The following is a 72089-nucleotide window of genomic DNA, read 5'->3' as shown; positions in this document are numbered from 1 at the left end:
ATTATTGCAAAGTCAATGTTTCATTGTTTTTTGTTCAATTAGATCACCTTTATCTATAGATATTGTATAAAAGAAGAATGAATATTGATATGTCCACATATGTTAAAAAGATTTTAAAAACATTTCATGGGGTGTACTTACTTTTTCCACATGCAAAATTTGCATTTATGTTTATTTAAATTATACAATGGACTACAAAATGTAAATGTTTCATGATATTTGTTGTATTATATCACCTTTATCTATCAATATTGTTGAAATGAAGATCAAATAGCTGTATGTTGAAATATGTTGAAAAAGTCAAAACTTCACTTGGGGTGTACTTACTTTTTCACGTGACTATATATATATGTACATATATATATAGTCACGCATGTGGAAAACCTTTATCTATATATAAGATACATAGATATATACATTATGTACATGCATACATATGTCGAGATCATGCCTTAGGTTGTGTCTTATCTAATTGTGGTTTGCATTTAATAATGGTTGCTTTGTGAAAAGGATTAAGCTTACTATGTTCCCTCTTGCTTTTGAACTATGCTTTGTTGTCCAACTGTGCCAAGGAATGTAGAAAGATAGTGAAACTGCTTGCTCTGTTAGACCCCCTCGTGAAAACGCGTCTGTCTGTCCTTGACCAAAGGCCAGCATGGAAGATAAGTTTTGAGAATGTCACAGTGCTCTTTCTCCCGCATCTTTCCCTTTGCTCATGCCAAAGAAGATAGGGTCTCGGTGGGAGATGTCTAGCCCGTTTTTCTTTGTCCGTGCTCATTTTTCAGCGGAGATTTTTTGTATAATTTTGTGTATATAAAGAAACTCTGGGTTGCCAATTTTCTAGGAGTGTATGTGGCCATGCTGTTCAATTGTGAATGGTATGACTCTTACACCCTCCACAGCACTGTGATATTGGTTCATCAATAAATCTTGTTATCCCAGGAACTCAAGGTGTGGAACATGGTTCTATTCTCCTCACATACATATACAAAAATATATAAATATACATTCATACATTCATACACCTTTTTATATATATATATATATATATATATTATATATATATATATATATATATATATATGTATGTATACTGAAACGCAAAAGAAACTTACCACCTTTGAAACCTTTAAATATCAACAATAACACTGCGTGTAGTAAATGTGTGAACTTATTTGTGGACAATAGTGTCCTCACTGTCAGACAAAATGGTCACGGATGGTCACTTGAACCTTCAATGGTCACTTCATAGCACAGCTGTTGAACAGCCGTTTTGACTGTCAGTGATTAGCCAAGGGGTATGGGATGATTTTAATGAGCTGCATGTGATGTCTTGATATTGGCTTTAAAAAGGCCAGTGCAAAATGGGCATTTCAATCAACATGCCACGATTGTCAAGGGATCAACGGCAGCGTGCCCTGGGAATGCTGCAAGGCGGACTGAGCTACCGTGAGGTGGCACATTGCCTTGGCTGTTCACACCAGACGATATCGGCCCTGGTGGACAGAGACACCCTCCACAACTCTGCTGATTCCAGACCTCGATCAGGGAGGCCAAGAGTCACCACTGCAAGGCAGGACAGGGAGATGGTCCGAAGTCACCTGCGGGATCGATTCCGTCCAGCATCCCGCACTGCGGCAGAAACTCCGGGGCGTGCAAACCCATGGATCTCCAATGATACTGCACGAAGACGACTGCATGACTATGGTCTGACTGCCAGAAGACCATACAGAGGCCCCGTGATAACGGCTGCCCATCGCCGCAACCGACAGAGATGGTGCCAGCAGCATCAGCGGTGGACCTTGGCGCAGTGGAACGAGGTCGCTTTCAGTGATGAGTCAAGGTTCTGTGTGGAAATATTTGAAAATGTTTTTTTTTGTTTGAAATGTAATAAAATTGTAACAGTTTAAAATAAAACAAACCAACAATTGCTAATTGAAACATTGGCATTTTATTGATGACATGACAAGTTTTTGACCAAGATACACCATCTCATCAGTTTGTTCCACAGTACAGAACAGCACAGGGTGCAATGTCAGTCCCCTTTCAATAGCGTGTGTGGCCACCATTGTTTTGGATACAGGCAGTGCATCGTCGGCGTATACTGCCTCCCAGTCTTTGGATGGATTGCTGCTGGATTCTGTCCCACTCAGTCCTCAATGTCTGAAGCAGCTCTGCCCGTGTCCTGGCCCTGCCAACTACGCGTCTCCCAAGCTCATCCCACAGGTGCTCTATGGGATTCAGGTCAGGGGAGAGCGCAGGCCACTGCATGGTGTTGATGTTCTCGCCTTGGAGAAATGCAGTGGTAAAGCGAGCAGCATGGGGACGAGCGTTGTCATGCTGAAAGGTTCTCAGTTCTGGGTGGTCTAGCAGGAATGGCAGCAGATGAGGTCGCAGGATGTTATCCACATACTGCTGGGCGTTAAGATTCCCATCCACAACGACCAGTGGCGTCCTGTACCGGCCTGATATGGCGGCCCACAAAATCACACTTGGGCCACCCCACCTGTTGGCTTGACGCACGCAACAATCGGCATATCGCTCGTGAGTTCTTCTCCAGACACGCTCATGCCAATCAGGACTGTCCACACAGAACCTTGACTCATCGCTGAAAGTGACCTCGTTCCACTGCACCAAGGTCCACCGCTGATGCTGCTGGCACCATCTCTGTCGGTTGTGGCGATGGGCAGCCGTCATCACGGGGCCTCTGTATGGTCTTCTCGCAGTCAGACCATAGTCATGCAGTCGTCTTCGTGCAGTATCATTGGAGATCCGTGGGTTTGCACGCCCCGGAGTTTCTGCCGCAGTGCGGGATGCTGGACGGAATCGATCCCGCAGGTGACTTCGGACCATCTCCCTGTCCTGCCTTGCAGTGGTGACTCTTGGCCTCCCTGATCGTGGTCTGGCATCTGCAGAGTTGTGGAGGGTGTCTCTGTCCACCAGGGCCGATATCGTCTGGTGTGAACAGCCAAGGCGACGTGCCACCTCACGGTAGCTCAGTCCGCCTTGCAGCATGCCCAGGGCACGCTGCCGTTGATCCCTTGACAATCGTGGCATGTTGATTGAAATGCCCATTTTGCACTGGCCTTTTTAAAGCCAATATCAAGACATCACATGCAGCTCATTAAAATCATCCCGTACCCCTTGGCTAATCACTGACAGTCAAAATGGCTGTTCAACAGCTGTGCTATGAAGTGACCATTGAAGGTTCAAGTGACCATCCGTGACCGTTTTGTCTGATAGTGAGGACACTATTGTCCACAAATAAGTTCACACATTTACTACACGCAGTGTTATTGTTGATATTTAAAGGTTTCAAAGGTGGTAAGTTTCTTTTGCGTTTCAGTATATATATGTATGTATATATGTATGTATATATATATATATATATATTATATATATATATATAATACATATATATATATATATATACATATATATATATATATATATACATATATATATATATATACATATACATATATATATACATATATATATATATATACATATATATATATATATACATATACATATATATATACATATATATATATATATACATATATATATATATATACATATATATATATATATATATATATATATATATATATATATATATATATATATATATATATTGTTACGGATCTGGGGGACGGCACTCCCGTTAGCAAGGGGGGGTTAATCCCCTTGTCCTGTTAAGTTGGCCGTCCGACCGGTCCTCGGGGTATGACGTCACTTCCGGTCGATGGTAAGTAGGGTTGTAAGCCCAATTTGTCTTAATACCTAAGTACTACCACCGGCCGTAAGTGAGGAAATACTCCCACCCGGGCCGCAGCGTGATTGGATTGCGCCGAGCGAAGCGAGCTGTGACTCTGGCTGTTATCAAGAGACTACACCCGATTATAAAGCATTGGCCGAATCGTGCCACAGGTACTCAATGGGAAGAAGGGACTAAAGTAATCGGGGGAAAGAAGAAACCAAAGGTAAGAAATAACAGGTATTTATTAATTATTTACAAAACCAAAGAAACGAAAGTAATTTACAGAAAAAGAAGAAGACACAGGGCAAACCTTAAAACAATCTTATATTACTCCCCAGGACAACAAGCAGGACAGACAAACAGACTGACACGACAAGGGAATAGCAGGCAGGAATGACTGGAAGAAGGAGAAGGGTCCAAGTGGGACAGCAGGGCTGGAAGGTTCGGGCAAAGACACAGCAAGGAGGTCCGCTCCAGGTCCACGCTCTGGGCTGGAAGCGAACAGCCAGTGGCAGCTCCATGTATTTGGTTTCACACGATCGGGGCTTTCCGAAGCAGCTCCGCGCAGCTTCGTCTCTCACAGCCAGACCCCACCAAGCGCCGTCTCCAACCCAAGTCGATTCTCGTTTATCTCCTTCTCACTCGACTCTCTCTGCCTTCTTCCTGCCTTCTCCGTAAAAAGGCTTCGCGCTCCCACTTATATTATGCGTGTTGCAAATCAATGTGCGCTTCATGGAGCCACGCCCACGATGGTACCTCACCAGCCCTGGTTGGTCGGTAGGGGCTCGCTGACTCCGCCTCGGTTGGTGTGTCGGCGTGCCACGCCCGTGATCTGGCGGCTCCGCCCCCTTCTTTCTCGGCTTGACCGCATGGCTAATGGCGGCTTGGGGCAATCAAACGAACCAAGACAAGGGGCAGCGAACGCTGCTCGACCGTTACTTTGCGGAGACGTGGGTGAGGCGATTGGGGAAATTGAAAGGGGCCTATCTTATTTGATTAATGCAATGCAGATTCAACTATTGGGAACAGGTCCTTAACTGAAACACACAATAATGAAATAACTACGAAGAGGTCCTATGGTTCGCTACGTGTTGTTCATGGACTAACTATGGTGCGATCTTTAACCAGCCAATTGATGGGGATATTTACAGGGGAACATTTATAAGGGAAACATTTACAAAAATTTACTAGTGAAGGTTCTAAAACCGTAACAATATATATATATATATATATATATATATATATATATATATATATATATATATATATATATATATATATATTGTTACAGACGCGGTTTTAGATGTTAGTTTACCGAGCGGTTTGGTATTACCGCGTCCGAACAGTTACTCCCCGATTAGAACCCGATTCCACCCGAACGTTGACCAGATCGCACCGCAGATATTCAATCGGGAAACCTCTAAAGCGACTGAAAGAGAATGAAAAAGAAGAAGAAGACAGAGTACGGAGGAAGAACAGATTTATTATACACACACAAGCAAAAAGAAAGAGCGACCAAAATTATTTACAGCAATGGATGGAAGAAGCAGTCACACAGTGCATTGTTAGCTTAAACTATTCATTTTACTTAACCCCAAGACAACGAGTAGGACAGACGACGTTCACACTTACTCGGGGGATATTGCAGGCAGGTAGGGCTTGAGGTGGATTGCTGGAGAGGGAGGCAAGGTCGGAGGTGGCAGCTCTCAATTCCTCGCGGGTTTTGGCGGGAAAACCCTCCGTCGCGTATCCGCTGCTGTAGACGTCATGCGCTGGCTCGGCACACCTGCTCCTCTTCTTCTGGTGGAGCCATCTCCCTCCTTTCAGCGCATCTCTCCAAAGCTGGTTTCCTTTGCGAGTACCTCTCCTCTTTGGCTTGGAGCGTTTCGCATCTCACCACTCCCCTTGGTGCCGCCTCTTCGCTCCTCTCCCAGGTCATCTGGTGAAGCAGTCCCTCCCAGTCCCTTTTATTACTTCGGGCGGAATCAAGCCGCCGGCTCCGAGGGCACGCCTACCGGGTCGCTCACCGCGGTGCTGATTGGCTGTTAGGGCTGGCTCACTCCTCCCCTCTATGACGAGGTGGAGACACGCCTTTCTTCTCCGAGATTAGCACATGGGCAATGGCGGCTTGCGGGATTGAACACAACTCGCACCCTTTTGAAAGGAACTTTGGAGAGCGGAGATGTTTGGGGAAATTGCAAGGGCCTATGCTTATTTTGTTTGATACAATGCAAAGTCAATCTAGTGGGAAACACATATTTAGCCTACATAGAATAAGGAAATACACTATTTAAAAAGATATATCGTGACCTGCGTGTAAGTTTCATGGAATTAACTAGGAGGACGGCTGCGACCATTATTTACATTACCAGGGTGTTACCATACTTTTGTAACGTTCACATTGTAACGTTTTCACATTCGCTACACTTCCTCCAAAATTGTTACACTTCTAAAAAAAAACCGTTACACTTCTCAGAACCGTTACAATATATATATACACACACACACACACACACACACACACACACACACACACACACACACACACACACACACACACACACACACACACACACACACACACACACACACACACACACACACACACACACACACACACACACACCAATAGGGTCACCCGTGAGAATCCCATGGGCATGGACGTGTGTGACATTTGGACATATCGAGTTGGATTCTGCACCTGCACATTCAGTTTTGCAAAATGGTTACTGGCAATTTATCAGATCCACAAATGATGTAATCTACACAATGTATTTACTTCTGATAACATGTGAATGCATGTGTGTGCACATGGGAAATACTGTTTGAAATGTGTAATTACATGTCATGTAAAATGCGACTTCAAAGCTCAAATCCTCTCCCTCCAACATCACGCACACTTCACCGGAGAGTGGGTCACACACATGGGGGAGAGTGGGGGATCGCTTTACTCCTCTCTCCTCATTCTTTGCCAACTCCTCCTCACTCGTCTCCTCGCCGCCTCCCCCCGCCTCCCCCAGTCTCCTCGCCGCCTCCCCCAGTCTCCTCGCCGCCTCCCCCAGTCTCCTCGCCGCCTCCCCCAGTCTCCTCTCCCGCTCCCCCCAGTCTCCTCTCCCGCTCCCCCCAGTCTCCTCTCCCGCTCCCCCCAGTCTCCTCTCCCGCTCCCCCCAGTCTCCTCTCCCGCTCCCCCCAGTCTCCTCTCCCGCTCCCCCCCCAGTCTCCTCTCCCGCTCCCCCCAGTCTCCTCTCCCGCTCCCCCCAGTCTCCTCTCCCGCTCCCCCCAGTCTCCTCTCCCGCTCCCCCCAGTCTCCTCTCCCGCTCCCCCCAGTCTCCTCTCCCGCTCCCCCCAGTCTCCTCTCCCGCTCCCCCCAGTCTCCTCTCCCGCTCCCCCCAGTCTCCTCTCCCGCTCCCCCCAGTCTCCTCTCCCGCTCCCCCCAGTCTCCTCTCCCCCTCCGCCAGTCTCCTCTCCTCCTCCGCCAGTCTCCTCTCCCCTCCCCCCAGTCTCCTCTCCCCTCCCCCCAGTCTCCTCTCCCCTCCCCCCAGTGTCCTCTCCCCTCCCCCCAGTGTCCTCTCCCCTCCGCCCAGTCTCCTCTCCCCTCCCCCCAGTCCCCTCTCCCGTCTCCCCAGTCTCCTCTCCCCCTCCCCCCAGTCTCCTCTCCTCCTCCCCCAGTCTCCTCTCCCCTCCCCCCAGTCTCCTCTCCCCCCCTCACTCCGGCAGTTGTTCCAATCGAGCAGGTACGGCAAATGTTAGAGGTAATTTAATTTTTCTCTTGAAGCAACACAGTGTAAATCCGCCCTCGTCCTGATCATTCATTCGTGAAATGTTTCGCAGAACAGAACACGCATGGTGAATGATGATCTTAACCAATATTATCCGATACTTCATCCCGATTCATTACAGCTGCTCTTGCATACGTTTGCTGAGCACACATTACCTTCCAATGTCTTTGTTGCTCAGTATCCCGTGCAAGTCTGGGTTCACGTTCGGCGGTCTCATTCTGTTCCCTCATTATTTTATTCAATTTGGAGAGAGCATTACAAACGAAAAGTGGCGACACGTAAACGATGTTCCGCCCTTCTCCCCACGTACAGAGTACCTAAATGTAACTTTTTATTGTGACTACGTCGAAAGAATGAAACATTCCGACTATATAAAGAATACAGCTCAAATCTAAAAGTCCCTGGGAAAAAAGTATTTTGGGCGGTGTATAAGAACATTACATTGCACCTTTCTGTCCCGCGAAAACCAATGTTAGTCTTTTCGTTACAGCGTACTGTAGTGGTTACCTTATTCACATGTCGCGGTTACCTTATTCACTTGTCGCGGTTAACTTATCCGCATGTGACGGTTACCATTACGATGGGTTTGGTCTAACCCACGCACACGGGCTTTTGGTTGTGTCGTCGTGACGCACACGCGGCTGTGGGAGCCACGCCCTCCGAAGAGGGTTCTTGGTTTTATATAAGCCGTTACGACTTCCGTTCATGAGCAGTTGCTGGAGATTTCTGTACAATAAACAATCTTTGTACCCAACGAAATGGCCTCTTCTTGTCGTCTTCGGCAACCGCTAAACTGGTGACCCCGTTGCCCCCCGAACGTATTCGGGGGCCAAATGAACACGGCAGGATTGCGACCGCAATTTCTTCCACAAGACCTAAACTCGAACTGCCGGAGTTTTAGCAACGACGAGCGGCCATGTGGTTCGCGCATCGCGCTCGGTTCCTCCTCTACGACTAGAAGGGCGAACCAGCTCCAGGACCCTCCGAAGGAACGCCGTTACGGGGCGTTGGCAGCACGGCTACTTCGTCGCCTTCGCGCACACAGGCCGAGTACTGCTGCTCGTCGCCTCCGCGCACACAGGCCGGGCACGGCTACTTCGTCGCCTTCGCGCACACAGGCCGAGTACTGCTGCTCGTCGCCTTCGCGCACACAGGCCGAGTACTGCTACTTCATCGCCTCCGCGCACACAGGCCGAGTACTGCTGCTCGCCACTCCTCCTACTGCTCCTACGGCGGATCCCGAGGCTGATGCTCCTGCAACTACAGCTACTACCGCTGCTCATCTCTTGCGCACGCATGGCTGCTTTGTTACCTTCGTGCGCACTGGCGCCTCGTTGTCTTCGCGTGCACTGCTGCTCGCCACTCCCGCAATTCCTACTGCTGCAACTACAACTGCTACCACTACTCATCTCTTGCGCACGCACGGCTGCTTCGTTACCTTCGCGCGCACTGCTGTTCGCCACTCCCGCAATTCCTACTGCTGCAACTACAACGGCTACCGCTGCTCAGCACCCGCGGCCCGGCTCTGTTCCACCCGCGGCCCGGCTCTGTTCCACCCGCGGCCCGGCTCTGTTCCACCCGCGGCCCGGCTCTGTTCCACCCGCGGCCCGGCTCTGTTCCACCCGCGGCCCGGCTCTGTTCCACCCGCGGCCCGGCTCTGTTCCACCAGCGGCCCGGCTCTATTCCACCAGTGGCCCGGCTCTGTTCCACCCACGGCCCGGCTCTGTTCCACCCGTGGCCCGGCTCTGTTCCACCCGCAGCCCGGCTCTGTTCCACCCGCGAACTACGTACACGCCCGTGGCGTGCCTTCTGGGGGGGAGGGGGGCGCATGTAGTGGTTACCTTATTCACATGTCACGGTTACCTTATTCACTTGTCGCAGTTAACTTATCCGCATGTGACGGTTACCATTACGATGGGTTTGGTCTAACCCACACACACGGGCTTTTGGTTGCGTCGTCGTGACGCACGCGCGGCTGTGGGAGCCACGCCCTCCAAAGAGGGTTCTTGGTTTTATATAAGCCGTTACGACTTCCGTTCGTGAGCAGTTGCTGGAGATTTCTGTACAATAAACAATCTTTGTACCCAACGAAATGGCCTCTTCTTGTCATCTTCGGTAACCGCTAAAGTACAAAATTAAATTTTTTAAATTTAAATATTTCAAATAAACTTCTTCAAAGTGTACGTGCACATAGCTTATAAAATAAGAACGAAAAAATATCTCTCGGCAATTTCACATCTATGTTTATTTATTTATTTTACATGTGTGAATTACATGCACTGATTTCTATACTAACTGGATTGGAGGCTCGACGCCAAATCAACGCTAATCGGCGCATTCGCTGTGAGGTCACCGGAAGTAGATTCGTCGCCATATTTGTTCCCCCAGAAAATCTGCAACTGCCTTCATCGGCTTTGTGGCGAGTATGGAAAGCATGAGAAAATTGTTCCCAGAACTTGTAGACAGTGCGGATGCCCCCATGAAGTATCCACTGATGTATAAATTCAGTCAAGACCATCTGGAACTTTTCTTCGCAGCGGTACGTTCATGTGGAGGATTTAACAACAATCCTACAGCTCGTCAATTTCAGTCGACCTACAAGCGCCTCCTAATGCGACATCATGTAAAAAATGGTACTGGAAACTGTTCCCTCTTAGATCATCACACTGACATTCTTCCAGTTCAGAACATTACACAATCGACAATCAACATTGCACGCAAATATGACATCATCGACAGACAACCATCACAAGATGACCATGACTACACTGACACGCCAAACTTCGAAACAGTTTCACAATACAAAGAGGCGGCTGTTGGCTACATCGCTGGCTATGTAGTTCGCATGATGAAGAAGAGAATCGACTGCATGTCTTGTGCGATAGCACTTACTACATCAGATGGTAGTTGCCATAATTTTTTGAGGATGAAAGACCACGGGGGCCTCCAGAAAGCATCAACAAGCGTCATTGCCACATGCTTGGAAACAGAGAAATGTTTATCAACGACGACTGAAGACGACAAATGGGAATGTTCCTCAAGGATCCGGGATTTCAGCTGCGGTATCCATGGCTGTTGTGAGCAATACTGTTCATATGGACTTATTTCCTGAACTGCACTCACACCAGTTTGAAACTGCAGTGGAAGATAATCATATTCACAACCTCGTGAAGATAGCAGCTTCTTGTTATTGTCGAATCAAACTCTTTCATCTTGGGGAAAAAGAGACGGACACCATCACCGGAGAGAAAGTCAGGAAACAGATGTCCAAACTGATTTTGTTCAAGCACCAGTGAGATTAGAGAACACACATGATACAGTGTACACATGTTGCTATTTTATATTCTGTAATTATAATTTATCATAATTTGGCAATATCCTGACATGTCTTGGAGGAGAATAACAAAAATATTTACTATGACCACCATGTTTCCCTGCCCAGAAGTATAACTCAGAAGTTTGTTTTCACTATACTCTTCTGATTCTGATTCTTTGATAAATGGATGCAATTTATTTTCAATGGTGCTCACTTCAGTAAGAATATTGTGCCATGTGGAAGGAAAAAACAAAACAAAACAAAACCAACACTTAACCACAAATATGGCATACAAGTATTCACATTCCAATTTATTTTGCAGATCCATGTTATATTATCAGCCATGAAAAAGTAAACGCAGTCCTATTTTCCTATTGTTTAAATGTTTACAGAATATTTAATTACTATTAATATTTAATATTAATATTAATATTATTTAATTTAATTTATTTAATTATATTTTATTATTTAATTATTTAATATTTAATATTATTATTTATTATTAGAATATTTAATTTATTTAATATTTAATTAGAGGGAATTTAAAGAATTTAATATTTAATTATCAGCATATTTCCTACGAAAATTCCACCTTCCCACTTTATTTATTCCACCTTCCCATTCCGAATTGATTTTAATCCGTTCCAGGGTTGAAAAAGCATTATTACAGGATGGATGAAATGCCATCGTAAGCTGCTTACGGTTATAAAAACCGCAGCGGTCGATTTGAATGAAGAAGAGGGAATCACTTTACATCGGCAAATGACATTCGTTTTGGGGAATCGTGGGGGAGCAAAGATGGCGGACAAATGGCTTCAAAAAATGAGCTTCCCTTCCTATCCAGTTAGCATGGAGATCAGTGATTACATGTCCATGCACACGTGAAATGGAGTTTGTTTATTAATCCTGGATGTGAACACGATTCAGCCTTGAAAACTCGTGCGGCAAAAAAAAAACAGCGATGGACTGAATGGAAGTTTAAACAGGATTACCTTTACTTCCGTATAATAATGATTAATTAAATTGTGACGAAGAAATATCTGTCGGCAATTTCCCGTCTGTGGCGATACTGAACGAAGCTCTGCCCCTCTCCCAACATTGTTGACTTTTTTGTGACGACTGTCATCAAATCTGTCATCAAATGTGACGACTGTCATTAAATCGTTCAGAATCATTGGAATCTCCCGCGATGAAGCTAACGCCGAGTGCCTTTCACTCACTCACCACAGGCAGGTTGGTGGTCTTTCCATCTTCTACCGACTCCTCTCTGGCCTTGCCCCCCCCCCCCCCCCCAGCTCTCTCTGGGCTCTGTCCCGCAAATATTCCTACAGGTCGCACAAGTTCTGCCTGCAACCCTCTTATGGTTAAACTGCCAAAATCAAGACTCTCTGCTCACCTTCACTCCTTCATTCCTCTTTTCTCCCGCCTCTGGAACAAACTCCCTCACTCTCTTCAATCCCACTCCACCCTCCAGGTCTTTAAAACAGCTGTTCACCACCATCTCTTTTCTTCCCCCATCCAAAACCTTGATCTTTTCTACCCCCGCTAATTTCACCCCAAATACACTTTTTTGAAATACCAACTTCTGTCCTGGAAGTCCTTGGTGTCCTTGTGTTTTATACTTCTCCCACCCCCCCCCCCCCACCCCCCCTTTCCCATGCCTCCTGCCCCTAGCCCTCTCCCTCCCACACATCTCCCTGCTCTCAAATGTTGTGTTTGTATGCTTCCCCTTCTCTCCCCATCTTGTCTTCCGCTCCCTCTTTTTATATATTTTGTTTGTCTGTTTGATTTGTTTGTGAAATAAATGTCAGCTCTTTCACGAGCCTTGATTCTGTATACAAAAAATATATATATACATATATTGTTGCGGATTCGGGGATCGGCTCTCCCCTTATCAAGGGGGGGGGGGTTAATCCCCTTGTCCTTTTAAGCTGGCCGTCCCCCAATCCTGGAAGCTATGACGCTCCTTCCGGTCGGAATTAGCTCGGGTGATTGGTCAATGAAGTCCCAAATACCTACTCGCTAACCCGACCGTAAAGCAGGGAAATAACTCCCGCTCGAACCGCGGATAGGATGGTACATGCCGAGCGGTTAGCGATCCGCGATCCGAGCTGTTAACAATAAAACTAAACCCGATCCTGAGCGGTTCCGAAATCGTGCCACAGGTACTCAATTGAGAAAAGACTAAAACGATCGGATAAGAGGAAACCAGAGTATAGGAAGAACAAAGGTAAATTATTTACAAACCAAAAGAAGAGGAAACGAAAGCATGTACAAGAAGAAGAAGAAGAAGCAAAAGGACACAGGGCAATGTTATCTAAACAGTCTTAACTTATTACGACCCCAGGACAAACAGACACACTCACACGGAATTGTAGTGGTAGGGGAGGAAGGTCCAGGCAGATGGTCAGGCTCCTCGCCCAGTCCCGACTCGTGCCGTGGTGGTGATGGAAGCAGGCGGCAGCGTGCCGCGTATCGTTGACCACGAGCAGACCTTACAGATATATCATATCGGGGGACTGCGATGCGGCGTACGTAATATGTCGCTCATGCCAACGCTCTCTTTCTCTCCCGAACAATGTTCGTATCACAAAGCTCTCTCTCGGCGCAGTCCGTGCAATCAGCGCCTTTCCTCACAATAAGCAGTCCGTGGCGCAGTTCGTTACAATAAGCAGTCCGTGGCGCAGTCTTCATCAGAATGTGCTCGCTGGCCAGACCTCCGCGCAATTCGTAAAAGGGCGTCGCGCTTGCGCTTATATAACGCGCTTTGAGATCAATGCGCGCACTTCGAAACCACGCCTGCCAGTGAGCTCACCTCAGCCCTGGTTGGTTGGCAAGGGCTCACCGGCTCCGCCCTTGACGGCGAGTTGACAGGGCCACGCCTCGTTCTTGTGTCCCGCCCCCTTTTTCCTCGGCCTGAGACCGCATGTTCAATGGCGTTTGGAGCGAGCGAACTTCAGCTCAACACAGCGAACGCTGCTGGCAAGCGGAGATGCGTAATAGAATTGGGAGAGAGCGGTTGGAAAGGAAGTGAATGGGGCCTATCTTATTTGATTAATGCAACGCAGATTCAACTATTGGGGAACACGGCCTTATCTGACACATAATAAGGAAATAAGTAAAGTTCCTATGGTGGCCTACGTGTTGCATATGGACCAACTATGGGTGCGACCTTTAACCTTTTAAATGATGGAATATTATTTACAAATATTTACAAAATGAGGGGTTCTAAAAACCGCAACAATATATTGTTGTGGATTTGAGAATTGTGTTGCTGTGTTTTTTTTAATTGAAGTGTAATGAAGCTTGTTGTAAATATCACCCTCCTTCCTCCATTTGGTGTGTAAAGGTTAAAGGTCGTCCCCATAGTTATTCCATATACAATCACATAGCCAATCATAGATCTCCTTGTTCAATAGTTATCTCCTTATTATGTGTATTAGATTAAGGCTTTGTCTTCCATTAATTGACACTCCATTGCACCGAATTCAAATAAGGTAGATTCCCTTTGCATGCCCCTTTTGTCATCAATTGCCAACTGCATTGGGCGGTTTTCTGTGTGCGGTTTTCTGCATTCGCCGCTGCTGCTTTGTGGTTTTCGCCGCAAAACTCCATTGAACACATGGTCAGATCGGAGAAGAAGGGGGAGGAGCCACCGAATCCAGGGCGTTGGCCACCGATTGTCATCACAAGGTGGAGCCAGCGAGCCCCGACCCACCAAACAGGACCGGTGAGAGACCAGCTCGGGCGTGGTGCGGGTTGATCTGGAGGCGCGCTATAAAAGCGCGCGCAGAAGCCTTTGAGGGAGGTCGGAGAGACAGATGCGGCAGATGAGTCCAGAGCGAGGGAAGTGACGGAGCCCCACGAGCAGTACCACGCAGCTTTGACTCCACCAGGCAGCGTTGACTCCACCAGGCAGCGTTGACTCCACCAGGCAGCGTTGACTCCACCAGGCAGCGTTGGCTCCACCAGGCAGCTTCGACCCATTACCACGCGGGAACCAGGATCGGTGGCATCGGTGGCCGTAGAGGTCCAGCCCGACGTCCCGTGCGGGATCAAGCTCGAACCATCTGCTCCAGCTGAACCTTCCTCTCTCCTTCCAGTCCTTCATTCCTGCCTCCATTCCATCCTTCTGTGTACGTGAGTTTGTTCTGTGTGTCTTTTTTAGGTAAGCTAATTTGCACTGTGTCCTCTTCTTCTTCTGTATTTTCTTTTATTATCTTTCCTCCTCCTTGGTTTCTTTTGGTTGTAAATAATAGCAAATAAATCATATTCGTATTTCCTACTGCTGTCTTCCTCTTCTTCACATCCGTCGTCTTAGTGATTTCCTTCATTGAATACCTGTGGCACGATTTGGCCAACGTTTCGGAATCGGGTTAGTTTCTGTTAATAGTTCGTGCCGCGGTTGCTAAAACCGCTCGGCAATTAACATCTGTCCGCGGTACGAACGGGGCTGTGCACCTTCCTTTCCGGAGGTAGCTGGGCAGCGTCAGGGACCCCGTCGGTCAGTCAGAGACGAGGGGATTAATCCCCCCTCTGTAAGGGGAACAGCGGCCGACGTTGGGTTCCGTAACAATATATATATATATATATATATATGTGTGTGTGTGTGTGCAGTGTGTCTTGTCACTGAACTACTTCAATCTTTTCTGAAATCGTACCAAAGTTCTGGTAGGTATGCACCTATCCCTCCGTGGTTATATCCTAAGGGTATTTTTTTGACATTTTTTGAAAAAAAAACGTTTTTTTTTTCAACTTGAGTCTTCAACTTCAATTGTTTGTAAAATTTAATATCACGTGTATTACAAATACATTTGTGTAAAATTATTGTTTACATTATGATTGGTGTAAACTTTGGTTGTGAGGTGGTGAGGTCTTTTGAATTGGTGGTGAGGTGTTTTAAATTACGTGGTGGTGAGGTGTTTTCAATTACGTGGTGGTAAGGTGTTTCAAATTGTGTGGTGGTGAGGTGTTTTGAATTATGTGGTGGTGAGGTGTTTTGAATTATGTGGTGGTGAGGTGTTTTGAATTACGTGGTGGTGAGGTGTTTTGAATTACGTGGTGGTGAGGTGTTTTGAATTACATGGTGGTGAGGTGTTTTGCATTACGTGGTGAGGTGTTTTGAATTACGTGGTGAGGTGTTTTGAATTACGTGGTGGTGAGGTGTTTTGAATTACGTGGTGGTGAGGTGTTTTGAATTACTTGGTGGTGAGGTGTTTTAAATTACGTGGTGGTGAGGTGTTTTTGAATTACGTGGTGGTGAGGTGTTTCAAATTGTGTGGTGGTGAGGTGTTTTGAATTACGTGGTGGTGAGGTGTTTTGAATTACGTTGTGGTGAGGTGTTTTGAATTACGTGGTGGTGAGGTGTTTCGAATTATGTCGTGGTGAGGTGTTTCAAATTGCGTGGTGGTGAGGTGTTTTGAATTTCTTTGTGGTGAGGTGTTTTGAATTATGTGGTGTACCTCTTTGAATCTGTTACCTCCCTAAACCCCATCTACGGTGCACCTCAGAGTCTCGAGAGGGAACACAGCAGAAAGATTTGTTATTTTGAGTGTTCTAATAAACCATGGTAAAACCACAACAATGCAATTGTAGAACACGACAAGTAATTATATTAACAACTTTCACATACACAATAATAACACTGTCGTGAAATTAGACTCCAAGACCTCTCTTCAGAATATGAGGCTTTATTGTAATCGACTTGGCGTCTACCTATATAAACACAGCAGTCATCTTGTTAGCCATATCGCTCAATGGTGAAGAATCACTTGAAAATTAAATAATTCTCATATCCGAATCCATATTCAGATCTTCACCAAAATCGAATCTATTTGTCCTTGTCAGACACACAACCGGTCCACCAAGATTCGTCCAAATCCGTCCACAACTTTGAAAGATCCTGCTATGTATCGTTTTTGGCCCTATCTCCCAATGGTGAAGAATCACTTGAAAATTTTTTTACTATCCGGATCCGAATCCGGATCTTCACCAAAATCTAATAATTTCGTCCTTGTCACATTCGCTACATCTCTGCCAAATTTCGTCCGAATCCGTCCACAACCTTTTGAGATATTTTGTTCACAAACAAACAGACAGGGGTGAAAACATAACCTCTATTCACCTTTGGTGGCGCAGGTAATAAATGAACAACAAAAAATATCACATGCAACAACCAAGCACCTTAGATTACCGAAGTTCACCAGGTGGCTTTGATTATGACATTTGTTTTGTCATTTGACCTTTCGTTTTTTTGCAATATGCAAATGAGCTAATTAGAGACAAAAATATGCATAATTAGCATACCCTATTAAACATATATCCCGGTTATACATGTAATGGCTAGTACATCCCGTCTCCAGAAAATGTTAATTGTTAGTAATTAATCACAAATGTATCCTGGGTCCTATTAGCTGACTGATGTCAATATTCTTGTGACTCTTGTGACCTTGAACTAAGGTCAAAGTTCAAAGAGCATATTTTGGCCACAATTCTGCATTACCATGATTGTGTTCCTATGTGCATCTAATGGTTATTGTTGACTCACATTGTAAATTGTTTTTGCACTGAGTAAACTGGAAACATGTTTTTGCTTTTAGATTAGCTTCTTATATTGTTCACAACAAAGGATCTTCATAATCTTCTTCTTCTTCATCAAGCCCAAAAGCATGTCCGTGGTCATTGTTAGTACAGTTGTCATCATCTGCACCACACACACACATCTCTGTGCAGTTCATATTCTGTGATCTGCAAGAGCAGTGAGAGCTGCATTTTGTTGTCGTACATCCACACTTAACTAGGTGAGTGATGGCATATGGGGCAGGAAGTTGCTTTGTTGAGATGGCCACCAGACCATCACCTTCCACTTTCCACCCAAAGTCTGTAGTAGGTGGGAGCTGTGGGTCAGGCACGTAATCTTGGTTCCACACCATTGCTTGGTAGTGGGCACGCGCGATAGCTTCTTCCAAAGCTCCTCGAGTAGGCGGCAACTTTTGAGCTTCTGATTGTTTCTTTGTGAACAATCTCCAGCGGAGGTCGCCAACATTGGTGATGGATGTCCCTGGCTGGTACAACTGACAAACAAACTCTTCTAGAGCTGCAATTGTTTCTGCTGATGGTCTATTACGTTTACCAAGAGATGCAAAGGCAGATACCACATCAGAGGAAGATTTCATCAGTGCATGCCAGCAGCTAAGCTTACCCTTGTCAGCAAATCTGCCAGTTTGATCTGCTCCAGAGAACGCATGAAAGCCAGGTAGAGCAGAAACCATTAGTTTACCCAGTGCATGAAATATGGGTGACAGCAGGATAACACGTTTCTTGTTTCCTGTCCCTGTCAGAAAATATGTGTCTTTGCATAGCTGTGGATAACGTCTGATAAGCAGGACTAGAACATCTGTATCTGGGGACTGGATGTACAGTTCTGTAGCTCCTCGCTTTACAGCATCCAGGCTGTGTAGGATAATTCTTGTGTCAGCCTCCTCTTGTGAGCTGTAGAGGTGCTGCACATCAACACCATTGGACATCACATCTTTCCTTGAGGTGACGATAAACGACGAAGTTGTCTCCTGAAAGTGGTCCAAGGCTTTCTCTGCGAGGTACACGGTTAGTTCGTCTTTGGTCTTTGTGCTCGAGAGGAACTGCTTTGCAGATATCTTTCCAATAGGTGTGTTGTCTCCAACGTGGTAGACGACCGCTGCCTTGTCACACAAGCGTCTCTCTCGTGTTGCTTCCTTCAGTGAAGTAGCGACATCGTAGCGATCAAAGACTACATTCACCTCATCATAATCTCTGACCTTGCTGTCCAACGTGGCATTGAAATGATTGGCCAGATCTGCGCATGTCTTTATGCACGCTGGCTTTCCCATGGCCTGCACCACAGCCATGCCATCTATAATGATCACTTTCTTTTGTGGAAGTTGAATATTATCAGTTGTTACAGTCTCCAGTAGCTGAGCTCCATTAGTGGCTTCGTGTTTGGGTAGGCCCTCCAATATGGCCATGAGCTTGCTTTTGTCATTACATGGTAGCAGTGCTCCAGTTGTAGAGAACAGGGCCCATGGGAGTGAGGTGAATTCATGCTGACCAATAGCTTCTTTGAGATTCACTTCTGGTCTAGACTGGGCAACAATCAGCATACGGGCAAATAGTGATCTGTCATCCTTCAGCTCTACCACTTGATCAGCATATCTATGCTTTACCACCTTTCTTGAGCTTTTCCACAGTTTCAGCTGGAGCTTTTTCATTCTTGCCAAGATGTCAACTTTGTCACTATTGATGCGTTCTTCAACGAAGTCAGCATAAGCCTTCTGGCCAATCTCATCGTGGGAGCAGACATTTCTCTGCACTTTTTTTTTTTGTATACTGAATCGAGGCTCGTGAAAGAGCTGACATTTACTTCACAAACAAATCAACCAGACAAACAAAATATATAAAAAGAGGGAGCGGAAGACAAGAGAAGGGGAAGCACACAAACACTTGAGAGCACACAACATTTAAGAGCAGGGAGATGTGTGGGAGGGAGAGGGCTTGGGGGGAGGAGGCGTGGGAAGGGGGGGGGGGGTGGGAGAAGTATAAAACGCAAGGACACCAAGGACTTCCAGGACAGAAGTTGGTATCTCAAAAAAGTGGAAATTGGGGTGAAATTAGCGGGGATAGAAAAGATCAAGGTTTTGGATGGGGGAAGATAAGAGATGGTGGTGAACAGCTGTTTTAAAGACCTGGAGGGTGGAGTGGGATTGAAGAGAGTGAGGGAGTTTGTTCCAGAGGTGGGAGAAAAGAGGAATGAAGGAGTGAAGGTGAGCAGAGAGTCTTGATTTTGGCAGTTTAACCATAAGAGGGTTGCAGGCAGATCTTGTGCGACCTGTAGGAATATTTGCGGGACAGAGCCCAGAGAGAGCTGGGGGGGCAAGGCCAGAGAGGAGTCAGTAGAAGACGGAAAGACCACCAACCTGCCTGCGGTGAGTGAGTGAGAGGCCCTTGGAGTTAGCTTCATCGCGGGAGATTCCAATGATTCCGAATGCTTTGTTTTGAACAGCGTGAAGACGAGCTAGGTGTGAGGCAGGAGCACCAGCCCAGAGGGGAGAGCAGTATTCCATTGAGCTGCGGATGAAAGCCTTGTATGTGGTGAGGAGCTCAGGTGTGGCAAGGAAGGACTTCGCACGATGGAGGATGCCCAGTCGGCGACTGGCTTTGGAGGCCAAATTTGAAATGTGGTTTTCCCAGGAAAGATCATGGCAGATAGTGAGACCCAAAAGCTTGAGTGACAGGACTTCTTGGAGAGGATTATTCAGAAAGTGGATGGGAGGGTTGTCCAGTCGGTCTTTTCGGAGAGACATCGTAAGATTGTGAGATTTGTCAGGATTGAAAGACATGTTCCACTTGTTTGCCCAGTCTGTGATTTTGTCCAGGTCTGCAGAGAGTGAGGAGGCTGCAGACTGCCGATCTGAGGGATGAAGAATGGAGCGACAGAGAGTAGAGTCATCAGCAAAGAGATAGAGAGGATTTTCAAGAGAGTCAGAGAGATCATTGATGAAGACCAGAAAAAGCACAGGGCCCAGAACACTGCCTTGGGGAACTCCAGCCTGAACAGGAAGAGGAGATGAGAGAAACCCATTCAGGGCCACACGTTGACTACGACTAGAGAGGAAGTCCGCCAGCCATGCGTGGAGATTTCCATGGATACCAAAAGAGGAGAGTTTGGTGAGCAGAGCAGGGTGCCAGACCATATCGAAGGCACGTGATATGTCAAGGGAGACAGCTCTAATTTCCTGTTTGGCATTGAGGACCTCCATCCCTTGTTGAGAAAGCAGAAGCAGCATGTCCAGAGTAGAGTGACCAGGTCTGAAACCAAATTGATGATCAGAGATCAAGCCATTGGAGAAGAGGAAAGATTTCATATCTGAAGCAATGATGGATTCCATGACTTTGCTGATAATTGGGAGAAGGCTGATTGGTCTGTAGTTGCTGGGATCTGTTTTTGCACCTTTTTTGTGCAAAGCGGTGATGTTGGCAGATTTCCAAGCAGATGGCAGATGACCTTGAGCAAAAGAGAGGGTGAAGAGAACAGAGAGAGGGAGTGAAAGAGCGGAAGAACAGGCTTTTAGGACCCGTGGGCTGATGCCGTCAGGTCCAGTTGCAGAATCAGAGTCGAGGGTTGACAGAAACTTTTCCATCTTGTCAGGAGGAAAGGACACAGAGTCCAGGAGCAGCTGGGTATGACTGGGTACGATGGGTACAGAGAGGGATGGGTTTGGGACACAAGATTTAGAGGCAAACACAGAGTTGAGGCATTCAGCTTTTTCACGTGCCGAGTCAGCTGTGTGGCCGTTTGAGGTGAGGGAGGGGATGGAGGGGGAGCAAACACCAGAAGCAGATTTGACCAGACGCCACCAGGCTTTGGAAGAGGGAGACAGATAAGAGAGTTCTGTCCTGAGAACGGAGAGATATTGTTCCCTGGCTCTCCTGAGGGTGGACACACACTTGTTTCGGGCTTTGTGAAAGGAAATGAGATTTCCTTCCGTTGGATTTGCTTTCCAGGAGACGAAAGCAAGTTGTTTCTGGGCAATAGCCTCACCACAAGATTCCGTGTACCATGGACGGGAGGAAGGGTATGACAACTGAAGACGAGATGGGATAAATCTGTGCATGAGAGAGAGCAATTTACTTTGGAAGAATTCCCAGGATGAGTTGATGTCAGAGGCAGTAGAGATGGGAGACCAGTCCAGATGATTGATGGCTGCCTCTTCCTCTTGAACTCTTGATTCTTCCTCTTCCTCTTGATTGACTTCCTCTGACATGACAACTTTGGTGATGATATTCACTAAGTCACCCTTATTGTATGTCATAGGGTTTGTGTTGGACCTGATGACATTCATCAGACGAAGGACATTTTGTTCTTGTCTAGTCCACACTGCAGGTGATGATTCGTGGTGTTGCTGCTGCTCAGCAGTTGTCGACCCAGCCATTTTGGTTGCTTCTTCGCCCAGCCTAGCAAGCTCTGGTGATATGAGGAAGAATCTCTCTCGAGCACTTGCATTCTGTGTAATGCCAATCAGGCCGCTAAGTACTTTCATTTGGCAATTGATATGCTCTCGGGCATGGTCCACGCCGATTGCACAGAATGGGATCCAGTTCTTGTTGACCGTGAAGTTTCCATCCATAAATTCATCATACATGTCCGGATCTGTGTGCTGAAGCACTGTCATCTCCGCAAGGTAGAGAGGCACCAATCTGGCATATTTCTGCTTGTCATGGGCAAAGAAGTACTTGCACAGCTCATCGAGGGAAGCTAAGTGAAGCTCCCAAAGGCCATCACGTGTGGCATGGATGAATGTATATATCAGTAACACCATCTTCATGTAGTGCTGTACAAACTTGAAGAGCGGACTTCTTGCTTCCTTCATCTCATCAAACTGTGTCATGGTCTCAATGACCTTGTTTAACTCAAGTGTCTCCAGCATAGCCTGTTGCGCATTTAACATCTCCTCTCTGATGCCTTGTACACAGCTCTTGTCAAGCTGTTCTGCTGAGTCACGACATGGTCCTTTTATGTTAGGATGCAGTACAAAAAACTCTTCCACATACAGACCAAAGAGCGCCTGGACTGTGGTGATATGTGCTTCAAGAGCTCTTTTCATGTGCTTGGCCTCAAGTATTTGTCTGGTTGTGGTGGGACCATAGATATCAGCTTCAATCCAAGCTTCATCCAGACCGCTGTCTTCTTTGGCATTTCCAACTGCTCTTAGTGCAGCCATCACTGTGTGCATTTCTCCCAATCTCAAGACCCACTTTCCCTTACAGTCACCTCTGCTCATTTCCAGTTGTTTGGCACGCTCGTACAATGCAATATCTAAGGTGATCACAGTCTTCCTCTCAGGACCAATAACCATACAATTGATTTGTTGTGCCTGCTTTAAGACTGTCAAGAGGGTTTGCCATTCATGAGCCGGGGCTGCTACCAAAGGCAGGGCAGTAACTTCTGTAAGTGGTTTCCCAGAGGCAAGTTGTGAGTTATAAGCTGCCCAGGTAGGGATGTTATGTCTTTGAATAACGCTAGCTGATGAAACTATTGGTTGGGTGATACCATTGCCCGTTTGATCATGTAGCACATCTGTACTAATGGTAGGTGATGCAGCAGTTGGTTGGGCGACAGCGTCACTCATTTGGTCATGTAGCTTTTTTTTTTTTTTTTTTTTTTTGTATACAAGATCGAGGCTCGTGAAAGAGCGAACATTAATCACACAGAAAGACAAACAGACACATAAAACAAATAACATCGGGAGCGGTAGACAAGATGGGGAGAGAGGGGGAAGGACACAAACACAACATTTGAGAGCAGGGACCGAGAGACATGGAGACATCGAGAGATCTGTGGGAGGGAGAGGGCTTTGGGGGGGCGGCATGTGAAGGGGGGGGGGGGGGTGGGAGAGGTATAAACATATGGACACTGCCAGGATTTCCAGGAAAGAAGTTGGAATTTCAAACAAGGTGGATCTGGGGTGAATTAGTGGGGGTAGAAAAGATCAAGGTTATGGATGGGGGAAGATAAGAGATGGTGGTGAACAGCTGTTTTAAAGACCTGGAGGGAGGAGAGGGATTGAAGGGAGTGTGGGAGTTTGTTCCACAGGCGGGAGAAAAGAGGAATGAAAGAGTGAAGGTGAGCAGAGAGCCGAGATTTCGGCAGTTTAACCATCAGGGGGTTGCTGGCAGATCTTGTGCGACCTGTAGGAATATTTGGGGGACAGAGCACAGAGAGAGCTGGGGGAGCAAGGCCGGAGAGGAGTCGGTAGAAGACAGAAAGACCACCAACCTGCCTGCGGTGAGTGAGTGAAAGGCCCTCAGAGATAGCTTCATCGCGGGAGATTCCAATGATTTTGAAAGCTTTGGATTCAACAGCGTGAAGCCGAGCCAGGTGTGAGGCAGGAGCACCAGCCCATAGGGGAGAACAGTATTCCATTGAGCTGCGGATGAAAGCCTTGTATGTGGTGAGGAGCTCAGGTGTGCCGAGGAAGGACTTCGCACGACGGAGGATGCCCAGTTGGCGACTGGCTTTGGAGGCCAGCTTGGAAATGTGGTTTTCCCAAGAAAGATCATGGCAGATAGTGAGACCCAAAAGCTTGAGCGACAGAACTTCTTGGAGAGGATTGTTGAGAAAGTAGATGGGAGGGTTGTCCAGTCGATCTTTTCGGAGAGACATAGTAAGAGAATGAGATTTGTCATGATTGAAAGACATGTTCCACTTGTTTGACCAGTCTGTGATTTTGTCCAGGTCTTCAGAGAGTGAGGAGGCTGCAGACTGCCGATCTGAGGGAAGAGGAATGGAGCGGCAGAGAGTGGAGTCATCAGCAAAGAGATAGAGAGGATTTTCCAGAGAGTCGGAGAGATCATTGATAAAGACCAGAAAAAGCACAGGGCCCAGCACACTTCCTTGGGGAACTCCAGCCTGAACAGGAAGGGGAGATGAGAGAAATCCATTCAGGGCCACACGTTGACTACGACCAGAGAGGAAGTCCGCAAGCCATGCATGGAGATTTCCATGGATACCATAGGAGGAGAGTTTGGTGAGCAGAGCTGGGTGCCAGATCGTATCAAAGGCCCGTGATATGTCAAGGGAGACAGCTCTGATTTCCTGTTTGGCATTGAGGACCTCCATCCATTGTTGAGACAGCAGAAGCAGCATGTCCAGAGTAGAGTGACCTGGTCTGAAACCAAATTGATGATCAGAGATCAAGCCATTGGAGAAGAGGAAAGATTTCATATCCGAAGCAATGATGGATTCCATGACTTTGCTGATAATTGGGAGCAGGCTGATTGGTCTGTAGTTGCAAGGATCTGTTTTTGCACCTTTTTTGTGTAAAGCGGTAATGTTAGCTGATTTCCAGGATGCTGGCAGATGACCTTGAGCAAAAGATAGGGTGAAAAGAACAGAGAGAGGGTGAGATAGAGCGGCAGAGCAGGATTTTAGGACCCGTGGGCTGATGCCGTCTGGTCCAGTTGCAGAATCAGAGTCGAGGTTTGACAAAAACTCCTCCACCTTGTCAGGAGAGAAGGACACAGAGTCCAGGAGCAGTTGGGTTCGACTGGGAAAGGTGGGAACAGAGAGAGATGGGTTTGGGACTAAGGATTTTGAGGCGAACACAGAGTTGAGGCATTCGGCTTTGTCACGTGCGATGTCAACTGTGTGGCCATTTGAGGTAAGGGAGGGGATGGAGGGGGAACAAACACCAGAAACGGATTTGACCAGACGCCACCAGGATTTGGAGGAAGGAGACTGGTTTGAGAGTTCATTCTTGAGTGAGGAGAGATAGTGCTTCCTGGCACTCCTGAGGGTAGACACACACTTGTTCCGAGCTTGGTGGAAGGAACTGAGATTGCCTTCAGTTGGATTAGCCTTCCAAGAGGCAAAGGCAAGTTGTTTCAGGGCAACTGCCTCACCACAAGATTCAGTGTACCATGGACGGGAGGAAGGGTAAGACAATTGAAGGCGAGATGGGATAAATCTGTGCATGAGAGAGATCAGTTTGCTTTGGAAGAATTCCCAGGAAGAATTGATATCAGAGGCAGTGGAGATGGGAGACCAATCCAGACGATTGATGGCTGCTTGAAGACCATCCCAGTCGGCCTGAGTGAAATGCCAGACTCGTCGATGCTGAGGAGGCTCTCTGAGAATGGCCAGAGAGATGTCCACTTTGACAAGCACATGATCAGAAGAACCGATTGGAGCAGAAGAAGAGCAGCAGACATTAGCAGGGAAGTTTGTCATAACCAAGTCTAGAAGAGAAGATACTCCATTGGCTGAGATCCGGGTCGGGAAATTGACAGATTGTGTCAATCCCAGTGAGTCACAGAAGTCCTTTGCTGAGGTGCCATGACTGGTGAGAGAGGAACCCACACCCAACCAGGTGGCATGATGACAGTTGAAGTCACCACATATGAGGAAGAGAGAGTTGGGATGAGTGGATAGAAGTTGGTCCATGTTGTCAGACAGTGAAATGTAGATGGAGTCATCACTGTTTGGGGGACGGTACAGAACACATATGAACAAAAGGTGGGAGCGGAGAGGAAGCCGTAACCAGAGGTACTCCTGCTGATGAGGAGGAAAGAGGGCAGTGCAAGGAGAGTGAGGAAGAGAGTTTTTGACAAAGATAGCCACCCCACCACCAGGCCGAGGCTCAGGTCTATCATACCGGAGGAGGGAGTAACCAGGAAGAGATATTAAGGAATCAGAGACATCTTGAAGGAGGAAAGTCTCTGTTAAGCAGATCAAGTCTGGATTGTCAGAAGCAACCTGTATGGAGAGATCAGTCAGGTTTGAGCGAAGGCCCCGGATGTTTGAGGTCCATACCGTTAATGAAGAGAGAGGGGGAGCATCGGGTACAGGACAGGGGAGGGGAGGAGTAGGGTAAGATGAAGGATGAGAGGGGGAGGTAGGGAGAGCAGTTGATAGTGTGTCAGATGTTGCAGAAGAGTTCCAATAAAGGGAAGGATGAGGAGGATGAAAGGTTTGATGGTGAAGGGATGAGGCACAGTGAGGGGTTGTTTGAGGGGGGGCAGAGGAAAGTAGAAGGTTTGGGGGGGTGGAGGTATGAGATAGAAGGGAGACGAAGTGGGGAGGAGGCAGCTTGGAGGAGGAGGGGGGAGGAGGGAGAATTGGAGAGGAATGGTATGGGGGGAGAATTAAATGGGAGGGATTGGGGGGGAGTTTTGAAGGGGAGGAGTGAGGGGGGAGTTTAGGAGGGGAGGGGCAAGGGGGGAGTTTTGGAGGGAAGGGGCAAGGGGGAAGTTTAGAAGTGGAGGGGCAAGGGGGGAGTTTAGGAGTGTAGGGGCAAGGGGGGGGATTTGGAGGGGAGGGGCAAGGGGGGAGTTTAGGAGGGGAAGGGCAAGGGGGGAGATCAGGAGTGGAGGGGCAAGGGGGGGATTAGGAGGGGAGGGGCAAAGGGGGAGTTTAGGAGGGGAAGGGCAAGGGGGGAGTTCAGGAGTGGAGGGGCAAGGGGGGAGTTTAAGAGTGGAGGGGCAAGGGGGTAGTTTAGGAGTGTAGGTGCAAGCGGGGGGATTTGGATTGGAGGGGCAAGAGGGGAGTTTAGAAAGTGGATGATTAATGAAAGACGAACATTGATAACAAATTGGGTTTGTTGTGATTTTCAAGTTAGCAATCCGATTCAGAACGATGGAGGAGGGATGGAATGAATGTGAATTTAGACCATGGAGTGAGGGAGACGTATAAGATATTGAATTTCTTTTTTTTGAAGTGGAATGAGTTGGAGAGGAAATTGAGAAAAGCCTTTTAAATAGGAAGAAAAACAGCGTGTTGTAATATACCACTGAATAAAACACAGAAGGGGAAAGGTTAAACATATTTAAATAATATTTAAACAGAACTGTGAACAATCTTATATGCACAAAAATACCAACGGGGGTAGAGCCGAGAGGGACCACCACGAGTCAAGGTTTGACAAAAACTCCTCCACCTTGTCAGGAGAGAAGGACACAGAGTCCAGGAGCAGTTGGGTTCGACTGGGAAAGGTGGGAACAGAGAGAGATGGGTTTGGGACTAAGGATTTTGAGGCGAACACAGAGTTGAGGCATTCGGCTTTGTCACGTGCGATGTCAACTGTGTGGCCATTTGAGGTAAGGGAGGGGATGGAGGGGGAACAAACACCAGAAACGGATTGACCAGACGCCACCAGGATTTGGAGGAAGGAGACAGGTTTGAGAGTTCATTCTTGAGTGAGGAGAGATAGTGCATCCTGGCACTCCTGAGGGTAGACACACACTTGTTCCGAGCTTGGTGGAAGGAACAGCTCATCATGCCAACAGCTCATCTGTTGGCATGATTTCCATATCTTCGCTGCTATTATCTTTAGCTGTCCGCTGCATGGTGCATGCAATCAGCCACACTCTGTCCTTTGCATGGAATGGCTTGATGATGTCTTTGGTTGACCCTGGCTTAAAGTTAGCATAAGTGGGACATTTGACAGTCTGCTTATTTGGTGCATAACAGGAGACCAGGTCTGGAACCGTACTTGACCCATCCTTAAGGGAGCGACCTCTGGCCTTTCCTCTTAGTTCCAACTTTGATATGTTATGAGTGCTGCCTACAGCATGGTGTCTACTTTGATACAATGCAGTGGCAGTCGCATGAAGGGTCCGTTTACCATCGGGTGTGTCCTCGCTGAAGTCACTGTTATATATGGCAAAGAAAATGCACTCTCCCTTCTGCATAGTTGATGGTAGGTATGCTCCCTGTGTGCGGGTTGCCTCTATGATCGAAGACGCCAGTTGCGTTTCCAGCCGAAGGATACGACTATAATCCACAGAGAGACCATACCCATGCAGAAATTCTAGAAGTTTCTTACTTCTGGTGGCTTGATGCACTGCAATACCCACAGCAAGCTGTTGAGGCCATTGTAAACGATGCCGAAATGGCGTATCACCATGTTTCGGTTTGTACTCCACTTGGCGTTTTGACTTGTAGGAGTACATGATGTTTTGACTGATGACGAGGACATTTCGATGAACACTGGCTGAACGAGTGAACGTACTGCTGTCTGAATGCTCGTGGCCGGCCCTTGCAGTAGCCAACGGATGAAGGAATACAGGGCTTTGGGCACATGCTTTTCTGCATCCTCAATTGTCAACTCTCCATCAAATTCCCATGGTTTCTTGACCTCATCAGCCATAGCTTCTCTTAGAATTGAAGCACTATCAAACAGTTGGTGTATTTTACTTTCAGCATTCTTTGCCATTGCATCTTCTACTGCGGCATCACGCACTGCTGTGGTAAAAACCAGCTCTGACTGCCTGTGGGATTTTGGCCTCTTGAAGTGAACATTGTCTATATGGGAGGCAATTTTCTGCTTCACATCACGTTTTTGTGGTAGTATGTGTGTGAAGAATCAGCTCTTCGTTTGCAAAAGAAGTCCACAATAGCCTGGAATGGCGCAGCTTTATTAAAAACCAACTTATACAGATCCGGAAGAAGCCAAGACATCTATAGCAAGAGCCAGTCTCATGCCACGTCAAGCCTTCCTGGAAACACATTGATTCCCAGTCCATTTATATAGGGACACGTTTTATCAGGAAATCTCCGAGGGAACAAACAACACTGGGAGAGGTTCCTCCCCGGTGGGCCAAGCCCCCACCGTCATCCGCCCTGTTATTCGGGGGAGTCAGCCCTTCCTTATCATTCGGACCAAATGTTTCTCTGGGCTCCGAGAAAACAGAAATGTAACTCACAAAGAGTGCATGCTTGGCCAGATAAGCCCAGAGCAAATATATGGGTTCACATGAGTAATTCAAAGCATGTTTATACAGAGTCATGCGTTGCTGTGATTAAAACAAAATATATATGGTTAACGATAGGTTTATGTCCTCTAGCCTCGAAAAAGCACACGTATACAATTTGTTCAGCATGACCTCAGCGAGCCTCTCCTCATCCAAAACTAAAACGAAGCAAAAACCCTTTATTAACTTCATGAAAATAGCATTTTTAAACCAGATTTAAATCATAACACATTAGCAACCAACGTCTATAACTGAACTTTAGGCAATAACAAATCTACTACTTGACATTCCTTCCTCTTGTCTCGTCGAGACAAAGTATCTTAAGAGACAACGTGCCACATTGGGCTTTATTGAAAAATAATTGTGTAATGCGGGTATTGAAAAAATAATTGTGTAATGCGGGTATCTCCCAAGGGCATATCGTGCGCCCAAAGCGCCTCGCCCGTGCATTTGGCGAACGTGTCGTGTGGTGCGTGCTCGGAGCCTGAGGGCTCAGAACATGAAAGTCCATTAACGTTTCGGATCCACAACGAAGGTGTCTGGTCCAGATGAGGTTCTGCTCCGCCAGAGGGCCCGTCACCTCCCCTGCGGAACTTGCTCCCCCCACCCTTTGCAGACTCAGTCCTTGCAGATCTTCGAAGTTAATCAACGATCATGCCCATGAGGTCCCTCACGTGCTGCTGTTCTGGGGAATACATAGTATTGTCAGTATCTTGTGTCTCAATTTCCTGGTCAGGGTACAGAGCGTAAAAATCCGATTCACTTGAAGCATTTGAACTTAATACATATGAAGCAAAGAGAGGAACTTCCTTTATGTCAAAGTCTCCCATGGGCGCCTGGTCGGCTTGCGGGTCTAGGACATCCGCGTCGGGTCCCTCGGCCGCCAGACCCAGCGTCGCAATCAGATCCATAGTTGGGTCGGAAGGGGGCGTGCAGCTGTCAGCTTGTAATACATAAGCAGCGTTAGCCAGTACACGCAAGGGGTTTATAGCACAAGTATCACAGTCATCACATACACCGTTACAGGCAGCAGCCAGTTCCCACATGGGATCCGCACAAGTATCACAGTCATTACATACACCGTTACAGGCAGCAGCCAGTTCCCACATGGGATCCACACAAGTATCACAGTCATTACAAAATTCAATGCAATTTTCTGGAGCGCCGGTCGCAACTGCCTTGTTGAAGGACCCGTTCAGGTCGACGGCCTCTGTGGTCAGAGCCATAGTCGTTGTCGGCGGCTTCTTCACTTTCCATCCTGTAAAATACTTTCTCATACAGAGGAGGACTAGAGATTTCATTAGTGCCCCCCAAATTACTACCCCGATTATCACAGCCAGTGCGGTCAATAACCACTTCACTATGGTGCCCGTCCATCCCCGGAACCAGTCAGTGAGCCAGCTAAATGTATAAGAATTTTCGCGCGCGATCCGATCGATCCAATAGTATGTCATGAGCCGTAGCGGTGTCGTTTGCCACCTTTTCTAGGGCCAAAGCCAATTTATCTATCCGGAAACTATCCATGACTGTGCCCGCTCCTGGGAAGAAGAAACCAAACACCTTTTCCCATAGACTCCCGTGTAGTTTAGTGGTTCCATCTTCGTTCATGACTGACCTCTTATAACGCCTGTCCAAGGACTTTGGGTCTAGCTCATCCAGTATCTCAACGTCAGGAAGGACTGAACCCAGATAACATGTGCCCCCCCCAATTATTTGGTAAATAGGGGTAAGCCTTGTCGCCGCATATAAACATTGTCCCATGGGGTGGGACCAGGTGGGTGGATAAGCACTGGAGTCCCTTTACCACCCCATTAATCCTACTAACCCCCCTAGAGAATGTTATAGCCGTTATGTTGTGGTTGCGTTTATCTTGCAGTACTATTCGTAATGTAATCCCCGAGCTCCCTTGTCCCAGCTTCCCGGGGAGAGTGTAGGCGCATTCTGATTCTCCCATACGCAAGTGGCCGGAACCCTGGAGGCAGACCCTCCCTTTCTGTGGTTTGACCCAGACGGGGGCAGGCCTCTCGGCCACATGGGCAATCATTGACGGGCGATAATTAAATTGTCGATTGCAACTCTTGCCGTTGTCAACCCCTTCTCTTTCCAGCGTGGTGACTAAACATGGGGAATCGATAGGTTGTGAGCAGAGGTCATTGAGGGACAGAGGTAGCCCTATCATGTGTATTCCTGTGGTGCCTGCTTGGGGAAAGCGCATGCACGACCAGCAGTGTGTCCTATTTTGAATTGTTGCCACCTCCCTGGCCACTTTCCAATATGTGTTTTCCCCCCTCTTTGGGGCCTTATCCTGGGGTTGCGGCGTGAGTATGTATTCGTTGCATCGTATGTAGTTCTTTTCGCCACCGGCCGCGCCAGGGGTCCAGACGCTGCACCGGACCTGCATAGTCATGCCTTTCTCTAGGCGCGTGCGTGTTTGTAGCTTAAAATCAGGGGTTCCCCATTTGTATCCTGGTTGGGCCAAGGTCTTAATGCTAGCTTGCCCATCTTCCCGGAACTCTCGTTGCTTTTGTAGTATCATGCCAACGCGTCCAGGCCCTGCCGACAGTGCTAGCCAATTTATGTTCACCCAATTTGTGTGCAGGGCTTTCTGTTCGAAACATGGTAGTGATACTCTTTGTCCCCATGTTACGGTGAGGTGTCGGGTTTCGTTTTCGCATCTATTGGAATCGGAGTTTCCCCTAGCTGCTGTCGCTATCAATAGTATTGTACCTATGATTAGGCCCATCCTTACTGTGGTTGCTGTGGTGTAGTGTCTGGTGCTTGTATGGCCAACTTACAGTGCGTGGCGTGGATCCACGAAGTCTTGCCCTCGCAAAAGACTGCCGTTGGTGTAGTCAGCAACACCTGGACTGGTCCCTTCCACCTTGGTTCCAAGGCGTTCTTGCGGGTGAAGTGTTTTACGAACACCTGGTCTTTTTCCTCTGGTGGAACACCTGGTCCACAAGTCTCCTGGGAGCGCCTGGTCTACAGGTCTCCAATTCATAGATTCAATTCATTCAATTCATAGTTTCATAGAACACCTTTTCTCCAATTTCCTAATCCACTTTTTTCCAAGTGGATCCAATTTTATTCAATATTCAATTTTTAAATTCAATCCCATTTAATCCAGTCCAATTCAAATTAAATTCAATCCTTCTCTCAGCATCCCATTACCTGTTTCCTACATCAATAAAAATAAAATTATAAAATTAATAAAAAATCAATCATCTCAACTCTCAAATCGAATCAAAAAATAAAAATAAACGAAAATTACTTCAGCGAGAGTTTCAACTAGAATTAACACAAACAAACCACCATTAACCTCCATTAACACAAACAAACCACCATTAACCTCCATTAACCTCCCCCTATTATTTATTTATTTTCACGAATAAACAAATAATAGAAATAACCTGGTCTACTTCCAATTTCAATTCTGGTCAGTTCTGGTGTCTGGTCACACACAATGTTTTCCTCACCCACTGTGATTCGCTCAAAATAGATTCTCACTGTTATGTCTGAAATTCGTCTCATGAAAACCCATTCAAGAGTCCGGTGTGACAGACAGCCAAACACATAGACACGCCGAAGACCCCAGGGTACCCATCAAACTAGCTTGTCCCCAGATCCACAACACAGCGAAACATGTAAGTTTACTAAAATAATCACTTACTCATAACTAATACTCATAATAACTCATAATTACTTATGTAATTACTCATGCCAATACTTACTCAAAATAATGTAATATCCCAATCTTCACCCTTTATGCAAATCGAAGCACCCCGGACAACCCACAACCAATATCAACCACTGTAGCCGCCTTCCCCTCCAGGCAGCCACACACAGCCACATACATCTCCACCCACGTCACACAAGACAACAGCCAACGAGTGTGTCCACCACACAGAAACCTTTGGCAATGCAACAACCGAACTCCCAGACAACCAACAACAAAACCCAATCCATCTCCATGGCTCATCAAGCAGTTCCAACTTAATCCAGCTTCACATACCGATTTCCCCAAAAACTCGTGAAACTTCACCCCCATTTTGGAAAAACCCTAGACTAAACCCTGACACCCTAAATAACTTCAGACCCATCTCCAATCTACCCTTTCTGTCAAAAGTTTTGGAACGTGCTGTGGCCACTCAACTCAAACATCACCACTCTGCCAATAACCTGTATGAAACGTCCCAATCCGGATTCTGCTCCAGCCACAGTACTGAAACTGTTCTCCTCAAAATCACCAGCGACCTTTTCTCTCCTCTGATGCCGGCAACCTCAACATTGTGCCTATTAAACCCAAATCAGTTCACTCCCAAGCTTCACAAGGACCACCTACAGCACTGCAAAGATGTCCTCTACTCCACCTACTACCCTCAAATTATCCACTCTGGCTCCGGAATCCCAAAAGCACTCTTCTCTACAATAAACAAACTAAATAAACAAATAAATAAACAAACTTTACAACGTGAACAAACTCCTCAGCGCCCTGGATACCGCCACCTGTCATTCAGAGTAGACAACAGCATCTCCTTTCTGGCTTTCAGCATCTCCTTTCTCCTTTCTGGCATCCAAATAAAATTCTGGCTTCAAATCAACTTCCTCGAACTTAACTATGATAAATCTAAATTAATCTTCGTTTGCCCACAACCACTCACCAAATCCACCCATAACTTTGCCCCCAACATCGATGGTCATTTGAACACAAATTGAACAAAATTAATCGAACAAAACACTTCCATTAACTCGACATTCTTTTCACAGCACAAAGTTCACTTGAACATCTTTTTCCTGGATACTCCCTCTTTATTTTTATACCATACCATGCTTCTCCACTTGCAACCCAAATATTTTCCATGAAATAAATAAAATGAATTTTTTGAATCTTCTCATTATTTGAAAGTTTACAAAATGTCCCAAATCTGAATCCATGCATGCGTGCTCCATCATGCAACCCGATCTGTACTCGGTGCGCCCGGCGCCCCCTATAATCAGTGAGTTATAATAACCACAATATCTCTGGCACCCAACTCGTGATACCACAATTTAATCCACGTTACTTGCATCTCTTCATCCTCCCAAATGTCCTCCATTTAACGTGACTCAAATCCATCTCAAATCCCCACAGCTCGATCGAACACGTCACTGTACTCGACCCGGTTAAATTAAATTCCAAGCGTACTGTACCTGACGCTTCCACAACAACAAAAAACTCGATATTCTCTGTCCACTAATTATGTACATGACTTCAGTTTAACCAACAATATAATGTCCTTTCCTTCCAGATTTAGGTTCTATATCCTGTCGTTAAAGCAACACCCTGTAGACTGACTCCGCCTGTCGTTCTTCCAAGGTTAGTGAATTACCTCTGACCTTTCCCTTGCATATCTCGAACAAAGGTCAACTAAACTTTAAAAGGTCAAACTTCGAATTGGTCAACACAAATGCATCGATGCATCTTCCAGCCGCCACTCCGCACTGTACCTTACTGTATGAACAAGACTTCCTGTTGGAACTTGGCTCCGGAAATTAATTACTCTGTCTTGAAATCGTTTATTTTAGCCATCTTAAATAAATCCATCCATCTATCCATCTTATAAATAACGTATTCGTCCTGTGACATTGCCTGGCATATATGTCGCAGCCGGCCACTATTCCGACATGGCTCGTCTGACATGAACGTCCGACATCCAGCAAAGTCGAAATGACCCACAATGCATTTGGGCACACATCCTCCTCTGAGAGTGGGCGAGTTATCGCCAGCACTCTGAGCAAATCTCATACAGCACACCCGTGACTCGCGGCTCGCTCGGCTCCTGTCTGAACACACAATAACTCCACTCTAACCTCCACGGAGCCGCACGGCGGAAACACAGGTCCGCACCACACTTTAATTAAACGAACATCGCCAGGATTCTCGGATAGACGTAAATTTCACAACACACATGACAAAAATCCGATCTAAATTCAGAGATCGCCGATCGACCTGGCACAACCATCTCAACGCGACGACGCCACGCCGCCCCCCGTCTTGGCGCGCACCCTCGTGCCTCCACACGAATCCCAACACTCCCTGCACGCCGCTCTATTCGCGTTCGCGGCGGGGTTTACCTCACGTTGGGACATGCAATCGGCTGTCATAACAAAGTGCGAAAAGCTGTCATAACAAATCTGCGACCTGACATGTAGTGAGCTGTCAGAACATTGAGCTGTCAGAACTCATCCCTAGCTCGTAAACATCGCAAAAAACAGGATCTCCGAGGCTCCACCTCTCTGACCCAAAATGCACTATATGACATCATCATCCTAAAGGTGAGCTGCCTCAGGAATATAGGCCTACCCCACACATACAATACACAATATCTGCCATTGAATGAACTCTTCAATTCAAGTAAAACACACATATTGATTCGAATTCTGAATTTAGTTCAACAAATTATTAAATCTCCGTCCGACTGCCGCTCGAAAGAAAAAAACAGCCCATCCTGCAACCATCTCCAAGAAACCGCTTCATATCAACAGTAGGTCGACAAGGGCACTCCGAGTGCTTTCCTGACCCGATTTATATCAATTCGCTTCCCAAACAACTCCCAAACAGATGAAAATCCGGACTCAGTTCAGGACCTCGCCTGTTCTCTCGGATAGACGCTAAAATGGACATTCCCGGCCTGAATTTCCCGCACGTCGAGCAGATCACTTACAAAGCTTCACACCGAACCCCTCTGCTTTGCATATGTCATACAGACAAATACATTGGCTAGATACACACGTCAATTAACATCCCAATATACATTCATTCCTCATTCATATACGAGTGAGTCTCCCATTCTTCGCGCGAAACTCAGATCGACTCAAATCATGCCTTTCTCCAGCCACTCCCAAACAATCTTTGCTCATTCATGTTACGTCTCTCATTCAAGGAAAAGGATTTTTGGGACGGGTTTGGACGGGGGTGGGTTGAGGTGAAAAAGGGAAGGCAGGGTGGGGTGTTGGGGTGTTGCCTAGAGCCCCGGGACTGAGCTCAGGTCTTGGAGGGGTGGGGGGTGTTGCCTAGAGCCCCGGGACTGAGCTCAGGTCTTGGGGGGGTGGGGGGTCTTGGTCTGGTATCTGGTCCAGCGGCATCACTCGCTGTTTTACTTGTTTAACTGCTTACTTACTTGTCCTCTGTCCTGTAGCTTCAATAACTATAGCTACAATGCTTAAAATTTCAATATTTCAAAAACCATTCCTGTCCTTCTCACCCTGTGGCCACCTGGCCCATTTCCTGTGAGCTTATTTATTTTCTCTTGTCCACCAGGTCCTGGCCTGTTTCTATCTGGACCTCTGTTGCTTTGGCCTTCTATCTAAGTTTAGCCACAGCCCTTCGTTCCCTGGCATGCAATGGCATACCCCATCTTGTCTCTGGGCTGTTCCTTCCTGGAAAAATCTTGGCCACCTGGTTTCAACCTATATGGCTGTCCGACCTCATTTTCCCCTCCTGGTGCTAACTGTAACTTTAAGCTTACTGTTAAGTCCTTCCTGGTTTATCCTTACTTGTTTATCCTGGCTTTAACAAAGCCACGTCATTCTGAGGCCTAAATGAGCCTTTACTTACAATTTCTGTTCGAGTGCAGACAGCGCGGAAGACAAGGAGACTGAACCCGCGCGAGGGAGGAAGGTACGAATTTGGAATAATAGCCCTCTGATATAAAACAACTCCCACCTTTAATCAAATCAACGTGCCGGCGCCGGCCTCAGGTCAGCCTTCCTCCTGTCCCTCGGGCTCCGTTTCCCGTCCTCCGCGTCTGTTGACACCCCACTCCTGGTACCATCTGTGAAGAATCAGCTCTTCGTTTGCAAAAGAAGTCCACAATAGCCTGGAATGGCGCAGCTTTATTAAAAACCAACTTATACAGATCCGGAAGAAGCCAAGACATCTATAGCAAGAGCCAGTCTCATGCCACGTCAAGCCTTCCTGGAAACACATTGATTCCCAGTCCATTTATATAGGGACACGTTTTATCAGGAAATCTCCGAGGGAACAAACAACACTGGGAGAGGTTCCTCCCCGGTGGGCCAAGCCCCCACCGTCATCCGCCCTGTTATTCGGGGGAGTCAGCCCTTCCTTATCATTCGGACCAAATGTTTCTCTGGGCTCCGAGAAAACAGAAATGTAACTCACAAAGAGTGCATGCTTGGCCAGATAAGCCCAGAGCAAATATATGGGTTCACATGAGTAATTCAAAGCATGTTTATACAGAGTCATGCGTTGCTGTGATTAAAACAAAATATATATGGTTAACGATAGGTTTATGTCCTCTAGCCTCGAAAAAGCACACGTATACAATTTGTTCAGCATGACCTCAGCGAGCCTCTCCTCATCCAAAACTAAAACGAAGCAAAAACCCTTTATTAACTTCATGAAAATAGCATTTTTAAACCAGATTTAAATCATAACACATTAGCAACCAACGTCTATAACTGAACTTTAGGCAATAACAAATCTACTACTTGACATGTGCACACCATTTGTTTCAAGAATACTGCAGTATCTGCTGTGCAGTTCCGACATGTTTAGCTTCGTACCATCTTTTAGAAGGCTTTTGACCAGGCTAAGAAACTCAATATCTGATGCAATTACACCAACATTTGTGTCTTCTGTTGGAGGTTGCCTGGCCTGGCTGTCTCGTTTTGGAGCTCGCTGAACATGCTTCACCCAACATACCAGGTGATACTTCACGTCAATTGCACGAGCATCGTTCGCATTGATAGCAGCACTTAGTTGCACTTTCCATGTGTCATTGGTACTCTGTTCGACGGCTTTCCGTATTTGCTCCCCTGCATTGAATGTGGAAACCTCATGTAAATCTTGACTCTTATCTTCTTGACAAAAGAAGCACAACTCTTTATTGTATTTTGGGGTTGCAGACTGAGTGAAACGTTGAGTGTCCACTTGGTTAGAAGCAGCTGCTGCTTGTTCATTTGGATTACTTGCACTAGAGCAGCTATGGCGACCACGTTTTTTCTGAAGTTGCAGACTTTCTTGCTGTTGACATGCCTTCTCATAACGCTTTCTAGGGCATTCAAGGTGACCAGAGTGACAGGTTTTACCGTAGCATTTGCGGTGCCATTGTGCTTTGTTGGCTTCCAAGTCTTTTTCTGTAACATTTTCCAGTCTGCGGCTAATCTCAGGGAATTCTCCATCTCCATACTGCCCACGTTTGTGAACAAAACTCAAAAACCTTGAATATGATTCAGATTCTGGCTCTGTTACAAGTCCATCACTGTCCGGCTTTTGACATACTATGCAGAGTTTGAAATTGGTCTCCTGCCTTGGTCGTTTGGCGTTGAAAGGACTGTCTGGTCTCTGAAATTCCATCTTCAAGCTGATGAGCAGATGATTCACGTTTCTGTAACAGACAAATATTAGAAACCATGAATGGGGCAAGGGCAAATCAATGTGTTACTCACATAACTGAGACTAGTCAAAATAATTATTAAATGTGTATGAATGATAAAACGTTTTGTTAATGAGGCAAAAGATGAAATAGCGGAGATAATTGGGACATACTATCCGTCGCTAAATAAAATATTCTTTTCAAATTGATGAATTAAAATATCATTTACATAGTACGTTCGATCCAATTTATCATTTGAAAGTATTAAATAATTTGACTTACCAATGGGCACTAATAAAAATCAAGGTATGAATGAGGTTGACTGTAGACCTACATGTAGATACTACAGGTCATTGTATCTTACAAAAGCATTAATTCTTTATCTTAACAGGATTGGAGTCCTTCCCTGAAAAGGGCAAACAGAATATATGTGTGATGCGAACAAGCAAAGTGATTTGGACATCTGCCAGAATCAATTTTGTGTTTTTAGGCAACACATTAAATGATAAAAAATACTAACAATGGCTAAAAACCCAACCAACATGAGCAAATGAGCATGATGAATGAACAGTATAAAGAAAAGCATTGGGAACTTGAATCCAAAAATCAATATTCTAGACATCCGACTTATTTTGCTTGATCGCATCACATGGTTAAAATGACATTTGACATTTCACCTTGGGTCAAGTAAAGTCAAGTACATGTCAAAGGTCAGTTAATATCAAGAACATGTCAAAAGAAAACAATAAGCAACATATTTTTCCAGTTTAGGATCCAGCCGAACACATTTGAGATGGTAACTAATGATTGGCATTCAATCATAATGCGAAGTGATGGGATTTATGTGTATGGTGAAGACTATATGTTAGTTATGCATATTTTTTCTCTAATTCGGTCATTTGCTTATTAATTTGCAGATTGCAAACATCTGAGGGAAAATGACAAAACAAATGTCATAATCAATGTTCCTTGTGAAATTTACCACATTTTGGTACCAAGGTTGATATACCTTGAATGAAGTATGGTCACTGTAATGACGTTTGAACTTTGACCTTGAGTCAAGGTCACTAAAGGTCAACAGAAAAAAATGGCGACATCATTTTTCCGATTAGTAGGACCCAGTACAATACATTTATAGTGGTTGCCCAAAATTAACATGAACTGCACACGAACTTGAAATTGAGTACATAGAGGTCTTTTGGGTCTTCGGGGTCTTTTGCCCCCCCTCCCCCCCACTAATTGTAGAATGTTGTCCAATTTCGCTTTTATCGATTGTCGTTTATTGCAGAGTCTTCTCGTGTGCCTGTGTGGTTATTTGGATTACCCTCATTAACCCTTGCTAAGGTAACCCTCTTCCTTGCAGTCTAAATCTCAGTTTTACCTGGTTGTTTGACATTGCCATGCTTGTTGTGTCCATGAGTTGCCCTGCTGACCTAGCAGCAGTTCATAACCTCCATCATCTTGCTTTTCCATGAGCCTCAATCTTACAGAGAAAAAAGGCGGGAGAAGGAGATAGCACAACATGACAGACAACACAAGTCATATGGTATCACCGGCACCCTTAGCATGTGGCAGTTTCAATTACAACTTTTCCTCTTATCCAATCTCCTCAATTACCAGCTTTGCTTTTCCTCTATACTAATACAAGTCACTGTCACATCAGCCAACATCTTATGATAATAGTCTAATAGTAATAGCGACTAAACCGTCTCCTCCTTTTTCTTCTTCAAATCTTACTATAATTCACCAAATGTCCATCTGTCCGTCCGTCCGTCCGTTTGAAGGTACCACAAAAACGGCTGAACTGATCGCAACGAAATGTTGGGTGGGTAATCCTGGGACCCCCTGGAGTAAAATAGGCAATATTGTTTTTCCATTTTCAGTTTTGGCCTCCAGCATTTTCAGGTTTGGACTCCCGCAAAACGTTATTTTCCCGGGTACCGCACAAACGGCTGCACCGATCGCAACCGAAAACACACAGTTAAAAATAATGACCTCGGACAAAGACCTTTTATAAGGACATGGGTTGAATCCCTGCTTGAGAGAATGCCAACCCCATCCCCGCCATCACGGTCATCTCTCCAACTCACAATCCCACGAGGTATGCGGAAAGGACGACCCAAAACCAATTATCTTCTTTTTGATTCGTATATAAACATCATAAAAGTAAATAATGACCTCGGCCAAAGTTCAAACGATGTGGGTTTAATCTCTACATGAGAGAATTCCACACAGCTATTTGGGCGGTGTATAAGCTAACAGATCGCTGTCCATCGATCTTGCCAAGGCCGTAACACCTATCGGCTCAAAATGCTTTTAACTGTTGACTTGGTAGTTTTTACATTGAAGGAAACATTAACAATGTTGTTAAAAGTTTATTTTTTATATTAACGTTATTTAATTTGTGATTGGAGTTAGGCTGTTTGGAATGAAAAAAAGAGATATCGAGTTCAAGTGAATGACGACATGCAGTGATGGTTTCTACTTTCTAAACGTGAAATTTGTGGATCGCCATATGCAGATTTGCCATTGACTGGGTATGGAACACACGTACCTGTTTGTTTGCGAACGGGTACGTTTTTCATGGAAGTCCTTCACGAACTTGCTGTCCATGGCTGACGTGCGACTGAAGGTGCTACAGGAATGTGGAATTTATTGGTTTCATGCTTTAGCATTCGCCGTTTCTGCATTGTCTGTTTGCTTCTGGCCTCCCACCCGTGCGGGTACCTCACTCGTAAATTTAACACCCAAAACAGTCCGTGAACTCTTAATTACGTTTAGACTGCTGACCCTGAAGACCTTTGACGACCTTTGAAGTCCCCCCAATACCCTCAAGACCACCAAGACTCCTGAAGACCCCAAATACCCTTAAAGACCCAAAATACCCTGAAAGGCCTTGAGGCTCCAAAAGACCCTGAAGACAAAACGACTCCGAAGACCCAAAACACCCCAAAGATCCAAAAGACTCAGAAGACCCAAAACACCTTGAAGATCCAAAACACCTTGAAGATCCAAAACACCTTGAAGATCCAAAACACCTTGAAGATCCAAAACACCTTGAAGATCCAAAACACCCTGAAGTACCATAACACCTTGAAAATCCAAAACACCCTGAAGACCCAAAATACCAAAAAGATTATGAAAGACTCAGAGAAACCAAAAGACAAAAAAGAACCCCAAGACCCAAAAAGAACCAAAAGACCCAAAGAGAACCAAAGACCTAAAAGACACAAAGACTCCAAACACCCAGAAGACCCAAAAGACCCCGAACACCCAAAAGACCCCGAACACCCAAAAGACCCCGAACACCCAAAAGACCCCGAACACCCAAAAGACCCCGAAGACCCAAAAGACCCCGAAGACCCAAAATACCCCGAAGACCCAAAAGACCCCGAAGACCCAAAGGACCCCGAAGACCCAAAGACCCAAAGGACCCCGAAGACCCAAAAGACACCGAACACCCAAAAGACCCCAAACACCCAAAAGACCCCGAAGACCCAAAAGAACCCGAACACCCAAAAGGCCCCGAACACCCAAAAGACCCCAAACACCCAAAAGACCCCGAAGACCCAAAAGAACCCGAACACCCAAAAGGCCCCGAACACCCAAAAGACCCCAAACACCCAAAAGACCCCGAAGACCCAAAAGAACCCGAACACCCAAAAGGCCCCGAACACCCAAAAGACCCCGAAGACCCAAAAGACCCCAAAGACCCAAAAGACCCCGAAGACCCAAAAGACCCCGAACACCCAAAAGACCCCAAACACCCAAAAGACCCCGAAGACCCAAAAGAACCCGAAGACCCAAAAGACCCCGAACACCCAAAAGACCCCGAACACCCAAAAGACCCCGAACACCCAAAAGACCCCGAACACCCAAAAGACCCCGAACACCCAAAAGACCCCGAACACCCAAAAGACCCCGAACACCCAAAAGACCCCGAACACCCAAAAGACCCCGAAGACCCAAAAGACCCAAAAGACCCCGAACAACCAAAAGACCCCGAAGACCAAAAAGATCCCGAAGACCAAAAAGACCCCGAACACCCAAAAGACCCCGAACACCCAAAAGACCCCGAACACCCAAAAGACCCCGAACACCCAAAAGACCCCGAACACCCAAAAGACCCCGAACACCCAAAAGACCCCGAACACCCAAAAGACCCCGAACACCCAAAAGACCCCGAACACCCAAAAGACCCCGAACACCCAAAAGACCCCAAACACCCAAAAGACCCTGAACACTCAAAAGACCCCGAACACCCAAAAGACCCCGAACACCCAAAAGACCCCGAACACCCAAAAGACCCCGAACACCCAAAAGACCCCGAACACCCAAAAGACCCCGAACACCCAAAAGACCCCGAACACCCAAAAGACCCCGAACACCCAAAAGACCCCGAACACCCAAAAGACCCCGAACACCCAAAATACCCCGAACACCCAAAAGACCCCGAACACCCAAAAGACCCCAGGACCCAAAAGACCCTGAAGACCCAAAAGACCCCGAAGACCCAAAAGACCCCGAAGACCCAAAAGACCCCGAACACCGAAAAGACCCCGAACACCCAAAAGACCCCGAAGACCCAAAAGACCCCGAACACCCAAAAGACCCCGAACACCCAAAAGACCCCGAACACCCAAAAGACCCCGAACACCCAAAAGACCCCGAACACCCAAAAGACCCCGAACACCCAAAAGACCCCGAACACCCAAAAGACCCCGAACACCCAAAAGACCCCGAACATCCAAAAGATCCCAAACACCCAAAAGACCCCGAACACCCAAAAGACCCCGAAGACCCAAAAGACACCGAATACTCAAAAGACCCCAAAGATGCAAAACACCCCGAAGATACAAAAGACCCAGAAGACCCAAAACACCCCAAAGACCCAAAACACCCTTAAAGGCCCAGAGGATCCAAAAGACCCTGAAGACCCAAAACACCATGAAGACTCAAAAGACCCACAAAACACTGAAATGATCAAAGATGCCTATCCCTCTGAAACGATGTGTGGTGAGGTGTGCAGAGCGCACCGAGTCATGCTAGTTTTATAAATAACCAAAAAGAAATCGAGATTCTCTCCACAATGTGAGGGTGTATGCTTCAAGTCCACCCTCCATACTGTTCCTCCAACAACTTGTTAAACATCAGACTATAGCATAATCACCATCTCATGTCAGGAGATTGATTATGCCATGGTTGCAATAGGCAAAACTGTTGCACAAAATGAGCTGAGTTGTTTTTTATGCAGTCTGTGGTTGCTGGTTGCATCATTTTCTGGAAGCATGGCTGTGCCGCTGATGCAATGCCAGATGCCAGTCAGCTGGTACTCATTTTGATGATCTCGGGGGAATGACAGGCTGAGTCAACCCACCACAGCAGGGGCTCAAACCCAATATCTCAACCTTTAAGCCAACACCAGGTTTAATGGGCTGAGTGTGAATGCAGACTAATATTAAGATTAACCAGCGTTAAGCCTAGGTCCCCTGTCGGTGAAGTGATGTGAGTTGACAAAGTGGAAGATGCAGAAAACATGCTATGATATGATATGATATGATATTTCGCTCACAAGGTTCAGACATACATGGAGGCGGCCATCTTGGATTTTGACGTGGCGACACAATTTTCAATGGCGTTCTTCCTTATGCCTAGATACACCCACACACCAGATTAGAAGTTGGTACTTCGCTTGTTTTTCAAGATATTCCACTCACAAGGTTCAGACATACATGGCGGCGGCCATCTTGGATTTTGACGTGGGTTGCACCCACACACCAAATTTGAATGCGGTCCTTCGCTTATGCATGCACGCACGCAAACACGCACGCACGGACGGACGGACGGAGGGGAAAGCCATAGTCCCCCTTTCGCTACGCTGTGCGACGGGGGACAACAAACCAAAGTAAATGCTTTGAATCACATAATAAATCAAGAATGTCAAAGATCAAAACAAAGATTAAATGCATTAATAGTGTTGTGGGAATGGCTCCTAGGGGTTAATAGAACCTTCATATAAATCTAGTTATTTCTCAGGAAACTTATTTAGAAGAGCGTAAAGTAGTTAAATGCAATATTACAAATTACAGCGCGATTTTTGGCTGGCAAATGTGATGGGCGCCGTTAAAAACACCCAATTTACCTCAGAGAGCATGAGATGCAGCAGCCATTATGCTCCTGGGAATGCCACTGCGCAAAATCCCACCGACCACCATGCCAATCAACGGCCAATAGCGAATGAGAGCAGAGTTTTGCCTTATCGATGGCCGCAGAACATTTGCCCTGCCGTGGAGTGGAACTGCCTCCAAAAACTCCTGCACACATTTGCCAGTTTGTCCACCATCTCTTCCTGTCTTGTGAATTCACCATGTGTATCTCTCGTGGAGTGTCTGATGGGCCCAGATAATGAAGGAATCTTCTGATCAATCAATGGCAATGACGGCACGTATCGGTCGGGGTTAAAGGGTGATTTTATTGTCTGATGCATCATTTCTTTTTATGCAATGCTTTCATTCTCGTTTCCTTACCCCAAAGACATTTACTCTTAATAAATATACCTGCTCTCGGTGTAAATTACGCTTGTCCTGGCTGCTTTGTTTGGTCATTTAGTCTGTCTAAATCAGGCTTTTTAGGGTGTTCAAACCGCTTTAGACCGCACTCTTGATCTCACGGTTTGCTCGGCCAAATGAATGAGAGGCTTGGCAAATGAAACTGGCGTTTATTGGCGTGACTTCCAGATAATTCTGCAACCCCATGAGTAGTGCAACATCGCAAGTAGGCCTGAGAACTTGATAGGAGCCATGGCCGTAGCCGGTGGTTGAGGTTGCTTTGATAAGACATGCGGGATACAAACTGGGCAATGGGAATGGACCCGTGGCCTTAGCAATATCATTGTTGTCGAAAGAAATACAAACGATCATATCGCTTCCAATTCTTAATCTCCATTCATTGCAAAAGCAAAAACGTGAGAAATGTTTCACAGACTTTATGATGAAATGTATATGTCTAACATTTAATTGATCCTTTCTTGGAAATGGGACAAACATATTTACAAACAAAAAAAAAAATCAATCTTTGTTACAATTGCACTGTGAAAGGTTTGATGCATGTGCTGATTTTTGCTCCTTCATGTGAAATAATTGCATGTGTTTTGACAGTACGAAGCCTGCGTGAATCCCTTGCCACATACGCTGCATGTATATGGTTTAATATGAGTGTGTACACATCCGTGCCATCCCCGTGCCTTCCCCCTCTCCTCTCCTCCCTTTTCCCACCTTCGTTTTCCCTCCCCTCCTCTCCCAGCACCACCTCTCCTCTTCCTTCCCCCTCGCATCCACCCCACTACCTCCATCCCCCCCCCCTCTCCCCTTCCCTTCCCTCCCCTCCACCCTATTCCCTCACCCTCTCCCCTTCCCTCCACCTCCCCTCTCTCTACCCCCTCTCTTAATATTCCAATCATGAAGCGGCTCTGCATTGTGTGGCAACGCCAGGTACTTTGCTAGTGTGAAATAATTGCATGTGTTTCTGACAGTACACCATCTGAGTGAATCCCTTGCCACATACGCTGCATGTATGTGGTTTCACCCCAGTGTGTACACGTCCGTGCCTTTTCAAATCGTATCGATCAGAGAAGGTCCTAGTACAAACTGTGCAAGCATATGGGCGCTCTCCCGTGTGACTACACATGTGATTTTGACGCTGCGACTCCCGATTGAATCCCTTGCCGCATACGTTGCATGGGTATGGCCGCTCCCCTGTATGAAGTCTCATGTGAAGCCGACAGTGCGATGACTGACGGAATCCCTTATTGCATACAGTACAGGTGTATGGGCGCTCCCCTGTGTGAGTTCTCATGTGAATCCGACAGTGCGCCGACTGATTGAATCCCTTACCACATACAGTGCAAGTGTACGGGCGCTCCCCCGTGTGAACCCTCATGTGTCTGTGACAAGTCGTCGAGTGAATGAATCCCTTCCCACATACATGGCAGACGTGAGGCTTCACTCCTGAGTGAATAAGAGCGTGCTTCTTCAAATCTGATCGTTTCGAGAAAGTCTTTGCGCAAACTTCACAAGTGTATGGATGCTCTCCTGTGTGGTGACGCCTCAAAGTATTTCCATCTGTGAATGTCTTCGCGCAAACTGTGCACGTGTACGCATCCTTTCCCGCGTGAATTCGCTCATGAATCCGACTATCTGCCGACTGAACGAATCCCTTGTCAAACACACCGCAGGTGTACCGTTTGTCTCCTGTGTGGATCTCAGCGTGTGTAACAAACATGCCTTCATAATGTGTACTATAAGAACAATCAGTGCATTGGTACTTTTTATCACTGGAAACTTGTTCATGCATGTCCATGTGCATCTTCAAAGCTGCTTTTCTGCTGAAGGTGAGAGAGCACAAGCTGCGTGGTAATTTCTTGCTGAGCTCCTCCTGTTCCCCTGTGAAGAACATCAATTCATTAAATAAATAAATAAAACATTCCTCAGCATCTAGTTTGCATTTAATGGAAACTTAACGTACCATATCAAATGACATGTTGATTACATGTGAAGTCTGACATCCAGCGAATACGCAAACCTTTCAAAATGGCATAATCTGCCCCAGAATGCTCGACGCACATTAGATTGCTCGTTTTTGTACATATGTTACATATGTGCATTTTCTTCACAAAACCACCTGTGAATCCTGACTTGTTTTCCGGCTTATCCTGCTTGCTTGCGACGGTTTCACCTGCCTCCTAAAGGAATCTGAGATAAGACATTGGTCGTGGTCCTGTACTGCTGGAGTTCCCGGCGTCACGTAGGATTTGGTTGCTCAGCCAAAAGTGAGACCTGTCCCGTGATTGCCGTTGGCATGGCACTCGTCTGTTGCAGGACTTCCAACCGCACAGTAACATGATGTTGAACGTGTGATTTAATGGGAGGTCACTGTGGTGGGGACTGACATGGTCACTCATCAAATGAATAGGAATGAGGTGTGTGTGTGTGTGTGTGTGTGTGTGTGTGTCTCTGTGAATGAAAGAGAGGGATAGAATTGTAAGGAACAGAAATGAAAAAACGAGATGTGTGAGATGATTGACATTTCTTTTGGTGAGGCTTCTCCCGCTGATTTGTCATTATCTTTTGGTGGAAAATCCACTATACTGTTTCTCATATATTTATATATTTCTTCTATGTTGATGTGATTTTAATGTGTTTGTTAAACTACATTTATATGATATTTTATGTTTGTTCAACGACATTTCAAAACATGAAAATGATGAAATTATACAAAATGAAAGGTAAAGCAGGGCAGCCCCCAGCTGAACTAGCCTCCCTGGGGACTAACCCTCCTCAGAGGATTTGTGTTCCTCGACAAGGTAATGCTGTAGTTAACTCAGATATCCAGGCTGTAGGAGGTGGCCATTCTGGGTTAGCCAATGGGGAACACTTGTCCGAAGTCAAAGTGCGTAAATGTGGGATTTGCAATTGCAAAACTTGTCTTATATTTACCACAAACAATATAATTAGTTGTACAGTAACGGCTAGATGTTACAAGTTAAAAGAAACTAAAGAATTAATTACATGTAAAACCTCAAATATAGTTTACCTATTGACCTGTAGCAAATGTGCGATGATGCAATATGTTGGTGAAACAATGCAGAGATGTAATGTGAGAATGAATGCACACAGGAGCGGCATGATAAACCCAGATCGAACTACTGGTTGTCCACTACTTACCCATCATTTTACTTCTGGATATTGTAAAAATGCGAGCTTCATTGTTCAGGTTATAGAAAAGATAAGCGGAAATGGCCGTAAAAATAATGGGATGGAAGATAAAACAATCACACAATTACGTAAGCGTAGAGAACTTTTCTGGATTAAAGAATTAAGAACTGCTTACCCTTATGGATTAAATGAAAGAATTAATGACACATACACAGCAAAATGGACAAAACATCATCGCTTCTGTTTTTAACACCTTACCACGAGACTCTCAGAGACACAGAGTACATAACTATGGACGTAAATGTCCAATTATAGACACACCACAACAAATTGTAAATGAATGGTTAGATCTTAACAAATCCAATATCTGCACATTACTTAACAGCAGCAGAATTAAGATTAATACCTTTAAAAAAACCAAAAAAAAAAAACTGAAAGAAGTTTGGCAAATCGTGAACAGATTAATGGAAGAGGACGATCAAGAGGAACTCCCAATCCAACACATGGAAGCAATTCTGGACATGATTGATCATAAAATGTACAAAGAGAAACCTAAAAAAGTGAATCATAGAAAAGACAATGATATCATCAAAATTATGTTTGATAACAAAGGGGTGGAAATGATAAATATCGAGAAAATACTTCAACATAAGGAAGTGTGGAGTAAACTTCCAGAAACAATACAACAGAGAGAGCAACTAAGAGTTGTGTACACTTTGGGAAATTCAATTCGGGGAAAGATCTTCAACTACAAGGACACTGTGCAATCTATAGATGTGGAGGAATGGTTAAATAACACACATCATTGTAATTGTGAACATCCCGCATTCAAAGATCCACATCATAAACACGTCATCACAGGTGATCTCAGAATAGTGAAAGATAAAAGATTATGTGCATTACTTACAAAAGGACCAAATTATAGAGAAAATAAAAGAATAAACTGGAATAAAGCAATGGAACTTACAATGATGGGACTGGGCGAATGGATGAAAGAACAAATTGATAAACATAAAGTACCAAACACACAAATGGCTTTATGGTTGGAGGAGGTAGAGAAACATGTGAAAAGGAGAGTTGTTGATTTGAAAAGAAAAGTTCGAATCAATAATCCGAAGGCAATTTTAAACAATCCAGAGACACGTGATTGCTTAAGGCAGCTTCAAACACAATATGTTATTGTTCCAATTGACAAAGCAAATAATAATATTGCATTTGTATGTAAAACATTCTACATTCAAACACTTTTGGAAGAATTGGGCTTAGACACGGGAATTTCAAAGACCGACAAAATAAGTAACGATAACGAAACAGACTTGATACAACACCATACAAATCACTCAACGGTGAGAAGACTGCTAGTTCCGGATAAACACCATAAATTACCATTCATTTACTGGATCCCAAAAATGCACAAACACCCTTGTAAGATGAGGTTCATCATCGCAAGTAGAGAATGTAGTTTGAAACCTTTGTCGGGTAGTATTACAGCGGCAATGAAACTAATCTATAAATGCTTTAAAAACTAACATGAAAAAGTGAAGTTATATTCTGGTATTAAGAAATTCTGGATCATTGACAATTCCAAACCGGTAATCGACAGTGACCACAACATTAACAACAAGGGTAAAGCAAAATGTCTTTCAACCTTTGATTTTTCCACATTTTACACAAACATTCCACATGACAAGCTGGTACCGCATTGGACAGAGCAATACATAAAGCATTTGCAGGAGGTAATAAAGTATACATTAATGTATATCAAAACAGAGCACACTGGTCTGCAAAGGATAATCAATATTAATGCAGTTTTTCAAAAAGTAAACTCAAAGAAAGTATTCGATTTCTGCTAAACAACAGTTTCTTTACATTTGGCAACAAGATACTCCAGCAGACAGTGGGCATACCCATGGGTTCAGATCCGGCCCCTTTCTTTGCAAATTTGTTTCTGCACATGTACGAGTTTGATTGGGTCCAGAACATGTGCAGGAATAAATTAACAACTGCATGAAGATGCGGAAACATCTTCAGATTCATTAATGATTTGTTGGCAATTAATGATGGATTTATATTTGAGCAGCTTCATGATGATATATATCCAAAAGAACTTGAATTAAAAAAGGAAAACCAAACTTCCACTTCAGTTTCCTTTTTAGAATTGCAAATTGATATCCATAATAATATATTTCACACCAAATTATTTGATAAACGAGATGCATTTCCATTCCACATTGTCCGAATGCCTTTCTTCGACAGCAACATTCCCAAAAAGCTATTTTATGGTACGGTTGCAGGTGAAATAATTAGGACTGTGAGAGCAACCACACACAGCTCTGAACTGGTCAATAAATTACAACAACTAGTCAGACGTATGTTAGCGCAGGGAGCTGTAGTTGGTATATTAAAACAAGTTTCTTTAAAATCACAAAACGACACCAAATCGAATTAGTAAAATACAATACGAATATTAAAAATATTATTCATGAGATCTTTATGTAAATACAGTACAATATAATAATTAAATATACTACAAATCAATGTTGCTAAGAATTAGTGGTTGCTAGGATACGGCAGCATGCCAAAAACCGTTATAAATGACAGTTTGAACATTCTAAGTGTACAATATAATATTATATTACAGTACAATATAATACAAGTACAGTACAATATAATAGTATTCATGAGATCTTTATGTAAATACAGTACAATATAATAATTAAATATACTACAAATCAATGTTGCTAAGAATTAGTGGTTGCTAGGATATGGCAGCATGCCAAAAACCGTTATAAATGACAGTTTGAACATTCGAAATAGAGCTTGATAGAAAGGTAGGTGGTGTGGTCATGCTGTTTGGTCGATTGATGTGTTTAAGGGTAAGATGTGAATGATTTAATGATATTATCATATTATAGAGTGTGTAAGGAAAATTATACATATATGATAACACATTAAATCCTATTGCAAGTAAAGTTGTGATAAGTGATGTTGCATTGATGGGTTGACTGACTGCCTGGACGCAACTGAGGTTGTGGATCCACTGATTTACCATCAATTGATGTGGATCCATGATCGAGGTTGTGGATCCGCCGTTTGGAGAGGTCCTGGGCTGAAAGGATTGAAACCTCGAGGAAGAACGGTGCCCAGCTGATGATCCATGCAGTCGGGAAACTAGTCAGTTGCTTATGGGTTAAGGTTCTTGCTTTAGGTGGAGAAACTATGTTTGAGGTTTACAATTTAAATAAAGTTGAATATGGGATGTTGTAAAATTAACATCATTTACAACAATCCTTTAAATTTATTTAAGTTTAGGAACAACCGATACTGTACAATTAATTGTGTGTGTGTGTGTGTGTGTGTGTGTGTGTGTGTGTGTGTGTGTGTGTGTGTGTATGTATGTATATATATATATATATATATATATATATATATATATATACAGTGGAACCTCGACTTACGAGTGCCCCAACTTACGAGTTTTTCGAGATACGAGCCGTCACTCTGGCAGTTTATTGCTTTGAGATGCGAGCCGAGATCCGAGTTACGAGCTTTCGCCACCCGGTCACGTGGTTATCTTGCCGTTCAAGTACAGTATCTCTGTCGTATAGCGCTAATGATATATAACGCCGCCGATAATGATATGATAATTTATGATAATCTATGCAGCACGACATGGTCCTCACGTCACACAAGGTGCCTTTGCCGGCGCAAAACGGCTCTCTCAGGGTCAAACTCGGTATCGTTTTGAGCGCACGGTTCAGACCTTCAAGAAAAAGTTTATTTTGTAAAAATCGAGCCACGCGTTCAAAAGATATGACCGGTTTTGTTCGCCGGCACGTCGGCGCTCGAATCGAATCGAGTTAAAACGAACACTGCCGTTGTCGGGTCCGTCTGAGACAACCACCGGGCCTAGAACGCTGGGACCGGTCTCGTTGGATAGGCCTGGATCAGATCTCGAAACGCTGGAAGCTGCACCTCTCTATGATAATCTTGTGGACCATGACAAGAGATCGTGCGACACGTGGTTATCATGCCGTGCAAGTACAGTATCTCTGCCGTCAACTTGTTCAGAGTGCCGGCGATAGCTCGCCTTCTCTTTGTGGAAAACACGGTGAGATCCTTAACATCCAACAACTAATGGGACGCAAACGGGGCGCCCAGTTTAGCGGTACACCCATTGATGAATCACCCTGCCTGTGATTCACCCATGACAGGTTATAGCTGGGTCGGGATTCAAACCCAGGCTGGACAGTTTAGACTTTAGAGTCAAGTGTGCGTACCTCCAGTCCAGGCCATCCTGCCAACTTGTATGCTGCATACAGGTGAAATATAAAGCGCGAGATATTTTTATATATACTGTATATTAAAAAAAAAAATTGCTGTGGTTTTTGGCGGGCTGGAACGGATTAATAGCATTTCAATGGGGAAATTTGATTTGAGATACGAGCAATTTGAGTTACGAGCTCGGTCACGGAACGGATTAAACTCGTAAGTCAAGGTTCCACTGTATGTATGTATGTATGTATGTGTGTGTGTATGTATATATATATATATATATATATATATATATATATATATATATATATATATATATATATATATATATATATATATATATATATATATATATATATATATATATATATATATATATATATATATATATCAGTCACTATGCGAAGTCCCTGGTGTTGGGCTAGCGGCTCGGGTGCCGGCTTAGGATCCTAGGATCCTGGGTTCGAATCCCGGTCAATCGCTGAATTAACGCCAGGGGGGTTGACTCAGCCTGTCATCCTTCCGAGGTCGGCTAATTGAGTACCAGTTCACTGGTAATTCCCTGCTTGTCGTTAAAGGCGGCAAAAAGGGTTGGTGTCAGGAAGGGCATCCGGCCGTAAAACATTGGGGGACCGAAATTTTGGGGAAATTGGGGAAATTGGGGAAATATTGGGGAAATACATGCTGGTGGTCAAAGGGGACCGAAAAACAACAACAACCACAGTTCCCGAAAAAGGCCAACCCCCGCTTGCGGGGAAAAAATGGCCTCTAAAGGTGCTTTTTTTTTTTTTTTGTCACTATGCGACCTTCATATCATCAGTGGAGAACCGCCAGCAAGGTGTCCCATACAGCTGCTGCTGCACCTTGCTGGGAGCGATAACTTTGCAGGCAAGGCAGACGTGCATGGCGATGACGTCATGTTGTCCGCTCATTAGGTTGGAGAACCAGATTACAGATACCATTATTAGTAACTCCCAACCGCAACCAGGTCGACTCCATATGATGAGTGGATACCAGAGATAACGTCACCGCGTGGCAGGCGGTGCTTATCGCTCCCAGCAAGGTGCAGCAGCAGCTGTATGGGACACCTTGCTGGCGGTTCTCCACTGATGATATGAAGGTCGCATAGTGACTGATATAAAAACCGAAAGGGTCACAGAGTTACAAGTGTATGGAAAGCCTCACTGCGTTGCCCTGATGAAGCCCCAACAAGGGCGAAACCAGGTCGGTAACTGTGAGTTTTGCATGCACTTGTGACAGTATCTGTATTTATAATCCGTAATGACGCACTGCTAGATGGTTCCTCTGGAACTTTGCAGGCAAGGCGGACGTGCATGTCGATGACGTCATGTTGTCCGCTCATTAGGTTGGAGAACCAGATTACAGATACCATTATATATATATATATATATATATATATATATATATATATATATATATATATATATATATATATATATACTGTCATCCCTCGCTATATCGCGCTTCACTTTTCGCGGCTTCGGTACATCGCGGGTTTTTCTCGCTAGTATATGTAAAATTATATATCGGATTTTTCATTATATCGCGGGATTCTGCGGCTTATAGGTATTTTTATTTTTTTAGATTTTAATTATTTTTGCGGTAAAATAAGCATTTTCTAGCCTAAAAAATTAATAATAATAATAAAAAATATATAACACATTAATTAAAACCTATATTAAAAGAATATTACAGTAAATCGAAATAAAATACGCATTATAAATGAGTAGACAAAGAATCGCGCATTTTGCAAGTCCTGTATTCTGGGGGTAATTAACTTGTCCATGATTCTGGGGGTAATTAACCCATCCATAAGGAGGGTTCTTGGACGGTTCTTCGCTACTTTAAGTAATTTGCAAGGTTGATGCCAAACTGTGTCCTGCAGTTTAATGATCAATATGGTTTTAAGAGTCATCATACTTTGGGTAACCTCTAATTTACAATAACTTATGTTTACAACTTAGAGCCACATGATCATGATGACGATTTCGATGATGTTGTCTTAAGCTGCAATTAAATTAAGTCGCTGAGTAACATGAATGACCGAGGCTGTGGAGGATGGGATTTTTCGGTCATTACCTTTTGATACAGATGAGATATCTGCTTCATCACTGCATCAGATCAGGAATAACCACCCTCCTCACCTCCTCTCCACCCCCCACTGCTTCCTACAAATTAACCATCAGGAAGCTGCTGCATATGCAAGAGGAAGCTAATGCATTTCTTATTAATTTTCAAAATGAATCATCATCTCTATTTTGAATAGCTCATGAAGACTTATTTATGCTTAGGCCTCAGGTTTGATTAAAGGCACTTTTGTCAATTATTGCCTTTTGCTTTCAAAAACACAATTTGCATCAATGTAAATACTTTGTTGTACTGTACTTGTGTAGTTCCATGATCATATGTGTATGTTTGTTTGTTAATTAATTGCAATTATAAAAGAACTTGCATCAATGTACTGTACAGCTATATATACACGTACAAATATTTTTCTAATACGTAAGGACTAAGGATGGGTCTCAAAAGTGTGTTTAAGAGTGTAGAAAGGGTTCATAAGAGCGTGGGAAAGGTTTATAAGAGTATGGGGAGGGTTTTTAAAGGCTTAAAATATATAAAAATAATAAAATTAATATATGGTTTCTACTTCGCGGATTTTCACCTATCACGGGGGGTTCTGGAACGTAACTCCCGCGATAAACGAGGGATGACTGTATATATATATATATGTCAGTTGGTGTGAAGCCAGTCCTTCGATTTACATACATTTCTACATCCCTGGACCAACCTCCACCAAATTCTGTATACGTGTCAGTGGTCCACAGTCACGTCATGGCCAGAAAAAATCCCCTCTACCTCTCCCCTGCCCCCAAAGGAGATTATCTGCATGTGTATGTGCGAAGGTATGAAAATCATAGAAGAAAAATAAATAAATAAATAAATTAATTGGCTGTGCTAAACTCTACCAGATTTTGCATACATGCTGGTGGTGTCCAAATTCAGGTCATGGGCACAAACAAAATCCACCACCCATCCCCACCCTCCCAACAAGGAAACTGTGTAGTCTGAGAATAAATAAATAAAAATGGCCCATCATTGCCATGGTGTAATCTCAAGTTAATTTTTGCTTCAGCTTTAAACATCAATCTTCTTGAGTGTAAAGGTGGGAGGGATGGATAGTTATGGTATGGGTGGTGATATAGAGTCAAATGGTGTGTGTTATGCTGGTATATGGGCCACAAACGGGAAGGTCAAGGTTTGAGAAGCAGGAATTCAGGGACACACTGGATAGGATGGTGGGAATGGATGAGATGGAGGTGATGCTGTGCATTGCAGGGGACTTTAACGTGCATGTCGGAGTAGTGGAGCCGAGTGAAGAAAAATGTGTGGGTAAATTTTTGTTGGGGAAACTAGGAATAGAGAGGGTCAAGAGCTGGTGGCGAGGAATGGAATTGTCATGACTGGTTCGTTCTTTCAAAAGCAGGAATTATCTTTATCCACAAGATTTTCTATTGGAGTAGACAGCACAGAACAGAACTGAATTTGGTGGTGGTAACGAAGCGGCAGTTGTGGAGGGTTGAAGATTGCATGGTAGTGGCGGCAGATCATGTTACCTCCCAGCACAAGCCTGTGGTGTTTGGGGTGAGGATGAAGAAAAGGAGGAAGGTTAAGAGCAGGGGTCAGAAGGTTATTAGGTGGGGGACGTGTAGGGGAAACGACACTGGGGCAAAGGTTGGGCGCTTGCATTGAAGGGAATGAATGAACAGCGAAAAAGGAATGAGACAACGTAACCTAAAAGTAAGAGGACGTTGGGTTATGTAGGTTAATGGGGGTAGAAAGGTTTGTGAGTTGCGATGGTGGATTGCATCGTTGTAATATACCTTTATTGGAGGTGGCTCCAAAAAGTCTGGTCATGATGTGAAGAATTGTCGTTGTCATCGTCCTCCTAATTTGATTACCAAGGGAGCCATCTCTGGATTATGAAGGACTTCACACAGACGACCAAGGGGTGGGAGCGGAGGGGAAGTCACAGCAAAAGGTAATCCCGGTGCTTGGGATGTGCAAGAGCAGTACGTGGAGTTAGAAATGGAGTTGTTGATACTCTGCCGCTAGGACGGTTTAGGTCAATCAAATTAGAGGAGACAATAGCCAGAGAGAGACACTCAGGAACCAGGGACATTAGGGTGGTTCTTCAAAATGAAAGTTAGAAAATTCACGCTCCTAAAACTTAAACAATTTTGTATATCTGAAAAAACCCTTGTAGCGAAATTTTAAGCCATTTGGACTAAAGTTAGGGGTTGCACACGGAGTTTGTAATTTCACATATTTGGCTCGCATAAATGTTTGGAGTCAATTATTTATTCTCCACTGCTATACTTGTGATTTTGACCATTACATTTAACCTATGACTTTGCTATGTACTGCTCATTTTGAAGTTGTTTTTAAGTTAATTGAATACAGTACAGCTGTACTCTGGTAAGCTCGGTGTTGGCTTAGTGGTTAGGGTGCCAGCTTGGGATCTTAGGATCCCGAGTTCGAATCCCGGTCGATCACTGAATTAACGCCAGGGGGGGGGGGGGGGGGGGGGGGTTGACTCAGCCTGTCATCCTCCCAAGGTCGGCAAATTGAGTACCAGCTTGCTGGGATAAATTATCCCAGTGTGTACCCCAATTTAGAATAGGTACACCGTATCCCTGCACGTTGTAGGAGGCGACTAAGGGTTGGCATCAGGAAGGGCATCCGGCCATAAAAACATTGCCTCAAACAGGGAATGTTTGAAGGTTTGTGAGTTGTCTTGTGAGTTTGAAGGTTTGAAGTTACAATCTTGGCACAGATTGTCATGGGGCCCGCAAGGCTAACCCCCGCTCTAGCGGGGAAAATGGCCTTAAAACGATCATTCATTCACAGCTGTATGCTGATGTATGTAGTTGCTCTCATTGAAGAGTGCAATCGTCTCCTGACAAGGGATGAACAGCAAACCCAGTATCTGCTTCAAGTTGTGACAGAACATCGCAAGAGGTTTCCCGATTGCTTAACGGGCAACAATGAGTGGCTGACAACCATGAGTCACTGTGCAACCCCTAAAAAAATATTTCACATGCAGAAGTTTTACCTTAATACCAAATAAATTAAAGGTTAGGAGTAAAACAATTTAATTTTTTTTTTTTTGCCTTATGTAGCTACGAACCACCCTAAGGGACATCCTGTGGGAGGAGTCTGGGCTGGCAGCAGTTGGAATGAAGTCAGAGATGGAGGGAGAAGAGAAACTGGGAGGAAAAGTAGAAGTATGGTTGTAGCTTTGGGGAGAGTAGCATTTTTTATTGGTTTGCAGAGTCAATGCTCATGGAAGAGCTAGAACAATGAATGGCAACACACGAGGAACAGTAGAGAGACAGAGAGATTGGGGGGGGGGGGGGGGGGGGGGAGAGAGAGAGAGAGAGAGAGAGAGAGAGAGAGAGAGAGAGAGAGAGACAGACAGACAGACACAGAGAGATGGAGAGGAGGGGGACACCAACAGCAGAGTTGAAGAAAAAGACAGAGGAAGAATTGGACAAACAATGGGTGTAGGGAGGAATGGGGAGCAGGAAAGGACACATGGGGTGGAAATGATGGATACAGAAGGAAACTCCCAGGAAGGAAAAACTGGAAATTTGGAAGGAGAGTTGTAAGGAAAAGGTCATGGTATTGGAATGGAGATGGTCTGAGATGGTGGTGAACAATTGACTTGAAAACCTGAAGGGAAGATCGAGATTGAAGAGAATATGGAAGTTGGTCTCACAGGTGAGAGAAAAAAAAAAACAGAAAAAAAAGAGGAGAACGGATGAGTGGAGGTGAGCACTGATCCTGGATTTCGGGAGCTTCACCAGAAGGCAGTTGATGGTAGACCGTGTGCGTCCTACAGGAACCTGGGGGATTTGGGGTACAAAGCACAGAAAGAGCAGAGGGTGCAAGACCAGAAATAAGGTAGTAGATGTAGGAAATAGAAGGGGGAAGAGACCACCAACCTGTCTGCGATGGGAAAGTTATAGGTCCGTAGACCCAGCTTCAAACCTGGAATATTCCAATGATGTTGAAGACCTTCATTTTCACGGTATCAAGCTGAGCGGGATGCAAGGCAGGGGTGCCAGCCCAGAGGGTAGAGCAGTACTCCATCAAGGCGCAGATGAAGGCCTTGTAGATGGATAGGAGCTCAGGTGTGCCAAGGAAGGACTTTGTACGATGGAGGATGCCATAATATGTAATAAATGGATAAACCCTCACCTGGTCAACAATTCTGGAAGAACTTTCACCATCAGAACGCAGTAGATTACATCGAAAGATATAAATAGAGTTTATCACGAAGTGACCGCAATTGTGACGTCTCACCATATTCCGCGTCATTTCTCTCTTCTTCTTCACGACCAACCAAGTCCTCGTCTTCGATCTTGATCTCTAAGTCTCCAGGAGGTCCTTCGGTCTCTTCAGCAAACATTTCACGTCCGGTCACGACGGTCCGTCCCGATCCTCGCCCCGCTCGGCACGAATCCATGTACCGACAGAGCTCGACGTACATGGTGAAGGTAAACTTCCGTGCGGACAAAGAACACAGTCGATCCCTCACCGGAGCGGGCTCGGCTCGGGCACAGAGAGCTCCGAAGATCTCGATCCCCATCTCCGTAACCACAGCTCGGAGAGAATCCTCTGATAGACCCAGGGTCTTCAACCAGGCGGGAACTGGACCGAGATCCCCACAAACTCTCGAATCCATAATATCTGTGAATAAATAAATAAAAACGATAAAAATAAATAAATAATCCGAGTTCGATTTAATTTATTTATTTTAATTTTTTTTTTACACAACTCACGTTTATTCTCTCTTTCTCTCTCTTAATAGTTGTGACGTCACTGTTCCGGTTTATAACGACTCGTCACGATCGCCAAACGCGGGTTCGTCATCCAGGGTCTGAATTTGTGATTTGTTCAGAATGCCGGCGATACGTCGCCTACTCCTTACGAAATACACCGTGGGATACCTCGCTGATTCATCACCGTGTACGCGAATTACAGGTAAAAGGTAAATGCGATACCTCAACAAGCTGGACCACCTGTCAGATCCGTCATCAAAGAGTGAAGGAAAAGAAGTCTCTCCTCAACATCAATTTCCGGCGCGTCATCAGCTCGAGAGAAAAAGAATTGTTGTGGTTGTTGTTATTTGGTTTATTCATATATTTACTAACTACAGTAATGTACAGTACTTCGAAATTGCAAATCAATTTACAACGATGTATACACGTCTCCTGATGAAAATAAACCTTCACGATGTTGATGAGAGGTCAGAGTTCACCTCACGTGACCTTTTCCTGAAACGAGGAGTGAGCCAATAGGCCGTGTGACGTGTCGCGTGCTCTCGCGAGATCACCGTCCGGGCGGGAAGGGCAGGTGATTGTGGAAATGATGGCTCTAAATTTCCACTCACATGCGGTCATACAGTGGTTAGATTAATTATATTGGGGGTTTGTGCCAGTGTTCTTGTTAGTGACGTCTAAAAGGCAACTCGCATGGTGACCAGCAGAGCTCGTCGACCCCAGCTGCCGGTCATCATTTCTATGTGATGGAAGTGGGCTCCATAAATGACCATGGCAGCACGCACTTCTGAGCTGCTGTACCATCTACCATATAAAACACAATGTGTGTGTGTGTTTGTGTCTGTCCCCCTTCATAAGGCGAGCTTTTAAAGGCTTTGAGTAGTGCTTTAGGAGGGATTTGAGTGGAGGGGTTTAAATGGGCAATCTTTGAACACGATTGTGTGTCCACCGGTTAAAAGACAGGACCCAAAAGATCCCAAGGACCCAGAAGACCCCGAAGGCCGAATGGACCCCAAACTACCCTGTAGACTGTTAGACACAAAAGACCAAGAAGACCCCAAGGACTCTGAAGACCCAAAATACCCCCAAAGACCCGATGGACCTCAAATACCCTGAGGATCCAAAAGACCCAAACAACCCCAATGGCAGAGGACCCAAAAGACCGAATGGACTCCAAAGACCCAAAAGATCCCAAAGACCCTGAAGACCCTGAAAACCCAAACATCCAAAATACACGGAAGACCCAAAAGACCATGAGGACCCAAAATACCCCAAAGACACAAAAGACCCAATGAACCCCAAACACCAAAAATACCCTGAAGACCCCAAAGACACTGAAGACTGTTAAAGACCCAAAATACTCCAAAGACCCCAAAATCCCCCCAAGATCCTTAAATACCCAAAAGACCCCGAAAACCCTTAAAGACCCCGAAAACCCATAAACTCCCCCAAAGGCCCAAAATGCCCCAAAGACCCTGAAGACGCAAAATACCCCAAAAACCCAAAATACCCCAAAGACCCTGAAGATGCAAAATACCCCAAAGACCCTGAAGACGCAAAATACCCCAAAGACCCTGAAGATCCCAAGGACCCAAAATGATCCAGAGGACTTAAAAGACTGGCAAGTCCATGAAAACCCAAAATACCCCAAAGACACCAAGACCCTTAAAGATCCAAAAGACCACAAAAACCCTGAAGACCCAAAATTCCTCAAAGACCCCGAATACCCAAAAGACCCCAAGACCCTTAAAGACCCAAAAGACTCTGAAGACTGTTAAAGACCCAAATCACCACGAAGACCCAACATACCCCAAAGACCTTTAAATACCCTGAAGACTGAAAAGATCGAAAAGACCCAAAAGACCAAAAAGATCCCAAAGACCTCAAAATACCCCAAGACCCAAAATATCCAAAAGACCCTTAAAGACAAAGAAGACCCCAAAAACCCTGACCTCAAAAAACCCCAAAAAACCCTACCCCCAAAGACCCAAATCAAGGACCCAAAATACTCGAATGACTCAAAAGACTCAAATGACCCAAAAGACACTGATGAACCAGAGGGCCCAAAAGCCACACAAGACACTGAAGACCCCAAGGACCCAAATGACCTCGAGGACCTGGAAGACCCAAAAGAAGAGTAATTATGGCTCTTACATTGAAATTGTAGACGGTGGCGTGCAAACTGAGCCTCAAGGTCGGTGTACACAAGCGGTATTTTTAAAATCACAATAAATACAAAGCACAGGGAGGTGAAATTTGCTGCACGTGATGTCCAATGTGCGCAGAGTAAAACGAGTGTTCATTTACGTCTGCAGGATGTCTAATAAATAAAGATGATATTAGCACTTCTGACACTAGGCCCAGACTTTGGCATGCTCACGTGGCTGTACCGTGAAAAACTGTTCCAACCCGTCATTTTTGACGGGCTTTATACTCGTCTACCATATAAAACAGTGTGTGTGTGTGTGAGTGTGTGTGTGTGTGTGTGTGTGTGTGTGTGTGTGTGTGTGAGTGTGTGTGTGTGTGTGTCCCTCTCATAAGGGTGGGTTTTAAAGGCTTTGAGTAGTGCTTTAGGAACGGTTTAAATGGGTAATCTTTGAACACGACTGTGTGTCCACCGGTTAAGAGACCTAAAAGAACCCAAGGACCCAGAAGACCCCAAAGACCCCAAATACCCTTTAGAATGTTAAAGACACGAAATATCATGAAGACCCGAAATGCCCCAACACCCAAAATACCCAAAAGACTAAAAAGGCCCAAAAGACCCAATGGACCACAAATACCTTGAAGACCCAAAAGACCCAGAGGATCCAAAAGACCGAAACAACCCCAAGTACCCAAATGACAAAGAGGACCCAAAAGATCCAAAGGACTCAGAAGACCCCCAAGGACTCAGAAGACCCCCAAGGACTCAGAAGACCCCCAAGGACTCAGAAGACCCCCAAGGACTCTGAAGATCCAAAATACCCTGAAGACCCAAAATATCCCGAAGACTGTTAAAGACCGAAAATACCAAAAATACCCTGAAGACCAAAAGACTCCAAAGACCCCCAAAAGACTGAAAAGATCCAAAGACCCTAAATTTTGGTAAGACCCAAAAGACTCTGAGAACCCAAAAGACCTCAAGGACCCAGAAGACCCAATGGACCCCAAACACCCAAAGACCAAAAATACCCTGTAGACTGAGACACAAAATACCATGAAGACCCAGAAGTCCTGAAGGACCCAGAAGACCCCAAGGACACTGAAGACCCAAAATACCCCTAAGAGCCAGAAGTCCCCAAGGACTCTCAAGACCCAAAAGTCCCCAAAAACAGAAAAGTCATTGAAGACCCAAGATACCCCCAAAGACCCAAATGACCCTGATCACCATTAAAGACCTCGAAGACCCAAAGACTTAAATACCCAAAATACCAAAAAATCCCAAAAGACACTGAAGACCCCAAAGACACAAAATACACCAAATACCCTTAAAGACCCAAAAGACCAGGAAGACCCAAAATACCCTGAAGACCAAAAATACCCCAAAGACCCAAAATATCCCAAAGACCCTTAAAGACCCAAAACACCCCAAAGACCAAAAAAAATCGAAAAGACCTAGAAGATCAAAATGTTCCTGAAAACCCCAAATACCCGAAGACCCTTAACGAACCCACATAACCAACCAATCCAAAACACCAAAAAGACCCCGAGGACCAGGTGAAACCCAAATACCCAAATTACCCCAAAGACCCAAAAATACCCCAAAGACCTCGATGACTGAAAAGACCAGAGGATCCCAAAGATGCAGAGGACCCAAAAGACTCAAATGACCTAAAACACCCTGAAGACACAATGAACCAGAAGATCCCAAGGATGCAAAAGAGCTTGAGCACTCAAAAGATCTAAATGAACCAGAGGACCGAAAAGATCCTTAGGACTCTGAAGACCCAAAAGAAGAGTAATTATGTCTTACATTGGAATTGTAGACGGTGGCTTGCATACCAAGCCTCTAGGTTGGTGTATGGAAGCGGTTTTGTTTCCAATTACAATAAATACATGGCGTCGGGAGGTTAAAATCTCTTAACGTGACGTGCAAAGTGCGCAGAGTAAACCGAGTGTTAATTTATGTCTGTAGGATGTCAATCCAAAACACCAAAAAGACCCATAAAGACCGTGAGGACTCAGTGGACCCCAAAGACCCAAATTACCCGAAAGACCCAAAACACCCCAAAGACCCAGATGACCGAAAAGACCCAGATGACCGAACAGACTCCAAAGATCCAGAGGACCCAAAAAACTCAAATGACGCAGAGGACACAAAAGACCCAAAATATCCCAAGGATGCCAAAGAGCTTGAACACCCAAAAGACCAAAAAGACCCTGAGGACTCCGAAGACCCAAAAGAAGAATAATTATGTCTCTTACATTGGAATTGTAGACGGTGGCTTGCATATCGAGCCTCTAGGTCGGTGTACGGAAACGGTTTTTAAAAAATCACAATAAATACAAGGCACAGGGAGGTGACATTTGCTGAACGTGACATGCAAAGTGCGCAGAGTAAACTGAGTATCCATTTTCGTCTGTAAGATATCTAATAAAGAAAAAATATAAGCACACCTGACACTAGGCCCAGGCATCAGACTTTGGCACGCTCACGCAGCTGCACTGTCAAATAAACTGTTCCATCCCATCATTTTTGAAGGGCTTTATACTAGTCCACTATATATAAAACACAATGTGTGTGTGTGTGTGTGTGTGTGTGTGTGTGTGTGTGTGTGTGTGTGTGTGTGTGTGTGTTTGTGTGTGTGTGTGTGTGTGTGTGTGTGTGTCCCTCATAAGGGTAAGTTTTAAAGGCTTTGAGTAGTGCTTTAGGAGGGATTTGAGTGGAGGGGTTTAAATGGGCAATCTTTGAACACGACTGTGTGTCCACCGGTTAAAAGACCTAAAAGACTTCAAGGACTCTGAAGATCCAAAATACCCTGAAGATCCAAAATACCCTGAAGACCCAATGGACCCCAAAGACCCAAAAGAACCCAAGGATCCAAAAGACCCAAACAAGCCCAAGTACCCAAATGACAGAGGACCCAAAAGACCCCAAGGACTCAGAAGACCCCCAAGGACTCTGAAGATCCAAAATACCCTGTAGACACAAAATACCAAAAAGACCCAATGCACCCCAAACACCCAAAATACCCTAAAGACTCAAAAGACCCTGAAGACTGTTAAAGACCCAAAATACCCTAAAGACTCCAAAGTCCCAAAAGATTGAAAAGACCCTGTAGTGAAATTATACCAAGGTGAACCCAGGGGTGCTCGCTACGGAAGGGGCTGTCTATAAGACCCGCGGCCAGCCGGGGCGTGCGGACACTTCGGCGGGACTCCCTGTGACATTATCCTGTAGTCTAACGGTATGTACGCCCCTAATGCTGCGCTGACGATGCGCTGTGCTAACCATTTGTTATATGGTAACTTCCATTGTTGTTCTTGAAGTGCTCTGATTTAATGCCTATTGCTGCGTGTATTGTTACAGAATGTATCAACGATCTGAATGATATTAAAGCCTACGCAGAGGTAAAGTCGTGTCTGTGTTTGATTTTCACGACATTTAATATCATTCATTTCGCCGAATGGCTGACAACCACAAGATGATCGTGGTTCCGCTTCTCGGAGCCGACCCGCAAGCTGAAGGATCTGCATCGGAATTTGCTCACTGGCTCAACACGCTGCAGAATTACTTCGCTGCTCACGTGACAGAGCCAACCGCTGCGATGAGGCTGTCCGTGTTACAGTCCAAGGTCCATCACACGGTGTACAAGACCATTGCTCGATTTGAGACGTATGCTACGGCCCTGGCCGAGTTGAAGCGACTCTACATAAAGAAACGGAGCGCTGTGCACGGTCGGCATCAGCTCTCCCAGCGACGGCAACAACCGTCTGAGTCGATCGATCGATTCGCGCAGGAGCTGCGCTACCTATTGGCAGACTGCGTGCAGGACGTTCGGACTCACGAGCAAGTGCAAGACGATTTGCTCCGAGATGCATTCATATCCGGAATTAGTTCTGGGGTCTTGCGGCTCCGTCTCTTGGAGGTCGCGGAGCTGACATTTACAGAAGCACTACGGCTGGCACGTGTCTACACTGACGCTCGAGAACAAATGACCGCATATGATCACCCACGAGTCGTGGCGGGGACCTCGCAACTCGCGCGACCCGAGAGAGCGACCGCCGAGGAAACGGAGGAGGACCCGACCCCCACGACGGCCGACACTCTGGGTGCTCCGGGAGCGGACTCCGCAGCCGGCCTCACCGCGGCCGCCGCTGCCAGGCCACGGCCTGCCCGGTATGCAAAATGTTATTTTTGTGGCAATCGGCAGCATCCCCGCTCTGAATGTCCAGCCCGTGAGGCAACATGTCACCTCTGCTCTACCAAAGGCCACTTTGCAAAAGTCTGCAGAAAGGCCGCTCGGGGCACGCATTCCCGAGCGACCTTGAATGGGCTCATCGCTGAGCCAACGGATCGCGCACCGGACGGGGCGCCGTGCACAGCTTTGATGAGCCGCTCTCCTCCTCGCGGGCCTCTGGCTTCTTGCCCGACCTTGGTGAGATACGTCGGGCCGCCGAAACAAATGGCGCGATCACGACCGGTCACAGAGCATCCAACCTTGACTGGCTTTCAAACGCCTACTTCAAACAGGCGACATGCTCCTACTTTGGAAATGCCTCTCGAAGTGCGGCAAACGCAGCACGTGACTCGAGCGCCATCTGATGACAGCTTTTGCGAATTACATGCTCCCCCTTTGGCATGTCGATCTGCAGATGGCAGAAATCTTTCTCACGTGGCTCGAGCGCCATCTCATGGTAGCTTTTGCGAATTACATGCTCCCCTTTTGCCATGTCAATCTGCAGATGGCAGAAATCTTTCTCACGTGGCTCGAGCGCCATCTCATGGTAGCTTTTGCGAATTACATGCTTTGGCATATGACTCTGCAGATGGCAGAGATCTTTCTCCCGAGGCTCGAGCGCCATCTGGCGGCTGCTCTCACGACCATCCCACACCCACTCTGGCAAATGGAACTACCGATGAGCCAACTGACTTCAATGCTCCTGCTGAGGCCCGAAGGATTGCTGCCGGCGTGGGATCCACCCGCGAGGCGCGATCTTCTCGCCCGGCCGGAACTATACCTGCCGGGTCTGCCGGCCTAGCGCAGGCCTTCATTCCGCTCACAGTCGCGGGCGTTGTTGCGCAAGCTCTGATTGATACGGGATCCACGGACAGTTTTATTGATCAGCGACTCGTGCATCAACATGGGTGGCCGGTTCTCGGGACAACCCGCCGGATCTTTATGGCTTCTCAGGGACTTCGGTTGAGCACTAAAGGGGCGTGTCGATTGAAACTTGTGATAAATGGCCGCACGTTCCCGGACGTGTATCTCATGGTATTACCGGCCTTATGCGCTGACGTTCTGTTAGGACTTGATTTCCTTAAGCGGCATGGTCGTTTGGAAATAGACTTCGGTGGGCCGGACACGCTCGCTGTGTGTGCCCTCGCTCAAATGGACATGGAGCCACTCTCACTGTTCCCCAACCTGACCACTGATTGTACCCCTGTAGCCATCAAATCGCGGCGCTACTCTCGCGCGGACGCGCAATTCATTGCGGAAGAAACGGCCCTGCTCTTGAAGGACGGTATCATAGAACACAGTAGGTCACCGTGGCGGGCTCAAGTCTTAGTGGTGCGGAGTGAGGCCCACCGCAGGCGAATGGTAATCGACTATTCGCAAACGATTAATCGTTTTACACAACTGGACGCCTACCCATTACCGGGGATGGACGCCCTAGTACGCCAGGTGGCCCTGTATTCCGTTTATAGCACACTCGATCTACGTAGTGCGTATCATCAAGTCCCCATCTCTAGGGCCGATCGCATCTTTACAGCCTTTGAATCGGGTCAGCGGTTGTACCAGTTTACGAGACTTCCCTTTGGGGTAACGAACGGCGTCGCTTGTTTTCAGAGAGCTATGGATGACCTCATTGCAAAGGAGCATTTGACCGATGTCTTTGTCTATCTGGACAATCTTACGGTTTGTGGGCATGACCAGGCGCATCACGACGCTAATCTAAAACGCTTCCTCGAGGTCGCGCGGAAATATCGCTTAACCATGAATGCGGCGAAGTGTCAATACTCTCTACGCACGGTAGACCTTTTGGGGTACACCGTGACCCATCGCTCCGTCTCTCCAGATAAGGAGCGTCTGCGCCCTTTGCTCGATATGGCTCCGCCTAGCGATCGGGCTTCGCTGAAACGCGCCCTGGGGCTGTTCGCCCACTACTCAAAGTGGGTGCAAAATTTCTCCGCTAAGCTCCGCCCCCTCGTGGCCTGCGACACTTTCCCCTTGGGCCCGGCCGCCCTGGCGGCCTTCGAGGGCCTTAAAGTCGACATTGCTGGCGCCGCTGTCGCAACGATTGACGAGAGTGCCTCTTTCGTTTTGGAGAGTGATGCCTCGGATCATGCGATAGCGGCGACTCTCTCCCAAGGAGGCCGCCCTGTGGCTTTCTTCTCGCGGACTCTCACCTCCGCCGAGCGGAGGCATTCGTCCGTCGAAAAGGAAGCGTACGCGATCGTCGAATCAATTCGGCGATGGCGTTCGTACCTGCTTGGGCGGAGATTCCAAATCATCACGGACCAACAGAGTGTTGCGTTTATGTACGACACCTTACATGCTCAGCGCATTAAGAATGAGAAAATCACCCGCTGGCGTATTGAACTCGCCGACTTCTGCTACACCATCAAATACCGCCTGGGGAAGGATAACCTGGTCGCTGATGCCTTATCAAGGCCGGCCACTTGCGCGGGGATCGTATCTTTGGAGGGGCTGCGCACTTTGCACAGCACTATGTGTCATCCCGGGGTAACGCGCTTCGCGCACTTTGTGCGCGCGGGCAATCTGCCGTACTCGATGGAGGACATCCGCCGCATCTGCCGTGATTGCGCCATCTGTGCGGAACTCAAACCGCGTTTTTATAGCCCCCCTCTGGGGACACTCGTTAGGGCTACTAGACCGTGGGAGCGCTTGGCGATGGACTTCAAAGGGCCGCTGCCAATGTCGAGCAACTCTCGCTATCTGCTCACTATCGTCGATGAGTATTCCCGATTCCCCTTTGCTTACATGTGCGGGGATATGTCGGCTGCCACGGTTATTCGGTGCCTGCAGAATTTGTTTTCTATGTTCGGGTATCCGGCCTACGTGCATACCGATCGGGGTGCGGTGTTCCTGTCCCAGGAAGTGAGGGGCTACTTGCTCCAACATAACGTCGCTTCGAGCTACACCACCCCGTACCGGCCCCAAGCTAATGGACAGATCGAACGCTTTAATGGGATTATATGGCGGGCCGTCATGCTAAGCCTCCGGACCCTCGGCCGAGGCCTCGATAAATGGGCGTGGTCGCTGCCTGCCGCTCTAAACTCGATCCGGGGGCTCCTATGTACTGCCACCAACCAGACTCCTCACGAACGACTGTTCCACCACCCTCGTAGCTCCGGCAGTATCCAGTCTTTACCCAGCTGGCTCGCTGAACCGGGGCCCGCCTATCTCAAACGAGCGGTTCGCACTAGCAAGTACGACCCCCTTGTTGACAAGGTGCAGGTCCTCCAGGCTAATCCCGAGCATGCCCGCGTGTTAACGGCGGATGGCCGCGAGTCTACTGTCTCCGTACGCCATCTCGCCCCTTGTGGGGACGACGACAGGGATACCGACGAACCCGTCTACGAGTCTATGGACTCTATCGAAGCTTCCCCTATGGAGCTACCGCTGTTACTCCCGTCGTCCCCCGCCCCTGTGCCCGACGGCGCGGGGGCGCCCCCTCCGACTCCAACCTCCGGCGGCTATTCCGACGCGGGGGACTCCGGGCTAGGGGACGCCGTGCCCGGTAGTTTCCGAACACGAACTGGCCGGGAGGTTCGCCGCCCCGACCGCTACGGGTGGACCGACTGACGTGGATTGACGTAACCCTTTGGTTTATTGCTGATGCTTGCTTGCAGACTGCCGAGCGGTAGTATAGTTTTAACGACGGGGAGAATGTAGTGAAATTATACCAAGGTGAACCCAGGGGTGCTCGCTACGGAAGGGGCTGTCTATAAGACCCGCGGCCAGCCGGGGCGTGCGGACACTTCGGCGGGACTCCCTGTGACATTATCCTGTAGTCTAACGGTATGTACGCCCCTAATGCTGCGCTGACGATGCGCTGTGCTAACCATTTGTTATATGGTAACTTCCATTGTTGTTCTTGAAGTGCTCTGATTTAATGCCTATTGCTGCGTGTATTGTTACAGAATGTATCAACGATCTGAATGATATTAAAGCCTACGCAGAGGTAAAGTCGTGTCTGTGTTTGATTTTCACGACAGACCCTAAAGACCCAATGGACCCCAAAGACCCTAAGACCCAAAATTTTGGTAAGACCAAAGACCCAAAAGACTCTGAGAACCCAAAATACCTCATGGACCCAGAAGACCCTATGGACCCCAAACACCCAAAATACCCTGTAGATCCTGAAGACCAAAACACCCAAAAAACCAAAAAGATCCCGAAGACTAAAAAGACACCTTGTCGTGTTCCCGTGGATTAATCTCCCCTGGGGACGAATAGCCGATCGAGCTTACCTCCAAGGCGTTCAGTCAACCTATGGCGGATCTTCTTTACACGCGAGGGAACGGAGAGTGAAGAACTTACATGGATGGCCGGACGCGCACAGGGTTCCCAAATCACTAACAAATAAATGGGACAGGACAAGGAATGAAAGTTCAGCAAATAAGGGATCTAATAAAAATAATTCCAGGGAACAAGAAATGTGCAGTATTAAAATTCATATTTGGAGCGCCCCACATGGACTCGTAAAACAGCACCAGGGGATAAATAACTCAAAGTAATAAATGTGCTTAGTACTCAGCTTTGAGCGGCCCTTGAACACCATCGGTCCTCGAACGGGTCCCCGAGTTAGTGCGTAGGAAAACAGGCCTTGGCGCGCAGTCCGTTCCCTGCTGCTTCCACCGAACGTGAAGCGAGCAGGCCCTTGTTCCGTCCTCGTCCCATGCTCCACCAAGCACCGAGGTCTCTCAGGCGCACTCAACTGTCATGAAGCCAGCACCAATGAATCAGGGAAAGGATGTGTCCACTCCTCCATGCAGCCAGGAACAGAGTGAGTGTGCGAATGCCATCGCCAAGAGCGAGCCCGGAATGCTACCGCACACAATGAGTACCCAGCGCAAGACGGAGAAAATGGTCGTCCTCCGCCTTTTTGTTCCCCGGTCTCGAACGTCATCCGATGACGTCCATGCGTGCTCCAATCAAAGAGTCCATCTCATCGCTCCATGGTACCAACCAATCATCACCCCTCGGGGCACGGCCTCACGCCCCTTCTGTGCTCATGTGATGGCTCGGCTGGCAGCGTCAGTGGCATTGTTCAAATGTCTGAATCCGGTCAGTTTATTTAGTGTTCATAATTATGCACTGATCGCTTGGCTGATAGTATGTGTAGTGTAGTGTCATAAGGAACAAGGGAAAAATCACAGAGGTCATTTACATACAGGGGATTTACTCTTAACCCCTAAGCTGCATAGCACAAGAGCCACCCTCCGTATGGCCACACGTCACACTTAATCCGAACACACATAGCTGACCTGTTACGGTTTCTTCTTCTTCACGCCAGCCGGAGCACACTACCTATACAATCCTACCTGGCTTAAGGTACTTCATTTCCTACCCTCCCATAAGCATAACAATATATATGTGCATATAGTGTGTGTGTGTGTGTGTGTGTGTGTGTGTGTGTGTGTGTGTGTGTGTGTGTGTGTGTGTGTGTGTGTGTGTGTGTTTAATGTCTGGCTTCCTTCTTGAAACTGAAGTGCAATAATTCGTCTTTATTTTGAATATATCTCATTGATAACGTTATAACGGAATTGAATGATTTAACTTAGCAAAACACGTCTATTACTTATGTATTTCAGATCATCATTCACTTCTTGCAAACCCGTCACAGTGCACCGTCTGTTTGGGCCCTCGACAGAGCTACCGAGTGGTGGGAAGTCGTGGTGGAAGTCGTGGTTCCGGGTTTCACAGATGCTCAATAGCTAGAGAATTTTCGGATGTCGGAAGAAACATTTCTGTACCTTTGCCGTAAACGGTGTCCAGCGATGGAGAGATAGGACACAAACTTCCGTTTGTGTGTCCCCCTAAACAAAAGGGTAGCCATGGCACTGTGGAAACTCGCAGTACAGAAGTGTTTCACATCTTTATGGTGTCGGCATCGTAACTGTGTGGCGGTGTATGCGAGAGTTCTGTGCTGCTGTGGAGAAGGTACTAGTGTGAGAACTGCTTCGATTTCCAAACCGGGAAAGGTTTGAGGAAATGGCTACCTACTTTGAACATAGATGGGGGGTACCACAATGTATTGGTGCCATTGACGGGTCACACATCCCCATTATGGCACCAAAAGAGTACCACTGTGAGTATTTCAACCATAAGGGCTGGCATTCCACATCCTGCAAGCAGTTGTAGATGGAAAGAGACTCTTCTGGAACGTGTTTATGTCGTGGGTTTGAATCCCTTTCCCAGGAATAAGCGCCTTGTTAAACTCGGACAGTGTACAGGAGGTTTATTATACAGGGTGATTGAAAAGTAACTCCCTATTTTAAAATATTTAGAAATTATTTATTTATTGTAATATGTTT

The 72089-nt window shown here is 46.0% G+C and overlaps 1 protein-coding gene across 1 annotated transcript; it reads right to left on the bottom strand.

Annotated features, from left to right (window-relative positions):
• Positions 1–37003: 37003 nt before the first annotated feature.
• On the bottom strand, positions 37004–59687 carry LOC137416856 (uncharacterized). Its single transcript, XM_078770347.1, has 5 exons — positions 59381–59687; positions 58902–59288; positions 46850–46967; positions 39908–40009; positions 37004–38538 (listed from the first exon to the last, which is right to left on the bottom strand). Exons 2-5 carry the CDS (start codon positions 59281–59283, stop codon positions 37617–37619), a joined length of 1524 nt encoding a protein of 507 aa, XP_078626473.1. The 5' UTR covers positions 59284–59288; positions 59381–59687; the 3' UTR covers positions 37004–37616.
• Between the last annotated feature and the right edge of the window lie 12402 nt (positions 59688–72089).

Source organism: Myxine glutinosa, chromosome 1, assembly GCF_964187855.1.
Source record: "Myxine glutinosa chromosome 1, kmMyxGlut1.1, whole genome shotgun sequence".
In the NCBI taxonomy this organism is placed as follows: domain Eukaryota; kingdom Metazoa; phylum Chordata; class Myxini; order Myxiniformes; family Myxinidae; genus Myxine; species Myxine glutinosa.
Note: the sequence above shows the minus strand (reverse complement) of the source record. Positions and strands in the feature narration are given on the sequence as shown.

Coding starts and splice junctions, on each gene's coding strand:
- LOC137416856 (XM_078770347.1), bottom strand. CDS start 59,283: ATGGATTCGAGAGTTTGTGGGGATCTCGGTCCAGTTCCCGCCTGGTTG. Junction 46,968..58,901: donor GAGAAATGACGCGGAATATG/GTGAGACGTCAC, acceptor TGTTCTTCACAG/GGGAACAGGAGGAGCTCAGC. Junction 40,010..46,849: donor CAAGTTTCCAGTGATAAAAA/GTACCAATGCAC, acceptor TTTCTCTGTAAG/ATTGAGGCTCATGGAAAAGC.